The sequence below is a fragment of the Lampris incognitus genome, chromosome 17, assembly GCF_029633865.1.
Source record: "Lampris incognitus isolate fLamInc1 chromosome 17, fLamInc1.hap2, whole genome shotgun sequence".
Classification (NCBI taxonomy): domain Eukaryota; kingdom Metazoa; phylum Chordata; class Actinopteri; order Lampriformes; family Lampridae; genus Lampris; species Lampris incognitus.
Window position 1 is genome coordinate 30511608 of NC_079227.1, and position 72089 is coordinate 30583696.

General features: G+C 43.9%; 2 protein-coding genes across 5 annotated transcripts; both read right to left on the reverse strand.

Moving 5' to 3' along the window:
- Positions 1–1136: 1136 nt before the first annotated feature.
- On the reverse strand, positions 1137–16055 carry exoc7 (exocyst complex component 7). Of its 4 annotated transcripts, XM_056297025.1 has the most exons (21): positions 15889–16055; positions 15660–15725; positions 15351–15535; positions 15103–15208; positions 14215–14437; positions 12316–12483; positions 11912–11923; positions 10233–10325; positions 9477–9545; positions 8752–8897; positions 5489–5641; positions 5228–5326; positions 5046–5108; positions 4769–4835; positions 3198–3260; positions 2977–3097; positions 2797–2892; positions 2634–2697; positions 2471–2512; positions 1965–2098; positions 1137–1472 (listed from the first exon to the last, which is right to left on the reverse strand). In XM_056297025.1, the coding sequence occupies exons 1-21, from the start codon at positions 15946–15948 to the stop codon at positions 1370–1372; spliced, it is 2133 nt and encodes a 710-aa protein (XP_056153000.1). In that variant the 5' UTR covers positions 15949–16055; the 3' UTR covers positions 1137–1369. The 4 variants fall into 4 exon arrangements, with proteins under 4 accessions (XP_056153000.1, XP_056152998.1, XP_056152997.1 ...); XM_056297023.1 differs by lacking the exon at positions 10233–10325; XM_056297022.1 differs by lacking the exon at positions 9477–9545.
- An 842-nt stretch (positions 16056–16897) lies between these two features.
- tvp23b (trans-golgi network vesicle protein 23 homolog B (S. cerevisiae)) lies at positions 16898–20188 on the reverse strand. The gene is made up of 7 exons (XM_056297299.1): positions 20156–20188; positions 18781–18857; positions 18407–18551; positions 18189–18278; positions 17831–17956; positions 17615–17743; positions 16898–17491 (listed from the first exon to the last, which is right to left on the reverse strand). The coding sequence occupies exons 1-7, from the start codon at positions 20165–20167 to the stop codon at positions 17465–17467; spliced, it is 606 nt and encodes a 201-aa protein (XP_056153274.1). The 5' UTR covers positions 20168–20188; the 3' UTR covers positions 16898–17464.
- Between the last annotated feature and the right edge of the window lie 51901 nt (positions 20189–72089).

Sequence of the window (72089 nt, forward strand, 5' to 3'; positions counted from 1 at the left end):
TTGACGTTCTGTGAAGGGAGGCTCACTGTCCTACGCTTTGAAAACCACAGCTTTGAAGCAGTGGTTCAGTACATCCACCCGCTGCTCCCGCTATCCCAGCCTCCAGTCAGGTTTCACACCCGACACAACAGGTGAACGTTTAGAAACTATCTGCAGAACACAAAACAGCAATACTGCTGGTACCTGAGGACCTGATTGAGAACCACTGCATTTGCATTTTGTCTAGGCTTCTGCATCTGTGCTCACTCTGAAATACAGCAAAGAGCAGCATTTCATCACGCTCAGTAGATAAGTGAAACTGATGAACACTTTATCTCATGTCATCTCTCAGAAGGATTTTTTTTTGGGGGGGGGGATTTTTCCCCCTTTTTCTCCCCAAATGTACCAGTCCAATTACCCCACTCTCCGAGCCATCCCGGTCGCTGCTCCACCCCCTCTGCCAAGCGGGGAAAGGCTGCATACTACCACATGCCTCCTCCGATACATGTGGAGTCGCCAGCCGCTTCTTTTCACCTGACAGTGAGGAGTTTCACCAGGGGGACATAGCGTGTGGGAGGATCACGCTATTCCCCCCAGTTTCCCCTCCCCCCCGAACAGGCACCCCGACCGACCAGAGGAGGCGCTAGTGCAGCGACCAAGACACATACCCACATCCAGCTTCCCACCTGAAGACACAGCCAACTGTGTCTGTAGGGACGCCCGACCAAGCAGGAGGTAACACGGGGATTCGAACTGGCTGTCCCTGTGTTGACCGCCACGCTACCCAGACTCCCCAGAACACATTTTAAGCGTTCAAACTGAAATGCACATTTAGAAAGAATCATCCATTTTAAAAGGTCTACCCGTCACAAAAGAAAATGAAGAAACTGGTCCTCAACTGGGTTTTCTCCGAATCAACGTTTTTTCCATTAAAGCGGCTTTTCCCCAAAGCTGAGTTGCTCGTTCCAACAAAAATACCGAGACTGCATCCAATGCTGAAAGCAAATGTCAACAGAATTCCTCACCTTTGCCTCTTTCTAAGATATTGTACAATCAGCAAAGACCTGCTACTGCATATCATCTGAGCACTGTGCTGTTGTGTTCCTGTATGGGCTATAACTAAGAAAAAAGGGGGGATAGAGACAAACACATTTGGGAGGTTAATCATAGAGTCCGTTTATTTGTTCGACTCAGTTGGAACAGCTAAGTTACATATAAATACATTATCTTCATTTTTGTACAAAAGGGGGCAATGGGGGCAGTATTGGGTACACCAGCAGGGTGAATCTTGCTTGTTACTGGAACAAAGGATGTTTACAGTAAAAGAGTATGTTTCAGTTCCAGTCCACTTTAACTGTGTGAGGGAAATTCAGGTTTTAGGATGTCGACCTCATGCAGAGGTGTCAAACAGCTTTTCAATCATCTCCTCCACCTGCTCCGGCCGATACTTGTGGTATTTCTCCGGGTTCTTGGTGAATGAGATGTTGGCGCATCTAGAGGTGTAATTATTAGAAAAAAAGAAGGAAGCCGGAGAAATAAGTAACAAAAGCTTCATTTCATGCTTTTTGTATTGCAATTAAAAGACCAAATTCTTCAAATAAATAAATAAATGCAAAATATATTTTTTTAAACTTGTCCATGACAATAAACTGGCCTGCAGTGCAATTTACCAAGATTCTTGTCATGGTTTGGGTTCAATTTTTTTTTATTTTGAAATTTTGGGTTCAGTTTGTTTGATTGTATTGTAAAAGGTCATGCATTGGCAATCTTAACATCTTAATTGGGATAGTACTATATCTTCTAGATTTAACAGCTACTGTATCTCAGCACTTAAGCAGTTGAAAATTATTGGGGCATTTTTTTAATTCCTCCACATTACATTTTCAAATGCAAAGACTTTCAAATTTCACTACAACCATGGTGTCGAGATCTATCATGACAACAACAACCTTTCATTTATCAACTTTACCATCCAACTCTCTCACCTCTGTAAAAATGCCTTGTAAGCCTCGGACACTACTTTCTTCTGCGCCTGTCTGATGAAGTCCCGCTGCTTCTTGTCTGGGATGGCCCAGACCTTCTGGACCTTACACAGCTCCTCCAGTCCATCATTGAAACCCTGGAAGTTAAACAGGACAACAAGTGGTCAGTCAAACTGCAAAACTTAAGTTGTGTTATCAGATATGTACTGTATTTTTTGGTAACACTTTATTTTAGGGGGTCGGAAATTACCTAGTAATTTCCTAATAATAAGGTGGTAGTTTTTACAGGTAATTTTACAGCTAACCCTAACCTTAACCGGAATCCTAACCACAAGGTAATTTCAACCTTATTTCTAAGGAATTACGTGATAATTACCACCTTATTACTAGGAAATTACTAGGTAATTTCCGACCCCCTAAAATAAAGTGTAACCTATTTTTTATAACAAGGACTCATTTGATCATCATATTGACAGAGAATGTGTGTCACCCATGTGATTCGACCTTACTTTGAACTTGTCCTTGATCACTTGCCGCTCTTTGTCTTTCAGCTGGAGAGAGGTGAGATGAAGGACGTCGTAACAGAATTGAAATTAAAGACAGACTTCTTATACACATGACTAGACTTTAATTTTAAAGCAAATAAACCTAACTTCATATCTCGAGTCTGACCTTAGTGCCCACTTGAACGACCGGCATGTTTCTGTCTGTCAGGTGCTCGGTGACCTTCAACCAACTTGAGAAGAATTAATTTCATAAAGGTCAGAATACATTGTGCGCAAAGATTCTTTATATCTTTATATACTTCGCTGATTTAACTTGGATCAAATTGTACCTGCGCTGGTACATTTGGATCTGTTGCTCGATAAGCTCTCGGTACGAACTCTCAGCCCTCTTCTGGGTCACTGTCACCAACTGGATCAGGTCTGACCTGGGAACAGCCGCGGGGAGAGAGAGTGAAGTGAATAACTGGGGGCGGCGGTATACGTGTGGGTGCTATGGGTATGTGGCTTACTTCTCCAAGGACTTGAGGATGTAGTTGTAGTTGTTGTGCAGGAAGATGGCACTCAGCGCTGAATCCTCATACACTTTAGATTTGCTGAGAAGGTTTAGCTGCAAGTTTCCCAACACCTTGCCTAAAAAAAAAAAAAGGCAGAGTCACCCATCAGTTACTTCCAAACAAGCCGACGTGGCTGCAGAAGACAAATGTTATTCGTCTGTCTCTTGAGCACTTACATATATATGTGCTCAGGAGCCTCTTGCTGAAGTCTGAGCTGTAGCTGCTTGCTGAGCTGGTTTCTAAAAGATAAGGAAAGAAGATATTGTTAGCGTAAGCTTCATCTAGTTTTTGTTTTCATTAAAATCAATCCAATAATCCTCAGCATTAACGTTATATCATATTTAATACGTGATTCTTTACTTCTCTTTGGAAACAGGGTGGGAAAGGGTTTTGAGCAGGGAAATTTTGCTCAAAACCTTCCTGACTAGAAGATGCCAGGCTACGCATTCATTAAGATGAGAGCTCACACGTCTCCATGGCAGCAACTACGAGTGTTTACTACAACCTGCGCTTCAGTGCTTCACATATGAATCTCATCAGAAAGAAGAATAAAAAAAAAAAAGCACCACTCCTACTGAGGAAATAAACTCATCACCTAAATAAATCTTCACAATCAACAGAATATCAACAATCAATCTCTGTGACACGCTGAAACTCAGGGGCCTGCGTTATCTTTTGCTTACCTCGGGGGTCTAAGGGGATATTGTAAGTGTCCCCCAGTACTAAGGGTCAGAGGCAAGGCCGAAGAGAAAGAGAGAAGCACAAGTGCAAAAGGTTAGAAAAGATTTGTTAGTGCAGAGTAAGCCCAGTAGCAAACGATTATTAGCCACACAGCAAAGGGTTCAGGGTTTTGTTTTCAGAGGAAAGTACCGGATACAAACAACAAACAGAGGGGGAGCCAGGCTGGGAGCACTTCCGCAGCGAGCAGTTGCAACATCATCATGAGGGCGCTATGGAGCCCTTGCAATGACCTCATGTCAATGGTTTACGACTTACCATCCATTATCCAAACCGCTTATCCTGCTCTCAGGGTCGCGGGGATGCTGGAGCCTATCCCAGCAGTCATTGGGCAGCAGGCAAGGAGACACCCTGGACAGGCCGCCATGCCATTTACTGCTTACATACTCAACTAAATTTGTCTCGTATCGCTGTTTATAATGTAATGGCAATTTTTTGTGCATATCATGCAGCCCTAGTTGACATACAGCACAGTACAAAGCAATACTAAAATCACCGACGGGCTGATTCATCTTTTGGGAGGTTGATTAAATACAAAGATAAATAAATGCTACTTATGTGCCAAATCCCTCCAAATTCAAATTGCCTTTATTGGGACTGACGTGCAGCACCCGCAGTCTCAGCACACTTGCCGCATATGCAGTACAAATTTGTGGAGGCTAGCTCAGTAAGACGAGAAAGGCAGTAAAATAAGGAAAAGCAGAGGTGATCGAGGTGGTCGACACATCAGAGGTTGTCACACACAGAGAGAATGAGGAAACGGTAAGAAAATCTCACACAGGAGCAGGAAGACAGAAAAGGATCCCTGAACAGGAGGAAAATAAAGGGAATCAGAATTCTAGATGAGGAGAATGGGGGTGCTGATGAAACAGATGAGCTACAAGTCAAGAATATCAAACTAAAAGACAGGTGGTTGTAGAGGATGAATCCCTCACTTTTGGCAGGGAGTTCACTGAAGTAGCTGGAGGTTTATATTAAAAAGAGGCAAAGTTGATGTCCATGTTTTTACCTTGAGAGGCCAGCATGGCTCCAGCTGTCTCATGAAAGTCCAGCAGCTGTTGCAGGAACAGGATGGCCTGTAGCGGAGATGCCAAATCAGGACCGTTATATTTATTTGACCTTGAAAGCGCACTCTGTGCAATGACCTGTTGCCCAGGAGTCTGAGTCCACAGGGGGCTACAAACACTAAAACGTCCTCATAGGGCTATGTTGAGGTTGTGGAAAAGTCTACACACTTATTGTATGTCTACTGCCAAAACGTAGACGTTAACTGTACGTCAACTCACATTGCTGGTCAGTTCATGGACTGTTCCATCCTTAGGCATGTTGTACTCCTTATCAGGATCATTCTGTGGTAAGACAAGAAAATGGGGATCGGCGAGAGAATGATGAAGGTGAATAAATGGTTAATACATGTACATTTTATATGATGACAACAAAACTAGAGATGTAGGGAAAGGATTCATGCCTTGATACTGTCTGCAAACTCCTCAAGAGCTTTGGCTCCAATCGTTTCCATAGCGGTGATAAGAGTTGGCAGTTTGTTTTTGGTGCTTGCTGCCGTGCCCTGTAACCAAAATCATAATGGACAGCTTTGCCTTCAATAAACAAACGAAAAAAGGAAAAAGAAAACCTCTTTGCCTTTAGTAAACATTAATTTCACACTGTATCTTCTGGCACTTGTGCAAGAGATGATTGTGTGTGCATGATGAAGCTTTCTGTATCACACCTGAAGCGTGGAGTCAAACTCGGGCTTAGTTATTTTCAGATGTCGGAGGATGGGGAAAATGGTGAGGACAGCCGAGTAGTCATGGCGCATGATGGCCCTACGAGCCGCTGACACAATGTTGTCCCCCTCCAGCATCAGGTTGTCCAGGGCCTCCTGTGGAAGGACAGGGAGGGAGAACAGAAATTTACAACCGGAACTGAGTGCTGACACCATGCTGCAGCAGCACTCTGGTAACCCAGTGATTTAAACTACATTAGTTTGTAAAGAATACACTGTGGAAGTGAGTCTTTTTCTATTATTTTGTCAAAAAAAAAAACAGCACACTATAACAACTTTTTGTACATGCTGTAGGTGTCAACAAAACTTCATACACTGGCTTCAGAAAGTATTCACACCCCTTCACTTTTTGCACACTTTGTGTTGTAGATTTAATGAAAATGGATAAAATTGCCTCTTTTTTTTGCCCTTCAATGTACACCCAATAACCCATAATGACAAAGTGAAAACATGTTTTTAGAAAGTTTTAAAATTGATTAAAAATCAAAAACTGAAATCTCTCATTTATATATATATATATATATATTAAGACCCTTTGCTGTTTCTCTCCAAATTGTAGTCAGGTGCATCTGTTTGCTTTAACTATCCTTGACCTTGATTGGAGTCCACCTCTGTATAGAAGGTCCCACAATTCACACTGCATGCCGGGCCAAAAATCAAACCATGACTTTCAAGGAACTCTCTGTAGACCTCTGCGATAAAATTGTGGTGAGGCAAGCGTATAAAACCCTTTCTAAAGCTTTGAGTGATCCCAGGAGCATAATGGTCTCAATAACTGTGAAGTGGAAGAAGTTTGGAACCATCAGGACAAACTGAGTACCAGGGCAAGAAGGGCCTTGGTCAGGGAGGTGACCAAGAACCCAACGGTCACTCTATCATAAAGGCCTGACTGATGGCGCGCTGCTGAGATGGTAGTCCTTCTGACAGGTTCTCCCATCTCTGCAGAGGGCTTCCGGAGCTCTGTTAGAGTGGCTAGACCAGCGGTGGCTAACCATGTGCCATGGAGAGCCATGTGTATGCAGGTTTTCATTCCAACCTGACTCCACATCAGGTGATTTCACTGACACATTCTTCCTCTTTGGTTGAATGGGTTGCTAATCAGTGAAATCACCTGGTGTGGAGTCCAGCTGGAATGAAAACCTGCATACACATGGCTCTCCATGGCACATGGTTAGCCACCCCTGGGCTAGACGGAAGCCATTCTTGAGTGAAAGGCATATGACAGCCCACTTGGAGTTTGCCATATAACATTTAAAGGACTCTGAGAGCATGAAGAAAAAGATTCTCTGGTCTGTTGAGTCAAAAATTGAACTCTTTGGGCAGAATTCACGTGTGGCAAATAATCAGGCATCGCTCTCATCACCTGGCTAACACCATCCCTACAGTGAAGCATGGTGGTGACAGGGAGACTAGTCAGAATTGAGGAAAGGACGAATACAGCCAAATACATAGAGGTCCTTGAAGACAACCTGCTCCAGAGTGAGTGCACACGACCTCAGACTGGGGTGACGGTTCACCTTTCAGCACAACAATGACCCGAAACATACAGCCAAGACAACGCTGGAGTGGCTTCGGGACAAGTCTCTGACTGTCCAGGAGTGGCCCAGATTAAACCCCATAGAACATCTGTGGAGAGACCTGAAGATAGGAGTTCACAGACACTTCCCACCCAATCTGACAGAGCTTGAGAGGATCTGCCAGGAAGAAAGGGATAAACCGCCCAAATCCAGATGTGCAAAGCTTGTAGACACTTATCCAAGAACACTCAAAGCTGTACCTACTGCCAAAGGGGCTACAAATTACTGAATTAAGGATCTGAATACTTATAAATGAGATTTCAGTTTTTGATCTTTAATAAATTTGCAAACTTTTCTAAAAACGTTTTCACTGTCATTATGGCTTATTGAGTGTAGTGGATAAAATTGGCATTTTTGCCTATCAATTTAAAATTAAATATATGACACAAAGTGTGCAAAAAGTGATGGGGTGTGAACACTTTCTGAAGCCAGAGTAATTCTGGCGTTTCACTGGTTATATTATCAGTAGCTAAGCATGAAAAAGCAAAAAAAGAAAAAGCCAATCCAACTTGTCTCAAGAGGAAAAAAAAGAAACAAAATTTTGTACATCAACCCTTGGACAGTGAAGACTTTTTTTGGGGGGGGGGATTTTTCTCCCCAGTTGTACTTGGCCAATTACCCTACTCTTCTGAGCCGTCCCGGTCACTGCTCCACCTCCTCTGCCAATCCGGGGAGGGCTGCAGACTACCACATGCTTCCTCCGATACATGTGGAGTCGCCAGCCGCTTCTTTTCACCTGACAGTGAGGAGTTTCACCAGGGGGACGTAGCGTGTGGGAGGATCACGCTATTCCCCCCCAGTCCCCCCCCCCCAAACAGGCACCCCAACCGACCAGAGGAGGCGCTACTGCAGCGACCAGGACACATAGCCACATCCGGCTTCTCACCTGCATACACGGCCAATTGTGTCTGTGGGGACACCCGACCAAGCCGGAGGTACCACAGGGATTCAAACCAGCGATCCCCATGTTGATAGACAATAGAATAGACTGCCACACCATCCCGACGCCCCCTGGCCAGTTAAGACTAAACTGCAACAATTATGAAGCACTGTCCCCATCCTTGAAAAACATCGTTAAGTCAACGGCGGTGTTTGTTACTGAGATGAATTATCAGTTACTGAGCCATGGTTGTCATCAGGCTGCCCAAGCAAAGAGTTGGTCCTCTGGGAGTGAAAGTTGGAAAATACCTCTAAGTACAATGAAATCAAACTGTTCAGGCCATTGTGAAACTATAGTGCAACATATATTCATGTTCTCTGACACACCAACTGTTACATTTTTTGCAAATTATCACTCCATTTATCAGTCATGTGACTGTATTTAAAAGCGATCCCTTTAAGCCCTAACTTGTCAAAACGGATTGCAGTTGAATAAAAACGATAGCGGTACTAATTTTGGGGACAGCGGCATGGTGTCGGGGTTGTTCACAGGAAGGACCAACTTTGCTCGAGTTTCTTTAAGGGATGCAGCAGCTCTCTGGAGTTAAAACCCCGAGGTTGAACCCACCTGTGTAAAGAGGAGAGCAAGCAACAGGACCGATGTATTCTTTGGAGTTCAACGGAGTGCCTCCGAAACAACATCGACAAAAATCAGCAAGCGTTTGACTAACAGTTAATTTGAAGCTTGACCTGAATGAGGGAGTCAAAGGTCTTCTTCTGGTGATGCTCCGGGATGATCTCAGACAGCAGGGTGTACTCGCTTTGGGCCAGCTTGACAAAGGCGCTGATACAGTGGATGTAAGAGTCGATCTCGATGTCCAGAACATCGTCCTTGCCTGAGAGGAACACGGCAAGGGTTTAAGGGATGAGGTAAACCAACCAGGTCAGAGGCCTTAACATAAGCCTTGGGCTCTGGTCCCCCGTCATATTGTGAGAAAGCAGCAAGTGAAGTATGTGTTACGCACTTAATCAGATACTTGTTATGCATTTATACAGCAATTTTTAACAAATGTTGGTGAGAGGAAGAAAATTAGGTATGCTAAGAATTAATGCAGTGCACCTTTTATAACTTGGATAAAAAACGGACTGTGATGTGAGAAGGAAATAAACATCACAAACTTTAAAACAACACAGACACGGGTATGACCACTACCAAAATCTACTACCTTCTGACTTCCTGGCAAAAATGTAGCAGAACCCCTCCACCCTTTTCAAATAGATGCACTGGAGCATGAAAAGCCACAAAAAAAGCAGGTATATTGACCAACTTTCTAATCACAAATACAATTTTATTTCTTTTCTTAGCACAAAACTGTTCAGTGGGTGTGTGCAGAGACATGCCTAAATCCACGGAGAGGTAGTTTTTTTTTCTGTATGCTGTCCCTTTTTCATTCCCACACTGTTCCCTTACTTACCTGTTGCAGCCCCGTGCTTCTCGGTCAGGGCATCAGAGTGGTGTTTGACCCGTAGGTCATGATCGTAACCTGATGGGTGGGTGGGGTTGGGGGTGGAGTATCAAGGAAATAGGCAATAGGCTTAGTCATGCCACTGGGGGTTATACCTAGGCTGGGACTTAAGTGAGACACCTACACCAACCACCAAGCACCCAGCAGGGAATGGAAAGGGGGGGGGGGCACCCACTGTGCATTTGAGGCAGGAGGTGTGGGCAGAGAGCCCAGACAGGTTTGTATGTGTGACCCTTATCTAAGTTAGTTAGTGTGTGTGTGTTAAAAATTCATCACAGGAAGCAGCTTTGTAAAAAGATTACAAGCCAGATGTGACAGCAGCTTTAGACATACTGCAGCTCTTAAACAGCTCTGGATAACGTAAGGGCTGACGCGGCAGCAGGCCGACAAATCTACCAGTTGATAGTTTTGCGCTACATTCAGCCACTTTTCAGATACTCATCAGATCACAAATATGTATCTTATATATCTTTCAAGTTATCCATTTGCAAACATCTGCAATGTCCAATAGCTGTTGCAACTCTGAGGAGGTTCTTGTGTGTCCGTTTGCTCCAGGAGAGAGCAACGGGTTAACCTGGGGAGCGCAATACAAGTAAACACCAGCACACCTGCAGCGAGAAGGAGAGAGGGAAAGAATGAGAGAGAGAGAGAGAGAGAGAGAGAGAGAGAGAGAGAGAGACCAAAGAGAAGACCGAGGTGTGTTACCTTCCGAAGGAGTGAGGTTAGAGCCCCCCTTTTTCCCATCCAGCCCATGCTGTGAGTACTGTTTCAGAAGGTTCTGAGCCTTGCGAATGGTCCCTGGTCCCACACACACACAGACAGAGAGAGAGAGACAGACAGAGTCCAGGGGCAGGGAGGTCCAGATAGCCAAGAAATCGAAGAAAAAAAGGGAGGAAGGGAGGAAAACAAGGGAAAAGGAGCAAGAAGAAGAAAAGGGGAGAGCTAAGAAGTGAGTGATTAAACACCGAAACCACGTCCCTCCACCACCGTAACAGCCAGGAGGTGTGTGTGTGTGTGTGTGGTGTCAAGGGGGAAGCCAAAGGAACCGAAGCCTAGCACTACAGCTACACAACAGAATGACTAGGAAAAGAGGAAGAGGAGGAGCAACTAGAGCACAGCTACACAACAGAAAACAAATGAGGGCACGTGTGCTAGAAACACGATGCTCAGCAGAGTAAGCGTAGAACACACAGGTTAGGTCAGGTCAGGTCAGGTCGGTTACAAAGACAAAACAGCCATCACAAAGAATGAAAGTCATTTCCATCATTATTATACTTAACAATATTATTATACCATTATTACACACATTCAAAACAATTTTTACATGGTTTAGAGATGCAAAGTCTTTAAAAAGGTGTCAGGCACTACAAGTTAAATAATAATATGATATATTAATGTGTTAGTAATGGAAGCATGTGGCACATATGACACAGACACAGAGTGAGAAAAACGGCACTGTGCTGACAACGAAGCGCACAATGTATTAGAGCAAAACACTGCTGTGCCAATTGCCAATTACTTCTGCAATATTTACAACTGCCCTCACTCTATGCTACCTCATGCTTAGCAGAATAAACCTTTTTTTCATACGAAGACCAACTTTACTCAGGAGCTGTTCAATCACTGTGTTCTTAAGGCATGATAGCGTGTAATAGCAAGCTCAAGTTGTACGTGCATGTTGATGACATCACTTGAAATTCAACCAGCAATGGCACCACACAAAAAGTCTACTCCACAAGTGAAGCAGTGTTACAGATCTCTGCTGGAGGAACCAGGCTGCAAGTTACAAAAAAAAAAAAAAAATCGCCCCAAAAGTTAAAATCCCTTGCCTAAAAGCGATCACAACGCGTGCACACACACGCACACACTCACGCACACACACACACACACACACACACACACTTCTGTAGAACTAATCGACACAAATGCAAAACGCTACATGAGGATAACTTGACTCATCTGGACTGGAGATAACATGCTAGGTAAATACGTCAAGAGAAGGAAGCTACTTCTAAACTCTATACCAGGGGTGGCTAACCATGTGCCATGGAGAGCCATGTGTATGCAGGTTTTCATTCCAGCCGGACTCCACACCAGGTGATTTCACTGATTAGCAACCCTTCAACCAAAATGGAAGAATGTTTCAGTGAAATCACCTGGTGTGGAGTCGGGTTGGAGTGAAAACCTGCATACACATGGCTCTCCATGGCACATGGTTAGCCACCGCTGCTCTATATGGCTATCGGTACAGTCCCACTTCTCATACAGAGCAATGCTAAAAATGCATGCTGTCACTTATGGCGCCCTAATTCGCTGTGGAAAGTGGCGCCCAGTTGACAGAAGCAAGCCATAGCACGAGGCACACACTAAAGCTTTCTCTTTACCTGGGATGTAGACTGTCATCACAACATAAAGATTATGAAAGAGGAGAGGATGAGAGGTTAGTTAGGGTCTTGAGAGTGTAAAATCACAGGGGTAAATTGAGGGGCCGTAGTGCACAATGGCTCTGTGTTTAGGCCAGTGATAAAGTACCTTAAGTAATTGCTGAGGGTACTCTTAAGTGAATAATTGGGGGGGGGGTCTAAACAATAGATTCTGAATGTACACATTAGAGTTCAATGAGTTGAATGGGTGCCACTATCACATTATGAATGATGCTCATTTGTTAGCCGAATCTGTAAAAAGTGTCTGTAGAAGAGATTCGGATTCTCTGAGATTGTGAAGTGATTATAAATTGTGGTTGATGCAATTTGTCTATGGCTGTATTACTGGACATTGAGCTACTGACCTGGTCTCTTGGGAGCCTTTTTGGTTGGCGTGTCCTTGCGTTTGGTTTGGACCGCAGGCGAGTAGAGGATCCCGGAAGAGGCGCTGTTCTTGCGAAAGTGATCCTTCAGGCCTTTGATGGAGCGATCCAGTTGGTTGGACCTGATCTGGAAGTATACGTTCATGAAATCTGAGGGGCAGAGATGAGAAAAAAAACATTTAGACATACACCAACTACAAGATCAGAGAGCCTGCTGGGGTGAAGAGTGAATAGTGTTATGAAGGAGTTATTATATTTTCATAATATATTTATAATATATAGTTTTATATTAGCTGGATTACTTACTGAAAAAAAAGCGAGTTATCTAATAGATGATAGACTTAAATTAGGCAAATTGGGCTATTCTAATTACTGGAACAGAGAGTTGAAATAATCTCTTCTAAAAAATGGCCAATATTTATTAGTGATTATTTACAGATCAATAACTGATTTAAGTTCAAATCGTTTCATACTTTCAATCCTATCTGTCTTGGTACCGGTCTTTTTTTTTAGATATTAACATTTGATGTTAAAGTCCCTGCATAGTCTACACAGTCTGCATAGGCCCTGTGATGGCCTGACGGCCTGTCCAGGGTGTCTCCCCGCCTGCCGCCCAATGACTGCTGGGATAGGCTCCAGCATCCCCGCGACCCTGAGAGCAGGATAAGCAGTTTGGATAATGGATGGATATTCATGCAATGCCGCGGGGGAAACAACAGCAACATTCACCATATCTAATTTTATAAAACTGCAAATTCATGGTGTAATTTTTTGTTATGTTTTTCTGTCTGAACAAAATATTGGTTATGTATGCCATCACATCAGTTCTTTGCAGAGTCATTTGATCAAGCTTGACCTACATTGCTTCTGGATGCATCCATTTTATGCACAGCTCATATTCACATTGAAATAGATAACTGAAATACACCATTAGCTAATTTTAAGTCTTAGGTGACATTGAAATTGTACCGGAGCATACGTTAGATTGAATGGAAAGGTCAAACTATTCCTTCAACATAAACATCTGTGATGGACAGGGTCCTCATGGAGGAGAATGACTGAATGGATGAGAGCAACCATGAGCGAGCAATATCCTGGCTACTGGCGACAGTCTATTGACCGTCTTTACTGGCTCACGTCCACTGTCTGACTCCTCTTCCTCACTGAATCAAATTAGACACTGGCACCCCTTCCCTCTGGATGATAATAAGGCACCCTGGACTTGAACTGACTATCCATGCTGTCGTTTTTCAACTCTATACTCATGCCACTTTTCTTCTCTCAGGCCTTAGGAAAGTCCCATCATTACAAAAGTAAAAAATCTGGTGCATTAGAAACCTTGCAAAGTCACTCTATGTACATAACCATGCTAATAAATGTTAAGATAACACAGGCACTAGCATCCAAAGTTTAGAGCATATGTAGGGAAACCTTTAAACCAACATCCTTAGAAAAAAATTAACATGGCATGGTGCTGTGATTATGATGCATTGTACTTTTAAAGTCAAACCATTACTGACAGAAAACTTTTTTTGCTTGTTTTACCCTCTGTGGAAATATAGTAAGCATTATAAACAAGCATTCACCAAACAAACCATCACTAGAAAAAAGAAAGAAAAACAAAACCACTAACTTGATAATGCAATGGGTTACAATCCCTTCTCTGTATGTGATCTGGGGTACAGGAAATCCAAAAGATGTCACAGGAAAGGGAAAAGGAAACAAATCCAAAAAAAGAATGGCCCAAACATCTCATGGGAGGTAGGGAGGATATGTAGTAGGTGGTGCAAAATAATGAAATTATAAAAAAAACACATGTTGGAAATAAAAGAATGCTGCTATAACGGCTAGTTTAGGGTTTCACTCAAGATGAAGTAGTACCCTGATTGCGTCCGTATTCCACCAGCCAGCAGGAGATACAGATGATGTCCTGGAGAACAGCCTCAGGTAGGTGTTCTAGCGTCACCTCCTCTTGGACCTCCAGCTCCTCGTCCACACTGATGGCATCCAGGATCAGGATGGGTGGAACAGGTTTACTGTAGCGAGTCAGCAGGCTGCGGAACTCAGCTTCCAGCAGCTCCTTCCCTTTCTCGAAACGCGCTTTCTGTAGAAGCATTAAAATAGAAAAATGCCCATTGTCCATTTCCACAGAAATTTCATTCTTTTTCTATTTCTACCCCACCACCACCACACACACACACACACACACAACCACATGTACTGGAGAGAAATGCCGTTTTTCCATCTTCATGCTGTGGCTGTAATGAGGCCACTGCATGCCGTGCTGGCAAGAAGTCATGTGCATGGTTATTGTTTGTGATACCATTAGCATTGGAGTTGAAATCAGGATTACTAAATCCCCCAGAAAAACTACAATGAAGACAACACATGACACCATGCAATGGCATCTGTCTACATAAAGCACATGTGACACTAGCGCCAGTGTCTCCCCCGCTGACCATGGCATGGATCGAGACATTTGTGATTTGTTTGTGATCGAATATCAGATGTGGTGTCACTGCATATGACATGGAAAAAAAACCAAACCCAATCATTCCATACGAATGTCATTAAGCCCTCCCTCAAGCATGATATGAACATGTTCAGCACAGTTATCAAACAGTGCCAAGAATTCGGAAATGGGCACAGTTTGGAACCGTTCCAAGCTAAATCTGATGAAAATGCCATCGGATTGATTTCTCTCTGTGCGCAGAGCCATTGGATCCTGCTATAGAAAACCAACACAAGTTTTAGCAGTTGATACTGTACCACTGTGTTGAGTTCAGGACTGTCAGGATTGTTGTCCTGGAAGTATTCCACTGCTTTCTGGATCTTGGCAATGCAGGCAAGATACTCATCTAGTCTGCCTGTTGGCCTGGAACAGAGAATTGTTATACTGACACAAGTGAGTTATCAATCCTCCATGAATCCACTTGTTTCTTAAAGCAATACCCAATGGTGAGTTTGATCATTATGTGTGGCACTGAACAATGAAATGCAACAAAACAAAGACTCACCCCTCTCTGATGATCCTGTCGGTGTCTTTGGCTACATGATAGTAGCTGATGACATGATCCATGCAGGACAAGGTCTTGTCAACGTTTTCCTGCAGCCTCTGCAGGTTCTCCGTCTGTTTGTGGACTGGGATGATGGAATTCTCCAGCTGCATGAGACGACTTTCAAACGAAGACAGGATGGAGACCTTATGTAAAAAAAAGAAGAAGAAAAAAACTGTGTTATGAGAATTAAACGTGTAGTACTCATCTTCTTTTGTTTTTGTTTACATGTGATTATGACAGTAGTCCGTTGAGTTCTGTTCATCCTACCATTCCCTTAGTGAGCTGATCGCTCTTCTCCAGATTCTCCCTGATGAACGACAATGTCTCTTGCTCCTGAAACACGTGCGGGAGGAATTTCAACAGATGAAAAGACAAGTAACGGTCAACTTATTTGTGCTAAGAAATTTGGACGTGCAGTAGACATTATATAATGTGTTTCACGTAGCATCAGTTACAGACACCGTCCGCCCTTTGACTGTTTCACAACATGACCGACCTGCTTTAGTTTCTCCTCTATCTCCCTCTTCCTTGCAGCCGCGTCCTCGGTTGGGATCATCTTGAGCGTTTGACGCGATTCCCACTCAATACTGAGCCCCCCCCCTCGGTAACGTTTACAAATTTGCTGAGCCCTACTGTCACAAGACGACAACGAAGCAGGTCCGCCGATTGTTTACAAGACAGGAGCCTTACTTCCGCATCCGCCCTCGGAGAGGTCGACCCGGAACTATAAAGAAGCCATCTTTGTCGTGGCAAAGTTTTGCACCTCTTTTTTTTCTTTTTTCGGCCGTTTAAAGTTTTGGAGAAGTCGCTGTAAATATATTTTGAATAAGTGAAAAAACGAACAAACTCCTTGGAAAGGTACCGCTTGCATACGCTGTGTAACAGTTACACCGCTAGATGTCACCCTAGTCCAAGCCTACAGTCATGAGACGCACGATGGATGCTGACGCGGCCGCATTCTTTCCCAGAAATAAGTTTCGAATTGATCTTATCGCCAAACATCACGAAAAGAAAACCAACTTATTGAAATCCGGGTTGGCGGCACGGTGGCGCAGTGATTAGCGCGGTCGCCTCACAGCAAGAAGGTCCTGGGTTCGAGCCCCGGGGTAGTCCAGCCTTGGGGGGGTCATCCCGGGTCGTCCTCTGTGTGGAGTTGGCATGTTCTCCCCGTGTCTGCGTGGGTTTCCTCCGGGGGCTCCGGTTTCCTCCCACAGTCCAAAGACGTGTAGGTCAGGTGAACTGGCCATACTAAATGGTGTGTGTGTGTGTGTGTGTGTGTGTGTGTGTGTGTGTGTGTGTGTGTGTGTGTGTGTGTGTGTGTGTGTGTGTGTGTGTGTGTGTGTGTCCTGTGATGGCCTGGCGACCTGTCCAGGGTGTCTCCTGAGAGCAGGATAAGCGGTTCAGATAATAATGGATGGATGGATGGAAAACAAACACGTTTTGGGAGAGTGTGGAGGACGGGGACAAAATCACTGACATTCAAAAAATGTTAAAAATGTATTTGCACAAAAAAAAAAGATGTTCCACGTAGTTTCTTTACACAAATATTTACAAAAGTATGGATGCTTTACACTTTTTACAATCATCTATATCATACAAACAACGTTTGTACAACATCTTTCAAGATCACCATTTTCATTGAAACAAGAATAAAGTTAGCAGGCAATGGAGAAAAAGAAAGAAAACTTTGTGTAAAGTTCTTTTTTTTTTCATAAAAAACAACAAGCTGGGAATCAGGGTGCAAAGTGAGTAAGGAGACCGTCATCAAAGCAGAAAATCCGTGACTGTGCCCACAAGGATCCACATATCTGAAGGGTCCTGAGGAGTCCCTAACAGCTGAGGGCCTAGCTTCTGTAACCTACCCCGCACTTTGACCTCTTTGTGGAGGGACTCAAGTAAAGGGGGCAAGGGGGCTTTGGGGATATATTAGGTATCACACTAAAAACATAAAACTCTAAAAATTTTATTTGTATGAATTGCAAAAACTGTCTATGAATCAATCTGCTGATCGAGGTCAATCTACTACTGCATTAAGAATAATGCAAACTCGAAAGTCAGTTTGAAACTTCCCTCTAGGTTTCTTCTTCTTTAGAAAGGGCCTGTGAAAAAAAGAAATAGAAATTACATTATATTAAATACATAAACCACCTTAGAACTATGAAAAAGCAAATAAGACTATCATCGATGATGCCCTTTATATAATTAAACAATATTCAACTCACCTGTTTGAGGAACTGTCGCCCAAAATAGTTAGTAGCCATATTCTTTAAGCTGGTCTTGCCTCCCACTTTACAGCGCACATATCCATACAGGTTGGCCCCTTGCAATACTACGCCCATAATCACCACAGCCTGTTTGTGGAAGATGGTGGTGAGACATGGATGTACTATGTCTAAGGTTTCACAATGAGGAAACCATATTGATCGTTGAGGACTTACCAACCACTTAATTTTGAAAGACAAGAGGGTGCTGAAGGCAAAAATAACCCAGAGGACGGGACACACAATCAGTCCGAGCCAGAAGACGCGTGACTCAGAATTCGAGGCCTGTTGCTTTCCGGTCCCCTGAGAAAGAAACAGAGGATATTCTCACATTCTGGAATCTGCAGAGGTTATTATGCTTGTAGACAGTCAACACTGCATTTAGCAATCAAAACTTGTACAGTGGGTCAATAATGTATGGCAGGGTTAATGGCTTGCACCATAACTGCACAACTATTGAAATTCAATACAATGAAAGCATTCACAACAAATGAAGCACAGACAACAGTTTATAAATTAGGCTGGTTGTCCTGACCTTTCTGGACTCAAACACCCAATGGCTCTGTCCATCATCGTCCACCTGGTTCCACCATCTTAGACCGACCATCAACCTACCAGTGATGTTCTATAAATACGGAAGAGGCTTATGTTTACCACATTGCTGCACATATTAATACATTTTAACAATAAAGAAGCACTAAACAAACAAATTTGACGCTTCATTTAAAAATGAAGATGTTTCAATTGGCCCACCTTTACAGTCCAGAAGTCACATGACAGCAGGAGTATTATAGTGACCATGCAGGCGATGAAACTGCTACTCAAAAACTCACATAACAGGTACACAATGATAGCACTAACTCGAAAAAAGAGGTGAAAGAAAGACGCCACTGGATGTCTGGAAAAAAAAAAAAGACTGAAATAAATACAACATTGGTCCAATGTATGGTAGACCCATGAATATTTCTGCAATCAATAGTGTACGGTCAGTCAAATATGCAATAAGTTTTGTGTGAATGCTGGGATAGGCTCCCGCATCGCCACGACCCTGAGAGCAGGATAAGCGGTTTGAATAATGGATGGAACGGATGGATGAACTGAATTAAATAGTATGTGAGGGAACATACTTGATATTAGTTTTCTTTGACTTCCTCCCTGCGTCCTCCTCTGCATCGAACAGGGAGACATCATCATCATTGGAATCCTAGGGGATCAATAAGAAAGAGACATTTACAACTCTTGGAGAGTCAGCATACATTACAACCTTAACCGTTACCCAAATCTTTTTAATATCACAAGACAAACCATGGAACGCTCAAGTGAAATACACTGCATTTACATTTTCTCTCATCGTTATCTCCAAATGCAACCGAAGGTCATGCAATCGTACTATAAAAGGCAGCGTAGATGTCTTCACTTTGAAAATGGGAATAATGGTATATTTCTTTAGTAAAAAAAAAACCCCAACAATCTATACAGAGCTCACTTTTGAATACAAACGCTTAACCTCGTAAGTTGTACATAATTAAGACTCGTTTTATTCCTAACTCTCCCCCAAACTCTAACTGGGGCCTCTATGCAGGCACCATACCTCACCCCTCACCTAAACAAGGGTCCATGTCCTAACCAGAATGAACGTGGAAGCCCATTTGTGTCCCTTTACATCGCCACCGGTAAGACGCACATACACCAGTACTCGGCGCTTGCTTTGACACTAGTTTATGAGCCCATTCCCATCTTTTGGGGTCATGTTATTTATTGTTATTGTATATTTATGTGATTGTTATTTCTTCTTCTGCTGTCTTGTGCACACTTCATTTAATCTCTTGTTTGCCTAAACTGTGGACAATTTGATTGTTTCTCTTTGTCTCCGTCTTGGACATCTACAGTGTCCTATCAGCAGTGTGATTACAGACTATTAGGAGGTTTTTTACGTCAAATCCAGTCTCGACTCTCTGGTGTCTGCGTTTGAAGGATGTATTTTCGCTTCCAGAACAAACTGCTGGGGCTTGAACAGTAAGTCCAATAGAAAATGAAATGCATGTTAATGAGGATGGCCAATAATGGTAACCCTTGTTGTCGTCGAGTTGGCGTGCCAATGCTAACGTTGTTGAACGCCGGGCTATGAGTCAGGTAGGTTAGCTGGTGTTATAGCACGAACACTTTGAATATGTAAAAAAAGATTTCCGCTAAAGTCTTATAGGTGAAAATAGCAACACTTCGGTAGATCCGAAGTGTTGCCACGACTGGCTACGGCAGTTAGCTCTGCAAACATGTCAACAATCGGCCTAGCTAACATAACGTGCTAACCGTTTGTTAGCAACATCAGATGCTATGCTTGGTTGGCAAATTTTGTCGCGTCGTTTTAAAACAAGGTCGGTCGTTTTAAAACAAGGTCGGTTGTTTTGCAGTCATCCCTGGAATACAAGTGGGGCCCAGTCGAGGGATTAACTCGTTAGACATAACAAGCAAAAAAACATACGACAAAAACTTGCCACTTACTGATCTCATCATGATGCCATCTGTAGCCGTCACTTCCGGGTTTCACGTCACGGGACCGCTGCTTAAAGTGGTGGGCCTGTCGCAGTCACCTGCCCTGTCGGCCTGTGACAAAAGTGGGTTTCGTGTATGTGACCATTTGTGTTATGTTTACTCTCTCATGCAGCACACTGTAATAATTTGCATACTGGCCAAATTACTGATCAGAGAATGACGTGTGCTCTATTGATTCAGAGTGCATTTGCCCCATTGGCGTCATCGGGGAGCAGGTAGGCTCAGGCCACATTTGTTAAAATTATTGCCCTCCCCATGTCTGTCATTAAGTAGTTCAATGCTCGTTGTGCTTTTATATGAAGTATGTGACAAATAAACCTTTGAATCTTCAATCTACTTCCAGCTTTTTCATCCCCCTCGATCACAAAGTCAAACAAATGTAATTTTGACAACAATAAGTTAAACAAATATATCAATAAAAACAATACTTCTGTGACATTTATTTTGACAGAGTGTGCTAATATACCCAGTGCTCACAAATAAAAGAGGATTTAATTATTTATTGTATTTCTTATTCAATGCCAGGTTTGACTGCTACTATGTGATCCATGTACTTTAATTGTACTGCAAGGAAGAATAGCTTTGAAAAAAAAAGGGCAGTCATTTATATCATGGCTTCCTCACTGTCGCCTTTTGTTGACGCAGCCAGGGTCTAAGTCCCTCTCTCGGCAGCATCTAGCTTTGGATCTAGTCAGCATGTGAAAGGTGCCTCTGTTGGATGGTGTTGAGGCCTGGTGCTCTTTTTGGCTTTTTTGGTGTCCTTAGAGCAGGGCACACTCTCCATGCTCTCGTCAGCATCGCCTCTGTCTTGCTCCCTCTTGATGCCTCCCTGACCTGAGAGGAGCGCGTCAGGCAGGGTGGAGATGTTGTAGGCCATACATGACTATACCCCCTCATGACAAAAATGCATGTATAGCTTTATATACATCTGGCGTTGCAAGACTATACGTCAACACATCAAATCCCCTTCCATCACATGCATCGCATGCATTTCAACATACTGATAAATGATGATGGAGTTGAGGATCTTATTAGATTAGAGGTGAGGAAGTTTAGGTAAAAGGTTAGGAATGGCTATGGTTATGTTTAGTTATTGGGTATTGGGAGAGGAGGTCTGAGTGGAGGAGAGGAACAAAGTAACATGGCCCAAAAAGAAAAGATGGACCAGACAAACTAAACAAAAGAAAGAGAAGAGAAACTAGGGGCAAACTAATAATGAACAAGCCCAGTGCTGGATCAGTTCAGCCGGGGTGGAGCTGAAGGTCTTCCAAGGTGGGTCGATGTTCAGGGTTCTTGGACAGACACCTTTATAAAAAAAATTAAAAAAAACCCTGGCAATCTTGAAGAGAAGGACAAGGATGAAAAGATTTACATTAGGTTTGTGTGTGAGTGTGAAAGAAAATAACGATGAGAAAGAGACCTTTTTGTATATGTGTGTGTAGCCGGCGAAATTAAACCGGCACAGGACACGGAATGGCACAGTGGCACAGTGGTTAGCACGGTCGCCTCACAGCAAGAAGGTCCATAGTTCGAGCCCCGGGGTAGTCCAACCTTGGGGGTCGTCCCGGGTCGTCCTCTGTGTGGAGTTTGCATGTTCTCCCCGTGTCTACGTGGGTTTCCTCCGGGGGCTCCGGTTTCCTCCCACAGTCCAAAGACATGTAGGTCAGTTGAATCGGCCGTACTAATAGGCATGAATGCGTGCGTGCGTGTGTGTGTGTGTGTGTGTGTGTGTGTGTGTGTGTGTGTGTGTGTGTGTGTGTGTGTGTGTGTGGGCCCTGTGTGATAGTCTGGCAGCCTGTCCAGGGTGTCTCCCCGCCTGCCGCCCAGTGACTGATGAGATAGGCTCCAGCGTCCCCGCTACCCTGACAGCAGGATTAGAGGTTCAGACAATGGAAGGACACGGCAATGTCTTTTTGGGGTCTTTATTCTGAACAGTAAAATGTGGTATTCAGTTTAACTAATAAACAGAATAAAAGCATCGACAACCATGAAAAAAAAACTAAAACACCCACTACAAAATAGTGCAAAAATAACTAAGTATAAACAGGCTGGGGCTCCCCTGCTAATGGCCGTCCAGAGAGTGTGTCCGCTGCAGTGTCACATGGACCAGGACGCCACTGGGCTTCAAAGTCCAATGGTGCTAACTGGGCTACCCGGTGTCGTTCAATAGCTCCTAGCTTCGCTGAGTTCAGGTAACACAGAGGGGTGTTCTCTGGTACTACAGTGAGCTTGGACCCCAACAGATATTCTCTAAATGTCTCCGACATGGCCCACTTGAGAGCAAGAAGCTCTAGTTTCATGCTGCTGTAGTTTCGGCCATTTTTCTCCGCGCTGCTCAACCTCCTACGGGCATATGCTATCACGGGCTTTTTTCCTCCCTGCAACTGATAGAGGATTGCACCTAGCCCTACACTGCTGGTGTCTGTCTCTTAAACAAATTTCTTTCTTCTTTCAGCTTTTTCCCTGTTTTTCAGGGGTCGCCACAGCAGATTTTACAGTTTCCATCAGGACCCTGTGAGGGCACAGCACCAATGCTGACCGTTGTTCGATCCGGTACGGTCTCGTCAATCTGCATATTGATTTGGCAAAATTTTACGTCGGATGCCCTTCCTGACACAACCACTAACCCTATGGACGGGGGCACAGGTAAAGCGCTGGATGCCATCCCAGTATTCATGGACTTGCGCCCATGCCTGTCGCCATCTGTCTCTTAAACAAATGGAAGGGAGAAATCAGCATGACCAAGTAGAGGAGCACTGGTAAGTCTCTCTTCGAGTGGTTGAAAGGACTCTTGACATGCTTGTGTCGCTTGGTCGCCTGCAGCTTGTACAAAATGCAGCTGCTCGCCTTCTGACAGGAAAGAAACCATGTGATCACATAACGCCTGTACTGGCCTCCCTTCATTGGCTTCCTGTCTGTTTTAGGATCCAGTTTAAGAATTTATTACTTGTTTTCAAGTCTTTAAATGGGCTGGCACCATCGTATTTATCTGAGCTAATACATCATCATACACCAGTCAGAGCACTCAGGTCAACAAACCAGATGCTCTTCCACGTTCCCAGATCCGGGCTTACTTAAGAACAGGGGCGACAGAGCCTCTGCAGCGGCCGCTGCCCCTGATGTCTGGAACAACTTACCAGTACACACAAGATCTGCTCAGACCCCAGAGACTTTCAAATCTTTGTTAAAGACCTACCTCTTCTCGCTGGCGTTCAATTCCAGTTGAGCTTGACACCGTGGTTTTATTGTGCAAATATACTTTTATGTTTTATTGTTCACATTTTTGATTCTTTATTTTATTATGCCTTCTTTACGTATGTTTTTATATTCATATGTCTCACTTATTTTATATTGTATTTTAAGCTTGTGCAGCGTTTTGGTTCAACTGTGGTTGTTTTAAATGTGCTATATAAATAAACTTGACTTGACTTGACATGACATAGACTGTTCAACAGGTTTTTGGACCTGGCAGCGCTGTTTTCTTTGATGCACGCATGGACTATGTTATATTCTTTGGTAGAATAACCACACGACGTATTGCTTAATAACTTCACTAAAAGAATTGCAAGGCAGACCGTTAGCTTCCAACATGCTCCAACAGGTTCTCAGCAGCAACTCACTACAACATTCAGAGTCAACCTAACCTACTGTTACTAGTGGCCTAAGAATCCAGCGCCCTCTAGCGGTTGGCAGTATAGAACTCAATGTAATATAGGGTAACTAGATTACTGAACACAACATCCCCCCTTTACTTAACATAATTGCTCGTCTTTGCATAACACTGTATCAATAACAATAACATCTACTTGTATTATTTCTTTACGCTATCACAAGGTATAAGCTTTAACAACAAAAATGCTTATTAGTTTTTTTTTCACAATAACCAGGGGTTTCCAGATGGCAATCACAATTACCTAATAGTGCTCACATTTAACCAAATAATCTCAGTATTTTTTTCATTACACATTTTACCAGATAACCACAATATTTTTCATTCACAGTAAGAACATGTTTTTTTCTTCTTCTATGAAATCTCATAGTCCTCCATTCCTCCACTGCCCAGACGCACGCAAGAGCCTCTTTCTCTACAGTGGAGTATTTCCTCTCTGTTGAAGTCAGTGAACGTGACGCAAACGCCACTGTGTGTTCTGTGTGGTCTGGATGCATCTGGGTGAACACAGCTCCCAGTCCGTAGTCGGAGGCGTCAGTCGAAATTATGGTTGGGAAGTCCGGATTGCATAGAGCAAGCGCTCTGTCCACCAGCAGCTGTTTCACATTCAGGAAGCATTTCTGAGTCTCTTCAGTCCACTCGAATGTGCCCTCTTGTCGCAGACAGGCACGGAGAGGCTCTACCTCTGTAGCGTAGTTGGGTATAAACTTTGCATACCACGAGAGCATACCAAGGAAGGAGCGGAGGCTGCCCGCATCTTTGGGAGCCGGGGCCTGAGTAATGGCCTGCAAGTGCTCTGTGTCAGGCTCGATGCCTTTTGCTGTCACCACGTGTCCCAGGAACTTCAGACTGGCTTGGCGGAAGTGGCATTTCTTTTCGTTCAGCCGCAGGCCTGCTCCTTCCAGCCGTTGTAGGACAGTTTCCAGAGCTGTGTCATGCTGCTGTGCTGTGCGCCCATAGACGTCATCCAGGTAGTTCTGAACATTAGTGATATTGGGCTATACAAATAAAATTGATTTTATATATATATACACTACCGTTCAAAAGTTTGGGATCACCCAAACAATTTTGTGTTTTCCATGAAAAGTCACACTTATTCACCACCATATGTTGTGAAATGAATAGAAAATAGAGTCAAGACATTGACAAGGTTAGAAATAATGATTTGTATTTGAAATAAGATTTTTTTTACATCAAACTTTGCTTTCGTCAAAGAATCCTCCATTTGCAGCAATTACAGCATTGCAGACCTTTGGCATTCTAGCTGTTAATTTGTTGAGGTAATCTGGAGAAATTGCACCCCACGCTTCCAGAAGCAGCTCCCACAAGTTGGATTGGTTGGATGGGCACTTCTTTGAGCAGATTGAGTTTCTGGAGCATCACATTTGTGGGGTCAATTAAACGCTCAAAATGGCCAGAAAAAGAGAACTTTCATCTGAAACTCGACAGTCTATTCTTGTTCTTAGAAATGAAGGCTATTCCATGCGAGAAATTGCTAAGAAATTGAAGATTTCCTACACCGGTGTGTACTACTCCCTTCAGAGGACAGCACAAACAGGCTCTAACCAGAGTAGAAAAAGAAGTGGGAGGCCGCGTTGCACAACTGAGCAAGAAGATAAGTACATTAGAGTCTCTAGTTTGAGAAACAGACGCCTCACAGGTCCCCAACTGGCATCTTCATTAAATAGTACCTGTTAGAGCCTGTTTGTGCTGTCCTCTGAAGGGAGTAGTACACACCGGTGTAGGAAATCTTCAATTTCTTAGCAATTTCTCGCATGGAATAGCCTTCATTTCTAAGAACAAGAATAGACTGTCGAGTTTCAGATGAAAGTTCTCTTTTTCTGGCCATTTTGAGCGTTTAATTGACCCCACAAATGTGATGCTCCAGAAACTCAATCTGCTCAAAGAAGTGCCCATCCAACCAATCCAACTTGTGGGAGCTGCTTCTGGAAGCGTGGGGTGCAATTTCTCCAGATTACCTCAACAAATTAACAGCTAGAATGCCAAAGGTCTGCAATGCTGTAATTGCTGCAAATGGAGGATTCTTTGACGAAAGCAAAGTTTGATGTAAAAAAAATCTTATTTCAAATACAAATCATTATTTCTAACCTTGTCAATGTCTTGACTCTATTTTCTATTCATTTCACAACATATGGTGGTGAATAAGTGTGACTTTTCATGGAAAACACGAAATTGTTTGGGTGATCCCAAACTTTTGAACGGTAGTGTATATATATAAACTTAGCGCAAAAAGTAAGGACATTTCTGTTTGGTAGATTATGTCTTTGTTGTAACAATGCTTCTTGGCAATAAATCTTACATCAGGCACCTGATTGTCAGCACCTGGGGTACCAGAAGCTCAAAACAAGAGTCAATAGCAACAGCAAAATAAGCTGTTTGGCATTGGCAGAGAAGATTTGGCAAATTTTTCATGGGCGCAACCCACATACTCAGTTCTGCTGCTCATCCCACAAATGCATGTTCCTTACCAATGTGGCACCGTTTAAAAGGGAAATAAACAGGCTTCCCAACCGCATAATATTTTTTTTTTTTTAATTTACTTCTGATTTTTCCCTTTTTTCTCCCAATTTAGTGGCCAATTGATCCCTATTTTAATTCAAACACCCACCCTCGTATTGCATGCGTTCGCCAACTGCATCTCTCCGGCCGGCAGTCTCGAAGGAAAGCGCCTCCCCACTTTCGTGACAAGGCGAATCCAGGCCGAACCACTGTTTTTCCGACACACACAGAGACGCATTTAGTCTGGTCAGTTAAGGGCAAATATGGGGTCAAGGCTGCAAAAAGTCATTCACATTTGAGCCAATGTTTTTCTGTTAATTTAGGGTCCAATAAAGAAAAAAATGCAAGGAGCCCAAAATTTTAGGTGGGGGAAGTCTCTGAAATGGCTACGCCCACTTTTTAGGCCTGGAAATCAGTATCTCGGCTCCTGAATGTCGCAGAGAGCTGATCATGGGCTCAAAAGAAGCAGAAGCACCACATTTATATAAGCATTATGAACAAACATATACCCCAAAACCTTTACTTTTTCAGGTATTTACAAAAAACTAATTTTCACTGGTCACATACATGGCCACGCCCACTTTTTAGCCCTGGGACTATATCTCAGGCTCAGCTCTCGGAGGTTGCCCCGAGTTGATATTGGGCTCAAAAGATGTGGAAATAACTATTTATATTAGTGCTCTGAACAAATATACGGTATGCCCTAAAACCTTCACGTTTTGAGCTATTCATGAACATGTTCTTTTTTCCATTGAATTGATCAGCAGCATGCAATCAACTTTAGCCAAATCTGTGCAAGAAGGCTATACAGTTTGTTTGAGTAAAAGTGTTACATCTACTCATGGAGTGCTAGTATTCAAGTTGACTCTTTGTTATAAGAGGAGGAACCCAGTAACCACCAAAGAAACAAAGCAAACCATGTGAGGTCCAAAAAAATCTTTATTTTAACCTCACACATCCCATCAGACTGGATTCAAACACTTGCTGAGGCACTTGCAATAAATGAGACATTTCATCCCTCTGCCAGCACAAGAACATGAGGTACACTTATTAGATCTGCAACTACACACCCCTGTTACTTGAGACAATGTATCTCTTGTGGAAACTGTGCTCCACTTGACGAAGAGTTCCTCTCCTTCGGTAGTCCAACCCCATTCAATGACAGGGGGACAAGGGAGTTGTAGCAGGCTGTTTCCCCACAGCCATCCTGCCTGGAATGTAGCTCTCAACAGATGCTGTAGAAGCGCATCCTGACTTGGGGGTAGGTCTCTCAGCTCATCATTAACTGAGTGCTTGAACAGCTGGAATCTGAGCTCATCTATACTGACACAGTTGTACAGTCCAGTCTTGTTGTACCAGCTCATTACCCAGGGCTCAATAACTTCCATGCTTTCCTTAACTGTCTCGATACTAGGGCAGCAACTTAGTCCTCTCAAAGCAGCAGTGAGTTCTGTGGACTTACTGTGGTTTATCCAGGCTTTGTATTGAGCAGTCTTTGAGTGGCCAAAGAAGGCGCTCACAGAATCACAGCCACTAAAAGAATGGAACACAGGCATGGCATCGGCCACATCTCCACCAAGCTTCTTGTGTGCTTCTGTGATTGAGTAGAATTGGCGTTTGCCAGGAACTGCAAAGTCAACTATAAGTTGCAAGTCATTACATACTGATAGGAACTGTGTAGTGAACCCTAGTAGGATGACTACCACATCGGAGTCGACTGTTCTAACTGTAACTGACTTGATCCCCTTGTTTAGCATGTGCATCACATGGCAAACGATGCGGTTGTCAGCCTCCTCAAGCATATCTATGCTGTCATAAAGCTGGATCTCGAAGCTTTCGCCGAAGTTTGCAAGCACCTTTCTGCCGTAGGTGATGCTGAACTCCTTGTCCCAGTTCCACGCTTGTGCCTTAGCAATCCTGGCGAACATTAGATTCAGGGCTACTTTGTTGTCTACATTAGACAGAAAAGCTTCAAAGAATTGCTTAGATTCTGGCATGGTGTCATTCTCACTGAAAGCCATCTGTGAACTACCTGCTGATCCCCGGTTCTTCCTAGTCGCAGTCTTGATACTCATATTCTGGTAGAGGTCAGCCACAATGTCAATACGATTGGCTTTCTTCTCATGACCGATCCTGGCAATGCTGTTCAACACTTTGATTACAAAGTCTTGGAATGTCATGCCTTTGGTGAGAGACTTTGCCATGATTCGTACTTGCACAGACAAATCTATCACAAGTCCTTCTGAGGATGTAGATTGAACTTGTACACCGATGTCCTTAAGAATTTGAGACTTTTGGCTATGATAAATATCTCCATCCTTTGTTGACAAGGCGTCGGGTAAACCTGAAATTGAAATGAATAGTTAAGCTAAGTGTAACTCTTGGGCTTACTGTCAAATCAATTAACTTGAATGTGAAATTGAATCAATGAATATCACTGTATTAAAAATCTGGTAAGACTTAAGTAACATCTAAAATATTTGAATAACTGACTTTATATAAATTAGTTTCACCTGTGAATTCACCACCAAATAACTTCCTTGTCTCTTCTTCTCTTGATCTGCAGGCCTCCTTCAGCTTTGCAAAGGTTCCTTTGGGTGGCTTGATTGCAGGGCTAGCGAGTTGGACTTTTGCACATGAACTTGGGAGTTTCAGGGCATTTCGTGAGATGGTTGCATTGACATCCTTCTTACTTAATACAATTCGCTCCTGCACAAACTGGTCATGCTGAGTTTTGCCGACTGTAAAGACAAAACTGGAGTCTTTACTTATGACATCTGGGAAGGGAATGGATGAGTTCAACCTCATGAACTGAGCTTCATCGAACGGGTTGGTAAGGATACCCTGGTACACCTTGAGTGTGTGGCTTGAAAATGTTTCCTTGAAGGAATCCAGCATTTCTTTGTGCCCGTGTGATGGATCTTGACCTTCGACCTCATCTAGGTAGCGCTGGATTTCGGGTAGCGCAAGTTCGAGTTTCCTGAAGAACTCTTGATCTTCCCGATTGATGATATCGACATATCCAGTGTCAGACTTGATGACCTTTATGTTATGTTCCTGCTTTTGATCACATGCAATCTTTGAGAATGGGTTGTCTCTGGTGTTTACTGTGAAAGAGCCTGAAAGAAATTCCTTGAACAAGTATGGGTGTCTCCATTTGAGCTCTTTGAGATCCTGAAGAAACACTGATGCCCATCTGGCATAGTGTGTATGATCAAGTGCAAAGAAAAGAGGAATGAGCTGCTCAAGTGCACTGATCATCATGATGAAGTTTGCCTCTCGAAAGGATCTTATGAAGATAAGAACCTTCTTGATTGTGTCAACAACATTGTTCCAGTAGTGAAACATGGGGCTGTTTTCATTGGCCACCCAGTTACTCCAAGTCAAACTGTTGTCCTCTAGACGTTTTGCCTGAAATGCTTCATCTCTCTTCTTGGCCAGCACCACAGCCAGGAGTTGAATACAGTATCTAGCCTTCTTTATGGAATTCACATCGCAGACAGCAGTTGTCAGACCTGTGATATTCAGATTAGCTGAGGTTAAGATGGTATCAAGGCCAGTTCCTTTTATCAACTGCCCAACACAGACAAGAGAAACCTTCTCAAGGTGCAGCCCACCCATGAACGCGAAGTATGAATGAGAAAACTCTTCCCCCATGGCCCACTGTATCATCTTCTTGATGGCATAAAGGGGCTGATCGGATCCACCCACTGCAACCTGGCCTGGGTTAAGATATCTTGTGTATGATACTGCTATTCTCATGACATGGAGCTGAAGACAACTAAGATATTTTCTAAACTCATGATTCGTGTGTGTATTGTGCTTCATGCTTTATAACATAGGCAGCGAATGAGATTCATGTCAAATATAGCTTTTTACAACCTTCAGGAGCTGATACGTGAAACGTGACCAGTAAAAATTAGTTTTCTTAAAATATCTGAAAAAGTAAAGGTTTTGGGGTATATGTTTGTTCATAATGCTTATATAAATGTGGTGCTTCTGCTTCTTTTGAGCCCATGATCAGCTCTCTGCGACATTCAGGAGCCGAGATACTGATTTCCAGGCCTAAAAAGTGGGCGTGGCCATTTCAGAGACTTCCCCCACCTAAAATTTTGGGCTCCTTGCATTTTTTTCTTTATTGGACTCTAAATTAACAGAAAAACATAGGCTCAAATGTGAATGACTTTTTGCAGCCATTTTGCCTTAACTGACTAGACTAATTCACATGACGAACACAAGCCGACTCCGCCCCCCTCCCGAAGACAGCGTTGCCAATGATCGCTGCTTCATCGAGTCCGGCCATAGTCGGATCTGACGAGACCGGGGCGCGAACCCCAGTCCCCAGTGGGCAACTGCATCGACACCAAGCCGACGCTTAGACCGCTACGCCACCGCGGACCCTAAACCGCATAATATTTATTGCCAAGAAGCATTGTTACAACAACGAAATAATCTATCAAACACACATTTCTTTACTTTTTGTGCTAAGTATATATATACTGTGATGGCGTTGGAAACTTAAAAGTGACGGCTCAGCTGCAGAATGGCATGGGAAGGTCCTGTGCTTCCATTGAAATAATTTGGAGGAAAAAAAAGTTTGATCTCGACTGTTCCTCTTATTCAACACTAGAGAGAGAGAGAGAGAGAGAGAGAGAGAGAGAGAGAGAGAGAGAGAGAGAGAGAGAGAGAGAGAGAGAGAGAGAGAGAGAGAGAGAGAGAGAGAGAGAGAGATCGCCCTGTGATGGCCAGGCGGCCTGTCCAAGGTGTCTCCCCGCCTGCCGCCCAATGACTAGTGGGATAGGCTCCAGCATCCCCGCGACCCTGGCAGCAGGATAAGGGGTTTGGATAATGGTTATAAGCATGAAACAGGCTTTATCGTCTCACAGAGAATTTACTTGACTAACTGGATTTTATATATATTGTAACGTGCATGGATAAGTAGACACGTTGGCTCTAGTCGAGCGGTTGGCGATCTTTCCCAAAGTGCGGGAGATACGGGTTCGCCTCCCGGTTGTGGTCCCGAATCTGCTACAATATATTTATAAAGCGTTTTTTCCCGAAACCGTCAATGGTGTTTTAAGTGCTCAACTAATGAGTAGCGGAATATCAACACGGATACAGGAAAAGTGACTGCACAGCATTCAAACTTTTTTCCCTCTATCCGTGTTGATATATATATATATATATTGTAGCGAATTCGGGGGGACAACGCAACCACAGGAACTGCCGCGGCCGGAAGCGAACCCGTATCGCCCGCACCGCAGGAGACATCGCTAAACGCTCGATCGGTCAGCCCCGCCCACAATATTGTTAAAAAAAAGAAAAGACCGATTCTCTTCGATCACGTGACTAAGCGTTCTAGAACGTTTGTATGGGCTATAAATGTGGCGCAGCAGCCGCGGACAGTCATTTGAGCGATTGACGCCGGAGAGAACACATCAGACTCAAGAGCCACAGAGAAGTGAGAAAGTTAAGAAGTGCACGACAACACAAGAACTGGTTTGAACCAAGACTCCCGTCAGCAGGAAAACAGCCGGCAGGTAGAAACAGACCAAGCCAGACAGGTGAGGAACAAAGTAACACACTTCTTGTAGTGATACTGACAGACTTCGTGTTTGCCACTGATGTGGCGAGCAGACCGAAACACATTTAATAGGCGGCGCTAGTAAGAGGCTAGGGTAAAACGTCATCCTTCAACAAAACCATGATTTATTTTTTTGGGGTAGTAACTATTGGCAAACTTTAAAAGTCGCCACTGCTAATGTAACTTATATCAAGGAAAGAGGCAGGACGGAGGTCCAAATGCATGCAGGGACATCATCATCATCATCATCATCATCATCATCATTATTATATCCTACAAAAAAACACTGAACATTTGCCACACACTCGATTCCTTTTAGTCGAGCGGTTAGTACCGTCACCTTGTGGCGCGGTACACCGCCGATCGAATCCCGCACCAGGCGTGAAAATAACCTGGTTGCATTGTTCTTATTGTTATTTTATTATTTCAAAATTCATAAATATTATTTTTTGATCATTTTATTTCTGCTCGATCTATTTCAGCACCAACCCATGTAGACTATCCTAGTGTGCAATAATATTCACTTACACTTGCAAAAACTCTATTGAAGCCAAGACGTGTCACACGAACTGCATAGCCAAAACATTTCGCATAACAGAAAACACAAATACAAAAGCCACAACACAAATGCATAAGCCACCACACAATAACTTTATCTATATAGCGCTTTCCTAAAACAATGTTATAAAGTGCTTTAGTTTTTTCCACTTTGCAAAGCGTTTTGGATATGCAGTTCGTTCGACACGTCTCGGCCACCGTAGAATAGACCCATAGCGTGCACCTGATGCGAGTCGCGAGCGCGCCCTACTAAACGTCCCTCTCAGGTCGTCCGTGAGTGAGTGACCACAATTTGCGACGCAAGCCCACGGCGGCAGTTACGCAGCGTCGTGTGAAAAAAGTTTAAATAAGTATGGGGTTGAGATCCTTTGTCTCCCAGCCACAGCTTGTAGGCCCACGCAAACACCCTTTTCTTTCTGAGATGTGTGACCCTCCTAAACACCAACAAAAAACATATCTGACTGGTAAAGGCAAATTGACCTTAGGATCTGTGTGAAGAATGAATGGAGTTATTCTGCCGTGCCATCTCAGTTTGATGACACCAGTGATAACATATAGGCCTGACAGGACATTTGATTGAAATTTTGAGTCAAATGCTCACAGTTGAATAAGGTTCACTGAACCGTATTTTAGCATGATGAGGACTTTCTTATTTTCAAGTGCCAGTCTAGCTGTTGGGTTAAGCTAATTTTGATTTATGAAAATCCTAGGAAACTTAGCTTTCTCATATTTGATGCCCTAGCGCTGATAATCATTGACATCTGCCATCTGTTGTATAGCAAACAGTCAACATCACTGTCCTCATTATATAGCAAAAATAAAAGATCAGTTTTGACAAAAGTTATAATTTAATTGATCCTGTTCTGTATTACAGTGTCCAATGAAAGAAGACGGGGAAAGCAGCATGGAGAGACTCCCGACTGTAACACAGGAAGTGAGGAGATGGCGAGAGCAGGAGCCTCAGAGTAAGGAGATACCCCTCAATGCATTGCAGGTGGTAGCTCTCTCGCAAGAATGCCTGGAAAAGACCACATACCTTCAGAGATGTCTTCAGGAGAGCTCTATTTGTTATCAAGAGAAACTCTTCTGCCAGAATGAGCTCCTCAAGAGCAAGTGTCTCCTCAATTCCAAAGAGGCACTGGCTGCTCGTTCTGCTAAGGAGGCCAAGGAGCAAGAAGATGAGTTGACTGTATTGCAAGAGGAGAGGAGGCGGTTGACAGAGGTGGAAGTTCTCCTGCGAATCATCCTGGACAGGGCTGTATACCTCCAGAGATCTCTCCAGGAGAGATCTGTTTATCAAGAGGACGTCCTCCTTCAGAATGAGATCCTCCGGAGCGACTGTCTCCTCAAAGCTGAAAAGGCGCAGGTTGCTATTTTTGCCAGGGAGGCCATGGAGCAAGAAAAGGAGTCAATCCTAATCGACAAACATGTGCTCCTGCATCAGGTGGAGACCCTGCAGAGAGACGCTGCCCTGCAGAGAGATGCCTCCCTGAAGGATCAGGAGTTAATTCAAAGTGCTAAAACGATTTTTGAAGCTAACTTGGATCTGCTGGATTGCCTCTTTCAGGAGCTTTGGCGAGGGAAGCCGAGACAAGAGAAGATACAGGCTGCCCTCCTCAAGGCAGAGGAGCTGTCATATAGACACCTCGAGCTGTTCCAGGAGGAGAAGTCTGCAGGTGACAGAGAGCAGGTGGAAGCCGTGCAGAGAGACGCCATCCTGCAGAGAGTTGCCCCTCTGAAGACACAGGAGTTAAAAACTGCTGCCATGGAGGAAAAAAAGCTTCTGGTGGAGCAGGTGGAATGCCTCACAGACAATACTGAGCTTTGGGAGCAGAGCAAACAAAAGATGGCTGCTGCCCTCCTCCAGGGAAAGGATGATTTAAAAACACACCTCCACTGGTGGCAGGAGGAGAAGGAGCATCTCCTTACTCATCAAGAGGATCTCCTCTATCAGAATGAGATCCTCCACAGCAAGTGTCTTCTCAGATCCAAAGAGGCACAGGCTGCTATTTCTGCTAAGGAGGCCATGGAGCAAGAAATGGAGTCAATCTTACAAGACAAAGTCATGCTCCTGCAGCAGGTGGAGGCCCTGCAGAAAGATGTCGCCCTGAAGGATGAGGTGTTATTTCAAACTGCTAACATGGTGATTGGTAATAGCTCAGCCATGATGGACTATCTCTCTGGTAGCAGAGCAGACGACAGAGACAGGTATGATCACTGTGTATCTATTGGTAGATGGAAGAAACAATGCATGTTACATTATAGACAAATATACAACTTTGCCATTGTGTCAGTAAAATGGATCAAATAAGCTTGCAGTAATGTAAGAAAATCAGTGTACAGAGGTAGGATGTATTAAAGTGTATTAACAGTAGAGTGACAAGAGTTTTGTCCTTTTCAGAACTTTATCTAAGCGACAAACATTCTCAACTGATGAAGAGACAGAGGCCGAGGGAAGACATAAGGTCAAAAGCAAGAAGGGCCGTCTGCAGCGCTTCTTTGAGAGGCTGAGGAGGAATTTTTGCTGCCGTTGTTCCTCCATTGATGAAGAGCTATTTTGAAACAACACTTTGTGGAGGATGTAAGAAAGTGTTTTAGTCGTACAGCGCTCAGGAAACGTCCTTACCTTAAATATGCTGAATAATTTTAATCTACGGTGGCTGCGGAGGACCAAAAATACTTAAATTTACGGCACAACGTAACAGAAGCAAAGAAAAACACACGATCGCCATCTGCTGGCAAAATTATAATTCGCTCCTTTCCACCGCTTCCCACCACTTCACCTCAACTGGAAATACACAGACACAAGCGCATCGCCTAACGGCTGTCTCGAGCTACTTTTGGACACGCCCTCCTGCGCCTTACCCAAAGGACCCCTAAGCTGCCCGAAGTGCCTGTGTGAGCTTTACCCATTGTCACCATAATTAACCTAGTAAAATATTAGTTACTTTTGCAAATGAATATTTATCAGATTATGAACAAAATAAAAAATACTACACGAGAATGGGGGCGGTCCACAGAGACAGTGTGCGTGTGTGTGTGTGTGTGTGTGAGAGAGAGAGAGAGAGAGAGAGAGAGAGCTCCAACAAACAAGAAGATACAGACATGATAAAAGAGGGAGCGGTGGGGGGGGGGGTACACTCCTCGGGTTTTCATAGTCCATGTAGAGGTCCTCTGTTGCTGGATGCAGAGATTCAAAGGGCAGGTGACCTCCTCTTCCTGCCATAAGATCCTTAAAGAGGCCGTGATCGGACGCTCTGCAAGTCTTCCGTGCCCTGAGCCGGCAGGGAAATCCATTCTCAGAGCTGATGTTGCTGCCTCGCCACAACACTCACCTGCTCGGACGCCCCATTCCCAGTCGGCGATTTCAACACACAGTGTGGCTCATGCACTCTCCTGCCGTGAGAACCCACAGCCGACATCTCCTCGACCCCTTTTCTACCCAGCCACATTAATAGTTGGGGATTCCTTAATCAGGAACATCTGTTGTTGTTGTTTTAAATGCAGCCACACACTGTTTTCCCTGGAGCCGCCATCCCTGATATCCTAGATAAACCTCCCGGGGCCGCTGCACTCACTCCCGTCCTCCACCAGTCGAGTGATCGTTCATGTGGGGACAAACGATGCAGCTCATCAGCAGTCTGAACTAATCAGAAAGGATTTTAAGGACCTTTTTAACTTTTTAAGTACTTGTGGAAAGTCTGTTTTTATTTCCGATCCTATCGCCACACTGGACGTAGAGCAGGGCATTTCAGGAGAATCCTCAGCCTCCACTCTTGGCTCAACTCTCCAGCCAGCTGAAAGGTCCGGCACAGATTCAGCACTGGTTTTAACCTTTCTGAATTCACAGACTCACCATCCAACTTCTATTGTCAGATGATAATTATTACAGCCTTCTATATTGTGTATACATTTCACCATGCATTTAATGATATACTACATTAATTAGTTTAAGGCTCATACCACCAAATTGCTCCATCTCTCTCTCTCTCTCTCTCTCTAGACAAGAATGTGACTTTAACTTTGAACTCTGAGGGCCTAACTTGAACCCTCCTTCTCTGGTTTAACTAAAGTCTATAACTAAATAGATATGTCATCAGGTAAATGTTATATGAGACGGATCTGTAGTGAATCCCACCAGTTCTCCACCACATTGCTGGTACAGCGATGTAAATATATATAATTTCAGAACTGCATTGGCTCATATATAGGGTGTACTCAGTTACCCTGGCCTTTGGCTCATAAATGTCAGCACGGCCAAACTGATAGCGTGTGCTGCATCATACTGTAAGTGCAATGAATTTTGGTCATTGTAGTTCACTGACACATTTTCAGCTCTAAGCAGCACTGAATCATTTTGTTTGTTTTTGTTTTTGTTTTCAAACAACATTGCTCGGAACTGATGGGCTTTAACAGTATATTAGTGGATCACTGCACAAAGGCCGTCTCCACCCACTCACATTTAGAAAAAGGTGAAAAAAGTGGTGCGTGGTGTTGACAGTGCTGTAGTGGGTTGCACACCCTACAACAGGGTAAGCTATTTATAGGTTTACTACCGCTTAAAAAAGTTGGGGGTTAAATAAACTTGGCAGATGCTTCCTCGTAATAATTATGAGAAAGACTTATGGTACTTTTGTTGCTGTTACTGGTAAGGCAATACTTTTAATTTACTAATGAGGTTTCAAAACTGATGAGGTTTCAAAACTGGTACTTTGGTCAAAATGTGTCTCATCCTATTTTCTGTTTTAGATCTGTATTATTTATTATTATTGTTATTGTCATGAGTATTATTATTGATAGTCTGTATTCTCTGAACCATGTCCTGAACTTGACTGTTTAATGTTTTTCAATAGGCCCTTGTAATGCATCACTATAACAATATATATGCATTATTAAGTCAAAGGTTTGTTTTGTTATCACACTATAATAAACTGAACCCTACAATTCAGCCATTGACTTCCTCGCGCACCGGCTTAGAAATGACGGAGCAACTCCCTTTCCTGACAAGGAGGACGCCGTCGCCAGACTCCCACGTCCGAACATGGTGAATTCCCTGCAGGAGTTCTTGTGCATGGTAAACTTTTACAACCGGTTCATTCCCCAAGCAGCTCATCTCATGCGCCCCCTGTATGAGGCTCTGAAGGGAAAGGCTCGATGCCATCTATGGCTTTTCACACCCAGGCGTGAAGGCGTCAACGAAGTCGGTGGGGGCCAGGTTCATGTGGCATGGCCTCAGGAAGGATGTCAAGGACTGGGCAGGCACCTGCGTGGCATGTCAGTGTCATGGTCTGTGATCATGGCTCTCCCATCCCCTGATTGGTGCTTTAATCCACCTATTCCCGTGTCTCCGATTAGCTGGCCAGTTCCTGCACACCTGCGCCCAATCTCCCTGATTGGCCTCCCTTGGTATATATGTCCCTTGGTTGCTCTGGCGCTTTGTCGGGTCGTCTCACACCCACTGAGACTCAGAGACTTTTGGTCGCCAGAGTGCTTCGTCTGTTGTGAGCTTTCCCCGTGTCCATTCCTGCCGTTTGTACCTGCTGTTTTGTTAATTTTGCCACGTCTTGTTGTTAGCTCTCCCCATTATCTGTACCTGCTGTTTTCGTTCCCTGTAATAAAAGAAGTGTCGGAACCGGTTTGCCTCCACCGTCTGCACTTGGGTCCTCTTCCTGCAACCACCGTAACATCACGAACTGACCAGTATGGACCCAGCAGATGGTTCGGCATACCGGAGACAACGTAGGCCGAGGCCGGTGTCTGGGGTGAATGGCCTCCGGCGAGGAGGAGTTCGGCTGGATAACCAGCAGTCCGCCTCCCGGTTTACTGACACTGAACCCGCTAGCCGCCAGCCTGCCTGTTATGTATGCACACATCGACAGTGCTGCATTTGATTTGGTGCTGTTCTATTGTGCTGGGATCGATTGGTGATGCCTGCGGGCTCTGGGTTGTTTGATCGGGTCTGCCTTTGATGCTGGGTCAGTCAAAATAAAGAATGCCACGGAGAGGTTGTGTCGAGCGACAGCGCTGTGTCCTGACGTGATTTCTGAATACAATATTGGCGACGAGGATGGCTGATATCTCTCTCCCACCACCTGCCCCCTTCCTGGCATTACCTGGCGAGCCTCCAGTACCATGGACTCGCTGGCTACATAGTTTTGAAAATTACATCATCGCCTCAGGGCTCGACGACGTCAGCCAGGCTAGTAAGACGGCTCTGTTGCTACACTGCTTGGGAGCAGAGGGTCATCGTGTGCTCGGGTCTCTGGGGAACGTCACAAGCTTTGATGAAGCTGTGGGACTTATGAGCACCCATTTCGCTGCTCCACAGAGTGCCCTCCTTCGGCGATTTATATTCCGTCAGCGACACCAACTGCCCGGTGAGTCTGTGCGGCAGTACGTAGCTAATTTGCGAGGGCTAGCTAGCTCAAGCAAGTTTGGCGCGCTTCAGGACGAGATGGTTCGCGACCAGCTTATTGAACACACCAACAACGCAAAGGTGCGTGAGACTCTCCTGCTGGAAAAAGACGATCTGCTGCTGTCCAGAGCAATTACCATCGCACTACAGGTTGAGGGAGCAGCTGAGTGTGCCGCTATGCTAAATACACAGCAAGTGGCCACCTCCAGTCAAGCTGCCAACGACTCTTCCCTCTACTCACGGCTGCCCCTCGGGACGCAACCCAGCCAGAGCGAGGCGGGCGCCGACTCCACTGGGGACGTCTTGCAACTGCAACGACGGCGTTCTCGGCCCCGCCCTCACCAGTCCTGTGGTAACTGGGTCTCGGTCTCATGTTTCAAGGGCTCAGAACTGCCCTGCCCGTGGCCAGACATGCCGTAGCTGCGGTAAGCACAATCACTTTGCCAACGTCTGTCGATCTTCCCCGGCTGGGTCAGAGGGCCGTCATTCACAAGGTGAGCTCTGGGCCAGTGTCGTTCAAATCATGCACAGTCAACATTAATGATGTGTGCATCCCCCTGCTGTTGGACACCGGTGCAGGTGTGTCTCTCCTGAATGTTGATACCTACAGTCAATTTTTCGGTTCACTGCCACTGTCCGCACCCTCAGCTGTCCTCTGTGGGTATGGTGACTCCAAAATCGATCTGGTTGGCTCTCTCCAAGTGACTGTCCGCTATGGAACCAAGCTGGTGCCCAATGCAGTTTTTCATGTGGCACGCCGTGGGGCCAACCTGATGGGCCTGGACCTGTTTTCCGCTCTGGGGTTCTCCCTCTTAGACACAAGGGGGGCAGCAATCCTGACTGTTGCCACACCTTGGCAGCAGAAGTGGCCATCGCTGTTTATGGGGCTGGGCTGCCTCTCCGCCTTCGCCCATCAACCTCTCCTCAACCCTGCTGTGAAATCTGTCATCCAACCACTGCGCCGCATCCCGTTGGCTCTCCGTGATGGGGTCTCCGCCGAGCTGCAACAACTGCTGGAAGCTGGCATCATTGAACCGGTGGACGCGTCACCTTGGGTCTCAAACCTCGTGGTGGCTAAGAAGAAGTCGGGGGGCCTGCGTGTCTGCGTCGATCTACGTGCAGTAAATAAGGCAGTGGTCCCTGATAAGTATCCACTGCCCACCTCAGAAGAACTCACTGCTCAGTTCTATGGCTCTGAGGTGTTCTCCAAGCTCGACCTCAGACAGGGGTACTTACAGGTGCCCCTCCACCCCAGCAGCCGAAACCTCACAGCCTTTGTGACACATGCAGGAGTGTTTCGCTACACCAGGATGCCTTTCGGTCTCAGCTCCGCCCCTAGCTGCTTCCAGAAAATCATGGTCTCCGTGCGGGCTGGCATACTGGGCGTGGCCATTTATCTGGACGATATAGTGGTACATGGGCCCACCAGTGAAATCCACGACAAGCGCCTCAACATGGTCTTCGCAGCCCTGTCCAAGCACAAGCTAACTCTCAATGCTGAGAAATGTGTCCTCTCTGTGCCAGCCATCGACTTCGTGGGGTTCCGGCTGTCAGCGAGCGGTGTAACTCCACTACAATCCAACGTGGACGCCATTCAGGCCATCCCTGAGCCCGGCTCGGCCGCCCAGGTCGCCTCCTTCCTGGGTATGACAAGTTACTACCTGAGGTTTCTTCCCCAGTACTCTGCGACCACAGCCCCCCTGCGCCAGCTGCTGCGTAAGGACGAGCCATGGGTGTGGTCAAAGGCATGCAGTGACGCTGTGCGTGATCTCAAGACTCAACTGACTTCACCACCAGTGTTGGCTCACTTCGACATCTCCAGATCCACCTTTGTGACCTGTGACGCATCAGCCACAGCGATAGGGGCTGTGCTGTCTCAAACCCAGAACGGTGTGGAGAAGCCCATTGCCTTCGCCTCCCGTGCCCTCAACCTGACCGAGCAGCGGTACTCCGTGGGTGAGCGTGAGGCGTTAGCCTGTATCTGGGCTTGTGAAAGGTGGCACCTCTACCTCTATGGCCGCTCCTTCACCGTCAGGACAGATCACCAGGCCCTGACAGCGCTGCTGTCCACATCTGGGACAGGCCACAAACCCCTGAGGCTGCACCGCTGGTCTGACCGCCTCCGCCAGTACAACTTCAGCCTGCAGTTCACCCCAGGCAGAGACAATGTTGTCGCCGACCTGCTCTCTCGCTCTGTCTCCACCCCAGCTCCACAGACGGACACTGACTGTGTGGAAAAGGACATTGTCCAAATGCTACACACACCCCTCCAGGCCATTGTCTCTCTGCAGGAGCTGAGGGCAGCCTCCGAACAGGACCCTGTCCTCTCCCAGCTCCGCACCTACATCCAGAACGGCTGGCCTCACAAGGTCCCAGAGGAGCTGGCTGCGTTCGCCCGAGTCAGACAGGAGCTCTCCTGCTGGAACGACACCTGCGTGGCACGTGGGTTTTGCACAGTGGTCCCAGCTGCTCTCCGTGCACGTGTTTTGAATACGGCGCATGAAGGCCACCTGGGCATTGTGAAACTGAAACAGCGCTGCCGAGAGCTGGTGTGGTGGCCGGGGATAGACAGAGATATTGAGGCTCTGGTGAAGGACTGTTCTGCCTGCCTTGTGAGTGGCAAGACTGGCCACCAGGCTCCCCCACCCCTGCAACCTCTCGCCTGGCCCTCTCAGCCCTGGGAACACCTGCAGTTGGACATTTGTGGTGAGATCCATGGAGTTCCCCACCACCAACGCTTCATGGTGGTCGCCTACGATCTACACTCAAAATGGCCTGAACTCACCACTTCCGGCACTGTGACCTCACAGATCATCATCGACTTCCTGGACTCTCTTTTCTCTCGCTGGGGCCTCCCAAAGGCCATCACCACTGACAACGGCCCTCAGCTGGTCTCTGCTGAGTTCACTGCTTATCTCGAAAGCAAGGGCATCCGTCATATACGCACTGCGTACTACCACCCCCAGGCCAATGGCGGCGTTGAACGTTTTCACCAGTCACTGAAGAACGGCCTCAGAGCACACATGGCCCAAGGGTGCTCTTTCACGCAGGCCATCCGTCACACTCTGCTGCACTATCGGGCCACACAGCACTCGACCACAGGCGTCTCCCCAGCCTCTCTCATGCTAGGCCGGGAACTGTGCATGCCCCTTGACAGGCTCCGCCCCTCCACACCTCAAGCACCTCCCTCTGGGGTCAGAGCCTCAGTCACTCATCAGCAGACGCGGATGAAGCAACGGTTTGACCAGTCAAAACGAACCAGGGTGCCAGACATCAATGTGTCAGACTGGGTCAGGGTCAGCAGGCCCCACAGGGACAATAAAATGGCTTCATACTGGTCTTCTCCTCTCCAAGTCACCCGTCAGCTGGGCCCAGCCACTTACCTCCTCAGCGATGGCACTCGGTGGCACTCCAGTCGTCTACGGAAGGTGTCAGCTCCGCCACACACAGCTGGTGACACAACCATAGCCATTCCCTCAGCATGGCGAGACGCCCTGGGGCTTCATGCAGCTCCTACACGGGCCCCAGACATTTCTGGGCCTCAGCTTCCCCTGCCATCTCCCTCCCCACCTCGGCCTGCCCAGCCTCACGTTTACGCCCTGGCCACCTAGAGGACTTTGTGTCAACCTTTCATGTTTGAAATCCTGCCGGGGGGGGGGGAATGTTATGTATGCACACATCGACAGTGCTGCATTTGATTTGGTGCTGTTCTATTGTGCTGGGATCGATTGGTGATGCCTGCGGGCTCTGGGTTGTTTGATCGGGTCTGCCTTTGATGCTGGGTCAGTCAAAATAAAGAATGCCACGGAGAGGTTGTGTCGAGCGACAGCGCTGTGTCCTGACGTGATTTCTGAATACAATACTGCCTATCGCCCGGTGAACTACCGATCAAGGGGTGGTGCCGAGTCGGCTCCAGTCCTGGACCCATTCTGGGGAACCCGCCTGGCCAGGGGAGGTCCCCCGAGTCTCCGCCAGTCCCATGTTCCTTGGCAGTCAGCCGACATCCTGTCCGACTACCAATCGCCCTCTACAGGTTCAGGCCCAGCGTCCCCGAGCCTCAGCTGCCCAACGTCCCCAGGGCGCCTCCAAAGCCTGCTCCACGAGCGGCTGCCGGGCCGCTTCCGAAACCTGCTCCACGAGTGGCTCCCTCGCCGTCCCACCACCTCCGGAATCTGTTTGCCCCGCGGCCGTCCTGCCGGCTGCAGTCTGTTTGCCCCGCGGCCGTCCCGCCGTCTCCGAGGTCTGTTGGTGGCAGCTGAGCTTGAGCAACATCCACAGGCTCTTCATGATGATGAGGGACAGACAGCAGAGGGACTTTCATACGGGCAAATGGTTCTGGTAATTAGCCAGGCAGGGACACAATTACATTTATTCAGGTGCCGTCGCGTTGCCCCCTTTCTCACCAAATTTAGTGTAATGTTGAGCATATTAGGCACATTAGTGGACCACTGAACCGCCCCCATTCTCGTGTAGTATTTTATTTTGTTCATAATCTGATAAATATTCATTTGCAAAAATAACTAATATTTTACTAGGTTAATTATGATGACAATGGGTAAAGCTCACACAGGCACTTAGGGCAGCTTAGGGGTCCTTTGGGTAAGGCGCAGGAGGGCGTGTCCAAAAGTAGCTCGAGACAGCCGTTAGGCGATGCGCTTGTGTCTGTATTTCCAGTTGAGGTGAAGTGGTGGGAAGCGGTGGAAAGGAGTGAACTATAATTTTGCCAGCAGATGGCGATGGTGTGTTTTTTATGTATTTTTGGTCCTCCGCAGCCACCGTAGATTTAATTTTTGGGCGTATTTAAGGTAAGGACGTTTCCAGAGCGCTGTACGACTGAAAACAAAGTTTAAACCATTTAGATCACTGTCTATGTTATAACCTTGTGCAGCACGCCAGTTCCAAGTGTGATTATGTGCAGGATGGAACCATTTAAAAAAAAAAAGTTAATGTTGAAGACATGTTTGTGCTAATCGCTAGTAGTGTAGTATGGGTGAGCTAGCTTATCTGGGCGTCGCTAAAAGTGTGTTGCTGCTGGCTAATCAATAACTTATTGATAGAGGCAGTTGAAGTTTATATTTCCGTCGTGAGCCAATAAGTGCTTTGGAAACTGATTAGTTTTGTTCGGTGTTTTATTTAAGATTATAAATGAGAGAATTCTGTTCTGCTTCCACCGCCACCTGGAGTCCTGTTCCCTGTCTGTCTTCGCGGCCCTGGTACACGTCAGCTAACACAACGCAGAGACCCTACTGGGGCTCACCGCCTGAAAGACGGGGTTACACATGTAGACAAGTAGCGACCCCGATGTGAAATGAATGTAGAGCAAACATGAGAGTTACATCGGACTTTTGCAAGTTAATTGGCAATTTGCTAATGAGGGAAATCGGTAGTGTAACCACGTGTAGCCTACTATAATAGCACTTGTGTGTGCGTGTACAGAATATTGTCAGTGTGAGTGCATTTGAGGGTGATCGTGAGAGCGGACATTTTATGTTTCATGTTTCACTTTGTTTCATTCAAGAGTGAACGTTTAAAAAAAGTAGATCGAGACAGCCGTCAGTGCAGCCACGTTACTGGTGTGCTTGTGTCTCTGTATTTCCAGTTCCGGTGCCAGAAAGAGAGAAAAAGATTATTTTCAACTCTATGCACGCCTGGAAGTCCCTTGTGTGTCCAAGTGTGCAACATTAACCTCTATCAACTAGGTCTGCACGATTAGCCTACGTGATTAGCCTACATCCCGCGGGATGCTGGAGCCTTTTTCCAGCAGTCATCGGAGGCAGGTGGGGAGACACCCTGGACAGGTCGCCAGGCCATCACAGCCCCCCCCTCCACCACACACACACACACACACACACACACACACGCACTTAGGGACAATTCAGTATGGCCAGTTCACTTGACTTGCATGTCTTTGGACTGTGGGAGGAAACCGGAGCACCTGGAGGAAACCCACGCAGACACGGGGAGAACATGCAAACTCCACACAGAGGACGATCAGGGACGACCCCCAAGATTGGCCTACTCCGGGGCTCGAACCCAGAATCCAGGACCTTCCTGCTGTGAGGCGACCGAGCTAACCACTAAGCCACCGTGCCGCCCACCTCTCCATGTGTGTCTATTCAAGGTATTTCTGGTTTATTAAAATGAAGACATGAGGAAAAAGAAGTTATTTTTGTAAAATGATAGTCACTTGAGTTATTCAGATGAATTCATATAAAAGAACATTGAGATTACTTTTAAAATAAATATTAAATTGATATAAATGTGCATGGAGTATATGAAGTGCTGTTATAGGCAATGAGACACGTAAACCCTGTGTCTGAAATAACTTGCATGTACATTTATTCATTTATCAGATACTTTTATCCAAAGCAATGTGGTACATACAATTAAGCATCTATTTGTAGAGGGTTAGGTTATCTTGCATCTTACATCAGCTTTTGTGAGAACTCAGGCAGCTTCATCAAAAGAGGAAGCCTACAGGAGTGGAGATAGTATCCGGTATATCAAAGCCAGAAATGCACTCCATTGGCATCGCCAGGTCATTTTGCCGGGGCTTAAGCTCCAAACGTTTTGAGTGTAGCCCCAAATATAATTTCTAAATTTAAGCCTATGTGAAGCCCGACAGAAAACGTAATGTGTGTGAAAGAATGTCCGATAGTCTTGGTAACATAACAGTCTGTCAGAATAAATGCAGGTCTCTAAAATAACTGTGTGTGTGTGAGGAGGGGGGGGGGTCTGATGGTCAGCGCTGAGTCATGTGACATATGTTAAAGTGGTAAGAGACCAGTAGAGGAGAAATGGCAGAGCATGCAGGGAAAAAAACAACTCGGTCTTTTTGGATTTTTCCAAAAGAGAAGGAAAGGTAAGAATTTGGCCTGTGTAGTAACTTTTCAATAATGGTTGAAATTGCCTGTTGATTCATGATATGAATTGGATTCAGTACCTACAGTCATGATGATGAGGAATTCTCTTCATCATGATTGTAGGTGTTGTTTAGCTAGCGGGCCGTACTTGTGTGATCCCACAGGATACTGTTATTGTCCTTTAGCCAGGCTTTTCTCATAAATTAATCAAATTTCCATAAAACGAATTAAAACGGTAACGACTCATTCATTTTACTATAGGCACAAACAAAAGCTAACCATTGTATTGATTTAAATCTAAATGAACTTCAAGTGAATAAACGATTAACTTTATGTCATTATGTTTGGGGGTATTGTTTAGATACTACAGCAGATGATGTAGAGACAGACAGAGAGCAGCAGATGATAGAGAGAAGACAGACAGTAGCAGATGATAGAGACAGATAAAGAGAGAGAGCAGCAGATGGAGAGAGAAAAGAGAGACAGCAGCACATGATGGAGAGAGAGAAAAGCGAGACAGTGGCAGGTGGAGAAGTGAACAGTGAAGCATTACACTGCATGAACTGTATCTGAACTGTGTGTGTGAGAGAGAGGGTGAAAGAAAGTTTAATATTCTAATAAAATAATGTTAACATAGATTTAACTTTTTCTCTAGTCTGGTACTGTAGCATGTCAATAAATGTTTAATGATAGCAGTTGTGAAGTATTCTGCTGCTACTCAATACTAAAACTAATTACTAACACAGTAAATTGTATTCTTCAACCTTTTCTGTTCAGGATGCTGACTTCAACAATATCAAAGCTCTTATTGCCTTTATTGATGATGAGTTCGTACGGTTGTGTGATGCTGAAATTACTTCAGATGAGCTGGATAAAGCAGTAATGAGTTTGTCTTTAGACAAATCTCCAGGTAGGGATGGACTTACTGCCAATTTCTATAGACATTTTTGGGACTTAATAAAAGTTACATTCTCTCTTATGTTAAAAGAATCAACTGACAATATTACATTTCCTTCCACTATGAAACAAGCTATAATAACTTTAATTCCCAAGCTTCATAAGGACTCCAAAATATTAGACAATCTTAGACCAATCACATTATTCAACAACGCCAAAAAAAATCGTGACCCTTATTTATGCTAATAGGTTAAAAAAGAATCTACATAAAATTATAAGTGATTCCCAACCTGGTTTTATGAAGGGTAGATCCATTCACAACAATATTTGCTTAGTGCTTGATCTTTTAGATTATAGACATTTAATAGAAGATGATGGTTTTATTTTATTTCTTGACTTTTATAAAGCATTTGATTCAATTGAGCACTTTTTTAAAAAAATTTTTTCCATTGTTTAAGGTTATTAGGTTTTGGGGATAAGTTTCAAAACATGAATCTCTATGGAAATACAAATTGTTCAGTCTCTTTACCAAGAGGTACGTCACCCCGATTTATAATCAAACGCGGCGTTAAACAGGGTTGTCCCATTTCCCCTTCTCTCTTTATAATTGCTACAGAAATGCTTTCTATCTTTGTTAAAAATTCAACTATCGCTCCATTATATGTACTTGGGAAACCAGTAATCATTAGCCAGTTAGCAGATGATACAACCATCTTTATGAAGCAGCTAACTGAAGTCCCCAGAATACTTCAAATGATTCATATTTTTCTCCAAAGCCTCTGGTCTAAAGTTAAATTTGAACAAGTGTGAGTTAATGCCAGTTCATCAAAGTCATTTAACAGAGGAATACAGCATTTCTGTAAAATCCACTGTTAAGTACTTGGGCATAAATATGTATCACAATATGAATGTGTGGAAGGTAGTGGATGAATGCCAAACTAGACTTAACTCTTGGTTATGGAGAGACATTAGTTTATTAGGTCGAATCTTTTTGACTAAAACAGAAAGCATTTCAAGGTGCATCTATCTGGCATACTCGATGGCTATTCCAAGTAGAGCTATTAAAAAGATCTATCAGGTCAGTTTTGATTATCTTTGGAAAATGAAAATCCACTATGTTAAGAGAGCAGAGATGACCAAAGATTTTAAAGATGGAGGCCTACAAGCTGTCGGTTTTGATTTTGTAAATGGAACGTTGAAAATCAATTGGCTAAAGTCTTTTCTGAACAACAATAACTTTTGGTACCATTTTCCCAGAGAAACAGTTAAGAAATTGGGAGGTATAGAATTGTTACTTAAATGTGACTTCAGTATTCAAAGACTCCCGATTGAATCTTCCCTTTTCACCAGCAGGTCTTTCTATATTAGAAACTCTTATACAGTCGCAATTTCACCCCACATAATACACCATTATGGAATAATAGATATATTATGGTTAAAAAGAAATCAATTTATAACAAGGACTGGATGGTGAAAGGTTTTTGGTCAGTGACCCAATTACGTAGTTGATAGTAGTGGCTGTATCATATCGTTTGAGAATTTCTGCCTTAAATATGATTTAATTGGAAATCGTTACATATTTAAATCTATAACTAAAGCAATCCCCAAATCTATTAATCAAAGGAATTTTAACATATTCTACTCTATCACCCCTTGTCTCCCACAACTTTTAGTTGGCAGCTGTGATTTTAATGAAGTCAGATTCCCAAATAAAACAATTATAAATATGTTTAATAAAATGTCATACCCTATAGTATCTTACAGAAACTCAATTTCACAAGTCTACTCAAAGAACTATTCACATGTTACCAACTAAATATCTTAAATTCCCCATAAATCCCAAAGCAAAGGAAATCCATTTTAAATGTTTAAATGGAGTGTATTCATCCAGTGAATTGTTACGACAGCGATTTGGAATTGAAACAAATAATTGTGTATTTTGTGATGATACTCAAACGACTGGTCATTTATTTTTCCAATGTGTGAATTATGAAACTTTATGGCTTGATGTACATGACTGGCTTTACCCAAGGGTTTTCCAACTGGAAAACTTTTCTCGGAAGGACATTGTTTATTGACTTGCCATGGACAATAGCAACGATGACTTTTTGGTCAACAACATTCTTATTTTCGGGAAATGTTATAAACACAAATCAAAATATGTGAAAGTGAAACCTGACTTTTGTGTATATCGCAGAGAGTTTCTTGCTTATAGAAAGGCCCTTAAAGTCATGAAAATAAAAAAATGCAGTAAAACTTTTTAGTATAATAGAAGAATATAATTAACCAAAAAGCCCTAGCCCTGTTTAGTTTTATGTATTTTATATTGATGTTATTTCAACCTCTCGTTTGTTTTATTTTTTTCAATCTTTCCTTTGTATGCACCAGGTCCTATTGTGCGAACATGGAAATGTTATTGCCATGTTGTTTGTAAGTTTGAAATTGTTAAAAAAAATCTTCACAAAAAAAGGAGAACCCAAGGAAGTATTATAGTAGAACTTAATACTTTAATACATCCATGAGAGAACTCCACAACCCGGAAACTCCCGAAAACAGCAGCGCCTCCTAGCGGGAGCATGGATATATTACAAGTATCCAAATTAGTATTAACGTAAATATTGTTCATATATTTTATTTATAACAGTGTCCACATAAGCCTGCACATTGACCGTATTTCTTTTTGAGTGTAAACCATCCAGTATAGAGAAATCTACTGCTGGTTGAGGTAGTAACCATGGTGGAGCAGCTGATATTCGAACAGTTAAGACTAATATTCCTGCCCTGTGATGGCATGGCGGCATGTCCAGGGTGTCTCCCTGCCTGCCGCCCAATGACTGCTGGGATAGACTCCAGTATCCCCGCGACCCTGACAGCAGGATGAGCGGTTTGGGTAATGAATTATTCTATAATGATCACACTTCAACACTTTAATCCACAAAAGCTCTTGAATACATCCAGAATCACCTCCCACATAGCAGACGACTCTGGCCGAAATGTGCCCTTAAACCGGCACTGCTGCCATCGACAAGTGGTAATTTCACCGAAGGCGGGCCAAGTCTGGCAATGGTGGCACTGTAATGGTACATAACACGTGGGCCGACTGTGGGCCGATATCTTATATTAACTGGCCCGCATATGTTCTGTAAAGTGTGAACCACACAGAAATGTTAAGTCTCAACTTTAAAATATTTTTCTGCTTTGACTGGCGTCTCATCCATCACCACCCAAAATGGCTGGCGGGTCTGACCCTTTAGCGGTTAGCGATGTCTCCTGCGGTGCGGGCGATACGGGTTCGCTTTCCGGCCGCGGCAGTTCCTGTGGTTGCGTTGTCCCCCGAATTCGCCACAATATATACACGCCTAATTCAGTTGCGTCATTCCGAGTTTGGCATGGGTCAAGTGCATGTAATCGCAATTAACTGCAACTAAATGGAATTTAAATGAAATCGTGTTTAGCCTGAAAGGTCAGAGTGACTGCTGGGATAGGCTCCAGCATCCCCGCCACCTCAGAGCAGGATAGGCGGTTTGGGAAATGGATGGATCAGATTCAGGTAACTTAATTTGGACCCATATAACACGTAATATTTGCCTATATGTGAAAACGAAGAGGTGAAACAGTATTCTTTCATCACATAAACAATTTGAAATAAAATATTATTTTCCAATTAAATATAATTGGCGGGGCGCTTTAGGGGCGGGACGCACGCGTGGGGTGATGGGAGGTCATTATCCTGATAACGGCCATTTTGTGACGAGCCCGTGTCCGGTGCGTTTCGTTAGGAGGTCGTGACAGGAGGTAACTTTATTTTTATCCAGATGTAAAGTTTCCGAATATTGCTGATTGAGAAATAACGTTGCGACTTCATGTAATGTGCACATAAGTCAATGCAAGCTGTTATGTGGTATTCTGTGGGACATAATTTTTCTTATATCAGGTTATAACGCCTACTTAGCAGCTAATGCCGGCCTTAACACGTGTTACCAACTGGAGTGAAGACAACTTGTGTGTATGTGGATAGCTAAAATGGCTGTTTTTTTAATGTCGCCGACTTGAACGTGTCTTCGCCACTTAACTTGGGAAACGTAACGTTAGGTTTGTAAGCGAGGGGCTGGCCAGAGACACTGGCCAAAACCTTTCTTTTGTCCGGCAAGCATGGCGCCATGTTCCCGCGTCATGTCCCACCCAGGCCCCGGCAGCCATTTTACCGTTGGGCGAGCTTCTGTGTAATTGAGACCCAGCGGTTCATTTGTGTCGGCATGGCGTTTTTGCTCATATCTCTCATACTGTACATGCCGCTGTATTCAGGCCTGTTCCCATATGGAGGACAACTGGGCCTTAAAAATGACGTCCCGTGTGTGTGTGTGTGTGTGTGTGTGTGTGTGTGTGTGTGTGTGTGTGTGTGTGTGTGTGTGTGTGTGTGGTGGGGGGGGGGCTTGCGAACGTGCCTGGGACCATCTACAAGATGGCTTCTATTTCGGTAAGCGCGTTTTACGAACGAAATAAACTAAGCATATTTTGACCGCGTACAATATGGATTTGTTCGCCACAGATGCAGTAGACGAGGTAATTAACAACTTGTGTAAGATGTTGGCTAATGTGGTATTGAGCTGTTCTTTGTTTCGCCTTGTGTTTGTAAAAGACGCAGGCCGCAGAGTTTTGAGTATGTGAGCAAGCTGCCCAGCCACTACGCAGGAAAACGTGACACGTGGTTACGGCCGCAGTGTAATCAGTAAATTTGTGAGAAATAGCCAGTCGTATTGTTAAGATTAATACTCATTCCACATCTTTTGTTAGTAGTAAACCAGGCAGTTATGAATAATATAGTTGTGAAGTCACAGGATGTTAAATGTCATGTTAGGCCAACGGTAACGTTGATGGTAGCAAGTGCTGGTTGACGACACTGCTGCAATAGCGGCTCACTAGTCAGCAACGTCATCCATTCGTCAGTCTTTTTGACTTGTTGAGTGACAACCGGTTTGTATGCATGTGGTTAGCCTGGCATGCGTTGGAATGATCAAATCTATTGGAACAGTTAACATGGAGACCCATTCGGCCGTGTTGGTATGCAAAGGCTTTGTGCTATTCAGAGTGTCTGATTCATTGCCACGTGGCAGTAATGTAAATGGTCATGTTACTGCTTTCACACTGGCAAAACCCCGCTCATGTCCGCCTTTGGTCAGTGTAAATTGGCGCATGTTAGCGGGTTTTTTTGGGCAGTGTGAAAGCAGTGCACCTGCAGGAAAATAATTTTGTAGTTCCTGGTGACCATTCTGCTGTCGACGATCCAATATCTGCATACCGACTAAGGTCTGTCACTGGTCTACATAATGTCAGTAGTCTCAAATGGCCCATGTCAAGTCTTTTTGTAATACACGTGGGAATAAGTTAATTGTTATAAATCACATTTCGGTGACCTTAAGCATACGAAATACGTAGCGATTGTACAGAAAACGGCTTGTGTTCTCTTATAAAAGGTGTCGGACATTCAGATTTGACCAGAAATGTAAAGCATATAATTTAACTACAGGTGTTGTGTGTGTCCGTCCTAAAGGTGGCCTTACAAATTCCCAAAGAAAAGGTGGACACCTTCACAATGGTGACATTGTTTTTGTCCCCATAAGCTCTTGAAATGTCAGTATCTTTTGAAACTTTTTAGTTTTTTATCAGAAGCAGTAGTGCCCAGTGCATTAACGGCATAGTTAAAATCAAAACATCTCTATCTCTCATTGTTCTTTAATTAATCCTTATAAAGGTAAGTTGACTTGGGTTTTGTTAAAATCCTTAACCTGAGGCGGTTCTCAGCAACCTCATTACAACTCTTTGTGTCTTTCAGACTCAAGATGGGGAAAAGTTTGGGTTTCCCCTGGAAGTGGTGCTGCTGCTCCTTGCGGGTACCTGCAAGCCAGAGGAAGACACCTGCAGGAGCATGATGTTAAGGTAGATGGGTGGATGGATGGATTGATGGGTGGGCAGGCATGTTTGTGGTGCAACTTTTTTGTGTGTCTGTTAGGGGTTACATGACTTCAGATTTTTTCAAAGTCGACTGTTTTGTGATGAAAGTCGAGTCAACATTGACTAACAGCACAGGAGAAGGGACTGCTTTGCAACAAGTGACAACCTATTAGCAAAATTTAATGTATATGCTGACAGCAGACAGCTCATACACATAATTTATACAGAACAGAAACAACAGCTTGCAACTCAACTGCATCAATGTATGCATTAATAACTTATATGTGGTAAAACTCCCATTAAGGTACAAAAAAAAGAAAAATTGAAACGTCAGGAAAAACACTTGAGGTAAACAAAACTCAGGCAAGATCTAGCCTGTAAGCCTACTCATAGTCTTGCTCAGTCAGTTTTTGCTCTTTGATCCTGGCTGTCGTAGTGCTGTTTAATAGTGTTCAACAGCGTGTTGTAAGATGGGACATTGTAGCCAGGTTAAAAAAAGCCAGTAGGTCTATGAAGCTTTCTTTGATGTACTGCAACTAAAGGTCAAATATCTTTCACAATGAAATTCACCAGCAAATTGGTGATTTGGAGCCATCTTGTTATGGCCTGTTACGGCAGGGCGTTTGGTGAAGTAGCCAGTTGACTGGTGTCGAGAGGGTTTGGATCGTTGGATCGATCAGCAGCTGGCATTAGAGGATGCTTTTTCAGGTGAGTGTGCATGGCACTTGTACTTTTGTTGTATTCCAGAAAGGACTTCATTGTTTTGCAAGTGACAGTAGTACAGGTTTCAACTTTACTGAAGTATTTCCACACACTAGATGGACCGCTACTACAGGGGTCAGCAAACTTTTAGATGTCCTGTGCCACTTCCCAAAGTTAAGAAAAAAAGTTAGACACACGAGTGGGCGTTCTTGTTCATAATGAGTATTAATCTATTTATTTACTGCTGCTGCTTGTCTCCCCGTCCAGATTCCTCATGCAAAAACACTTTGGCTTCACACACACAGACACACACACACATACGTTATTCAGTTTAGACTCGGGATTTTTAACTTAAGTGTTGCACGGTTGTGTGTGTTGAGGGTGTCCGCGGATCCTTAAAAAGTCTTAAATTCATGTATCTAAATTAAAGGCCTCAAAATGTCTTAAATTCATTAAAAATGTCGGAAAATGGTATTAAATTCATTACTCAAAGGTCTTAAAAAAGAACTGTCCAGGAGAGGACTATTTCTTCTTCGTTTGTGTTGTGTGAAGATTAATTTAGCTTGGGTTGCGTGCAGAGCGCGAATCATTCTGGTAACTACTTGCAGTCGTGACTAGAGTTGGCTGCAGCTAATGTGAGGTTGTAAATAGACCGTTCTATGGTGAAATGCATAAATGTGTTCTGCCAGCGACATCTATTGGTCAGATAGAATCTCTTATAGAAGCCTCTGGAAACCAGAAATCCACAGCAGAGATGAAAATTCTGAGCAGTGGTAAGTCACATTCCGGTAGCTCCGCAAAAATAATAAAATAACGCTTTTTAAAACGAACGAAAAATCTGTTGAACACCTAAACTGACATAAGATAATATTTGACACTTATACGGTACATATTCATTCCACAACATGCTATTTTCATGAATTCCAGGTTCGTATCAGGTGCAGCTGTTAGCTATAGCATGCTATTCCCTGTAATTAAAACAAATATGTATCCCCGTAGACAAATAAATGACCTGGATGACGCAATACCATGGCAATATTACCTGCAACTCACGTTTGTAGGTAATATTAATGTAACTAGTTATCGAAAAGAATACCGATGTTGGTTTTACTGAGCAGTTAATTGCTAAATGGTATAGCCTATATAGAATTTGGCGGACAAATGCTTACTAAGTCATGACAAAATGGCAGCCGAGAGGAGAAGAAGAGGTTGATGCTAGAATGGATTGTCCGGAGGGAGGGGGGAGGGACCTCCGCTGCGTGCTCTGCTGTGATTCGTTGTTTTGTCATCAAATGCTCACAGCAAATCAACCAATCACAGCAGTGTATAGTTTCTGGTAGCTTTTTCAACATGGAGGAGGACTTCAGCTTATCTGATTGCAATCGCGCGAAATTCCGCGAATCAAATGTTTAAATATTCGGTCTGAACTTCAAGACCTCTTTTCAATCAGCTAAAATGCGGTTACTTACAACATCAACGTGTCACAAAACATACATTTGTTTAACCATTTCGATGATTTGTTCAGTTGAAGCTGGAAAGAGAAACGATATTAGCTTAGTGTTGAATGTAGGCATACCGCAGCTCCATCTGAAAAGTAACTGAAGCTGTCTAATAAATGTAGTGGAGTAGAACGTACAATATTTCCCCCTGAAATGTAATGGAGTGGAAGTATAACGTAGCATCAAATGGAAATACTCAAGTAAAGCTATCAAATTGGAACTAAGTAGCTATAATAGCCTACCTTAGTAAATGTACTATTTTCCACCACTGTACTGTGGTAGTGGGCATGGCTCCTCACAAAAATTATACACTTTCAAATTGGTCAGATACATTTATTTCACAACAATAAAAGTAGGCTACATGCAGGACTGCAGTCAGTCCTGACATACAATTCACTTTAATTTAACAAGAACAATTACAGAATGCAGGTGAATTGGAAAACTGTGGCCAGGGAGGGTTTCTAGCTGGTTGAAAAGAGGCCTTTACGTTCAGACTGAATATTTAAACATTTGATTCGCGCGAGTGCAGTTTTATTGAAATGGTTAAACAAATGTATGTTTTGTGACACGTTAATGTTGTAACCGCATTTTAGCTGGTTGAAAAGAGGTCTTGACTTTCAGACCGAATATTTAAACAATTGATTCGCGCGACTACAGTCAGATAAGCTGAAGTCCTCCTCCATTTTGAAAAAACTGCCAGAAACTATAAGCTGCTGTGATTGGTTGATTAGCTGTGGGAATTTGATGACAAAACAGCGAATCACAGCAGAGCACACAGTGGAGGTCCCTCCCCCCTCCCTCCGGACGATCCATTCTAGCATCAACCAAGAAGAAACGCCGGTAACTTTTTTTTTGTTCACTCTTATATAATTTTCTTTCATATAAATGAGAAATGGATGATGCCGGTTAGTGATAGACATATTAATAATAAAAGACCACATCATCCACCAAGACAACCTCTCCTGTGTATTCTTGGCAGGACGGACAACACAACAGTCACACTAACGGCAGCCAACATTAGCGCCATGGGAAAGTAAACAAGGGCACGTTTGTTTTGATGTTTGACGAAAGCCTCAACCACACTACAAAAAGTAAGCAACTGGACGTGCATGTGCGCTATTGGGAGGGAGATCACGTTCAATCACGGTACCTGGGGTCGCAGTTCATGGGGCATTCAACAGCTAAGGATTTACTGCAACATTTTAAAGTGAGTAATACGTGGATTTATTGAATTATTGTTAGCTAATGTTAGATATTATTTGTTAAGAAATGTTGACTCATTGTTACCGTTACATTAATTTTCAGATTAGTTGATTATGGCAATGTCATGATGTATTCAATAATAGTACCCTAGGGAAAGCTAACAAAGATGCCATTAGCATTCAATATCTTTTGTTGCCTCATTTTAGTCAGAAGAGTAGACTTGGCTGCTTGAAATGTTAGAAATGTAATTCAATATTAGCCATCATTTTATTATCATATTATGATGATGCTGTGTAGGCTAGCTAATTTAAATGTGAACTGTTTGAGTGATGTGTAGACAGCAATGTTTTACATTGAACCATTGGTAAGCTTATCGTATATATTCATGTTATTCTCAGGAGTGTGGAGCAGCTGAACCTCAGGAGCCTGGTGTCCATCTCCATGGATGGACCCAATGTGAACTGGAAGTTCTTTGAGCTTCTGCAGCAAGAGCACGCTGAGCAGTATGGTGGTGCCCAGCTGGTTGTTGTGGGTAGCTGTGGCCTCCACACCCTACATAACGCATTCAAATGCGGCTTCTCCATGTGGCAGCAGGAGAAGGTGGTGAGGGCCATGCACATTCTTTTCCACAATGTGCCAGCTAGGAGAGAGGATTTCACTGCTCTCACCAAATCCTCGGTCTTCCCGTTACCATTCTGTGGCCACTGGTGAATTGAGAACCTGCCGGTTGTGGAGAGAACTGTAGAAGTGGTGAAGTATGCGGATGCGGTGAGAACCAAGAAGCTTCCAAATCCCGGAACAGGCTCATTTGATACCATAGAAGCAGCTCAGCATGATCCGCTCATCTTGGCCAAACTGCAGTTCATCATGGCTATCTCGAGGGCCTTCAGTCCCTTTTTGACAAAGTACCAGACCGACGAGCCAGTGATGCCATTCCTCTTCTAAGACTTGGCTGAGTTTTACAAGGTAATCTAATTATTTATATTCTAGCACTGCATAGGTTGATATTGCTCGTTGATTTCAACTCTTATCGCTCATTGTACTCTTGATGATGTGATGCTTTTGATAGAAGTGATGATAGAGATAATTTTAAAGTAATAACAACATAGCAATTTTTTCAATGATGAATGTGGTTATAGGGGGATTTGCTTTACAGAGTTTTCCTGTTGACAGAGTTTACTGAGGCGTTTTGTCAAGAGGAAGCTTCTCCAGGACATCACTCCACTGCAGCTGGTCAGACTGGATGTCGCTGACCAGAAGAACTGGGTCCGCCTGAAGGAAGTTGACGGGCTTGGGTGCTGAGGCAGCCCTGAAGGTAGTTTGATCATTTAGATGTATTACTTTCTATCAAATTATATACAGACCTAGGCAATATTGTTAGGTCATTCAGCTCTATTTACAATCCATTACCCATCTGTCAGGAACTGCAGAGAAAGAGCTGCTTGGGAGAGCTCGCTGCCCTCGAGTTTAGGAAGGACTGCGTGAAGGGTATGTCAAATATCCTAAAGAAAGTCCAAGACAAGAGCCCCCTGAAATACCCCACCGTGAGACGGATGGCGTGTTTGGACCCCACTATCATGTACTCCAACCCAGACTGGTGCCAGGGAAGAATGAGCAGACTCGTGCAGAAGTTTCTGCAAGACGAGCTGTTGTCGGGAGGTGTGTCTGCTGGTAGGAATAGTTTAATAGAATAACTCTGGAAATGTTGTTCCTGATTATTACCAAAAGTACAGAGTAATAACTGATATAAGCCTGTCTGATTTAATGTCATGATTAATCATCTAAATTATATTTCACTTATTTCCTTTCATCTGTTTTGTTACAGGTGATGTTATTACCCAACAGTTTGGGAACTTCCTATCTGTTGAGGCTAAAAGCGAGCACTTCCTGTCCTTCCAGCCCACAGAAACGAGGCTTGATGTGTTTCTGCATGGCTTGCTCAGCCAACCCTACCCTGAGCTCTGGGAGTTTTGTCAGAAACTTCTACTCTTGTCCCATGGACAGGCAACAGTCGAGAGGAGCTTCTCCATTAACCAGGAGGTGGAGACCGTTAACTTGCAGGAGGACACTGTAATTGCCCAGAGACTGGTCTGTGACTATGTTGCAATCTGTGGGGGTTGTCAAGGTCCCTCTCACTAAGGAGCTGCTGATCTCTGTGGGATCAGCAAGGTCAAAATACAGAGAAAATCTTGACCTGGAGAAGAGGAAGAGGCAAAGCACTGCACAAGGGCAGAAGAGAAAAGCTGCAGAGGACCACATAGATGAGCTTAAAAAAAAAAAGAAAAGAAAACTGCTGGAGGTATCTGACAGCCTGGAGAAGGATGCGGACAAGTTTCCCTGAGCAAGCAGAGGGCAAGTCCGGCACCTTGATGGCTCAGCTCATCACAAAGTCCAACATCCTCAGGAAGAGATACAAAGAAAAAATGAGCGAGCTGAAACAAGCTGAGGCAGAGTTGGAGAGTAAGGCCACAGAACTGAAGCTCATGCCATGAGTGACGGGTGTGTGTTCAGTAGCACCATATCAAGACAAGTCTCGTTTATTGAATGAATATGTTCCAATTAATCTGTGTCTTAATCTGCTCATTTCATTCTTTAAAGAAATATTGCTTAAAATCGATTCCTGTGGTTGACCCACGGGTTCTGCTACCAGCAGGCAGCTGTTGGGCGTTAGGTCTTACCAACCATATGTTTATATTTTGTTGTAGATCTTGGTCTTAAATTCCATTCCAAGTGGCATTAAAAAGGTCTTAAAACGTCTTAAATTTAACTTACTGAAACCTGCAGATACCCTGTATAAAGGTACGTTGACTAGGTTGTGTTAAAATCCTTAACCTGAGGCTGTTCTCAGCCACCTCATTGTAACTCTTTGTCTCTGTCAGACTCGAGATGGGTAAAAGTTTGGGTTTCCCCTGGAACTGGGCCTTCTGCTGCTTGCAGGTCACCCAGGAGTGATGGGGAAGAATGCAGCAGTGACCCTGCATGAAAGGTTTGAAGTGGAGCAAGAGTTGATCCTGATGCTGGAGAGACCACTGCCCTCTGAGGACCTCTTTAACTACCTGCAAGCCAGTGGAACACACCTGCAGGAGCATGACGCTAAGGTAGGTGGGGGAAAGGATGGATGGATGGACAGGCATGTTTGTGTGTGCAACTTTGTGTGTGTGTTAGGGGTTGTATGACTTAAGAGTTTTTGAAGTCAGCTGTTTTGTGATGAAAGTCAAGTCGACATTGACTAATCGCTGATGACATCATGAATAAAACCACGGGAGAAGGGACTGCTTTGCAATAAGTGACAACATTAGCAAAACTTAATGTATATGCTGACAACAGACAACTCATACACATCATTTACACAGAACAGAAACAAGTAGAAACAACAACAGGTTGCAAGTCAGTTGCATCAATGTATGCAACAATAATTTTTAATTATTAATTTTTAATGAGCTCATGCTCAGTTATCAACAGTCAGACTCAGTCATCTAGCTTCCATTGTCCATTATTCAGTGCCTTAAGTAATACCAGGGAAGAGGCTCCCTTTTTGGTCAGACAGTCTGCCAGCTGTTCTTTTGTAGCTGACCACAGAATACGATGAATCCTTTTGTTCTGGATAAGTTATTTGATGCCACTTATTCTGACATAGACCTGACCTGAGTAGTCTGAGGGACTCTGATGAGCATGTAGGTGAGTCCTTCTATAGATCTTTAGTGTTGAATTCTTCAAAACCTCTAGCCACAAGACGCGCTTTGGGTATTACACCATCAGGGGTTTCTTTCAGTGTACACACCCATCTAGTGGACACATGCCTTTGACCCATATCTTTTACCTCCTCAAACACCCCATCATTCTTCCAGCTACTTATTTCATCTAGTTTAGTCTTATCAAATGAAACACCACCTGTGACTAATACATCATTTTCCTGCATATCAGAGCATAGTTCTACACTATCCAGTGGATTAACCTGAAGATTGTCTACCTTAGTAAGATCAGCTGACCCCATAGTACCAGCGATGTCAGATAGTTCTAAGTACTGTAGGTTGTACCAGTTTCTGTTATTTCCTGTAGCCTTTCCTGCTCGTCCCATCACTTTAGCTCTGTGAGACGCATCTGTTACATTATCCACAAAGCTGATTGTTTGACCTGTTTTCAGCCCTAGGGAGGCTCCTACCCTTATGTCTGTCTGTTGATTATCCTTATGATTGTTACCCTCAGTGACATCTGTATCATTGTCTGTAACACCCCCAGCCTCACCGTCATTGTTCATATCAACATCTATGTCACAATCAGTACCAGGTATGTTCCCACTGTCATTATCAACATCCACATCACTATCAGTAACGGGTACTTTCATATTGCCCTCAGTAACATTCTCCCCAGGGTGCTCTAGACCCTCACTAGCACCTACTTCACTTTTATCAACCTTCTGCAACCTAGAATGATGAACCCTGACATAGGTCCCACCATGGTGTACAAAGATCACCACCCCATCTTGTCCTATCACGACTCCAGGACCTTTCCACTCAACACAGTCTGTCCTTTTGTAGAACACCTTGTCCCCAGTTTCATACTTCTCATCTGTTTGACGAAGTTGCTTTCGTAGAGCTCTTCTGATTCTCTCTGAGCACTCTGCCTCTATGAAAGCTTTCCTTACTGCATGTAATGCTGTTATGTGCTGTCCCACCCATGCACGCATAGTAGTTCCCTCCAAAGCAGGTGGCTGATCCACTAACACAGAGGGAAGGTTCGGATTCTGTCCAAACACCAGCTGATGTGGGCTGAAGCCATGTACGTTCTGCATTGTGTTCTTTGCCATGAGTGCCCAATCCAGTGCAGTTTTCCAGTCAACTCCGTTGTCAAGTTTTACCATCAGTATTATCTGTGAGCATTTGGTTATGGCGTTCCAGCAAGCCATTGCTCCATGGACTATAGCCAGCAGTCGTCTTTATCTCGATGTTGAAGTTCTCTGCCATGTCTCTTATTTCCTCGTTGTTGAACTCGCCACCATTGTCGCTGAAGAGACGCTCCGGTGGACCATGGACACTGATCCAGGAATGTCCAAAGCATTTCACTATCACACTTGGTTTCTTTGAGGTCACAATGCCACCCGCACTGAAGCGTGTGAAGTGATCGATAATGTGCAGGTACCACACATTCGGTTCTAGCTCATGTAAATCTACTGCCACAGTCTCATTGTATCGGGAGGCCATGGGCAGACCCAACAGCAGGGTGGGCTTTGGCTTAGGCTTGCTGTACTTAAGACAAATCTCACAATTTCCTACTATCTCCTCTAGAATAGCAGTGCTCTCATTATCAGAGTTTCCAGCATTTATCAGCAGCTTCTTCAGTTTGTCAACTGATGCATGTCCGAATTGCTTGTGAAGTTTCAGTAAAGCTTTGTGTTTTTGTTCCTTAGTCATATTCTCTGTGATGGCCAGGACCACATTCTCATATGTATCGCATGGTGACTCATTATCCATTATGTTCCGACAGTAGTGTCCTAAGGAGGTCATCTTCAGAGCTATCGGTTGCCGAAACATTATTGCTGTATCGTTCTCCAAGTTCAGCACAGCTCCTGCTCTCTTTAGCGACGTTTTACTCAGCAGTAAACGGATGTCAGATGGGACCACTTCTGTGTCTACAGCATTTTGTTTCTCCTATCTTGGCTGGTATCTTGACCTTTTTTGTCGAATGTACAACTCGCCCATCCCCAAACTTGAAAGGCTTGCTACTCTCTGTGTTAACTATTTTCTGTACTTCTTTCTCATTTAGTCCCCCTACATAGTTATTCAGCCGTTTTTCACCACAGACAGTCCTTGTGCATGCCGTGTCAATGACAGCTGATCCCAGAGCCTCAACCATGAATATTTCCGTATCCGATTCCTTAGAAAACAGCGTTATATTACACTCATCAGGTTCTTCTGTGCATTTATTTTCTTCTGTTATCTTTACGTGTTCTTTCTTATGTGGGCAATCTTTCACCCAGTGGAATGTGCTTTGACAAATCCCACACTTTGTTCGTCTTCCGTACTTATCAAGTGGATTTGTGCCTGCGAGTGGTCCTCTAGCTTGCACACTTTGGGTTCGTGGGTGCGGTTTTCTTTGATCTGTGTAGTAGGCTGCATCCTGACTCACGTTAATGGCTCCCGCCTTCTGCTCATGTTTTTCTCCGAATATGCGTTACAGTGCTGACTTCATATAATCAAAAGTGTGCTTACCACATGCAGTCAATGCCAGTTGCTTGTCTTTCACATCAACACTTGCTGTATCCAGCAGTTTAAACACCAAAACAGCGTCGGGCAGAACCATCTCGAATTTACGGATCCTGTTGTATTTCTGTTCAAAATCAACAATAAAGTCCACCATCGAGATGCCATTTTCCCTCGATATTCGATCAAACTCAGAATAGGCTTCGTAAGCCCGGTCCTTCTCTTCTCTCAAAAAAACCTTGTCAAGTTCCCCAATCAAAGTGGTCATTCCATCATCCTTATTTAGATCATCCACATTTATTCCTAAAGCAGTATCCCTCGCTCTACCTGTCAACGATAGAGCCACAGCCAACGCTTGCTTTTTCTTGTCCAAGTTCGTCACCCGTCTCCATATTTCCACTTAAGTTTTCCAGTTTTCATACGGCTTCTTTTCGTCAAATCCAGGAGGCTGTCTGAAGTCATTCGAGGCAACCCTCCTCTGCTACCAATGTTAGTTTCAAATAAGACAACTGTACTTATTTAACAGAACTTTATTTGCCCCCCCAACAGCAAGTGGCCACAGCCTACCAAACATTTCAACAAGTGCCTTTCACTAGCAGCGCGCCTTCCTCCTAACAGGAGGGTTACCGTAAAGACTGCTGGAGAAGTGACTAATGAAACAGGCTACCGTATTAACTGTATTATAGGCACCAACAAAAGTTAACTTAACAAACTTAACACAAAGTGCATAAACACTTTTGCATGCTTCTCATTCCAGTATGTGGTACCCACAGCGTCTCCTTTTTTTTTTTCATCCAAACTGCAAAATCATACATTACATTAACTCACACATTGTGTAATGCTAATAATCAATTAATAATTCAAGATCTAGTCAGCCACAGTCTTTTGCTGCGTATAACAAGATTGGCGCTGACCAGGGGCGATTCTAGGATCAGAGCTTTAGGGGTGCTGAGTATCCAGAGTGCTGGCCGGCCAGGCAAGATAAATTTCACTGTTTTGTACATTTTAACGCAATTTTGGACCATCATTCCCACATTTGTGAAAGAAAAGCATAACACATTTTGGGTAGAGGAAACACTGTGACTAAACCAACAAATCTAAGAAAAATTATTTAAATGCTGAGCTACAGCAAAAGAGGAATGGATTGGAATCGTAAAATGAATATATAACATAGAAAAGCAGACTTTATCCCTGAACATATGTATGGACAAATTTACTAAGTTCTGGAGGAAGACAACTCATTTTGATACAGCAACTCCTCAACATATACAAATACACATAAACAGTATATATGTATGTTTCTGGAGTAAAACAGCCCCCTATAGTGAGTACCAAAAATACCAAAAATGGACCTTAGTCTTACTTTTGGACTTTTATTTGAAATGCAATGCATAACATGTAAAACACATTAACAGAAATTGACTTTTTCAATGTTTGTCTCTGCCTTTTTCCTTCTTGTCTGTATTATATAATACAAATACATAAATAAAAATCAACTTCTCAAAAAAAGAAAAGTGCTTTAAATCTACCAAATAATAATGATACTAATAATAATAAAAGAGAGGCAACCCTGCCTAAGGCACAATGTATGTAATCATCTTTGTATGGATACTCTGCAGATGATTCCTTCTACTTTAATCTGTGTCGCCTCACCTTGAGGGTGGCAAATCTGTCGATTACTGTTTGGTGTTCGACACTCTCAAGCATCTCTTTCTCAATTGACATCACAGCCAGGTGCTGGAGTCTGCCTTGACTTGTGGTCCTCCTCAGCCAGGTATGGAGCCGACGCAAGGCACTAAAAGACCTCTCACAGCTACAGCTGCTAACTGGTATTGTCAAGGCAACCTGAATAACAGCTTTCAGTGAAGGGAACATGTCATAATCCAGGAGATTGTACACTGTCAGCATGTTTTGAATGGCACCACCCTCACTCTTGCGCATCAGAAAGTTTTTGGCAACCATCACTTTCTCTGACTTAAGTTCAATATGGTAATGCAGTGCCAGTGCTGACAGATGAGGCTCAGACAAGAAGTGATCTGAGGTTGGACTGCACGCCTGAATTCCATTAAGCAAGTCCTGATTCACACCAGAAAAACGCTTCTCAAGTTCAGAGATCATTCTGTCCAGACAAGGAAACAACAATTTCCTTTTGAGTTCTTCTGACTCGGAAGAACCACAGACTTCACTACCTGCCCCACAAGGTGACTCAAGAACAAATCCATCCATTCTCTTTGTCTTACGCCTCTGTCCAGAAGACTGCGCCAAGACTGGTATCTGGTTTGCCTCACATATAGCCTTTGTTCTTGCATGAAGATCTGCAGCAGTGGCATCACTGCGTTTCTGCTTCAGAGTGTCAATCACTGCATCTTTGTATGTCACTGCTTGGGCAATATCAATGGTCTCCTTCTGTAGGTATCTGTGTAAACCTGCTGTTACAGACAGGAGATCCTGGAAAACAATCAGCAAATACACTGAGGAGAATTTACTGAGTTTTGCCTTCAATCCCACTGCCATAGGTGTGTTGATAGTGGAGAGACACTCAATGATGGCAGGGAAATTGTCAAGCACTGCTGTCACTGAGCGAAGCTGGCATGCCCAGTGTGTGTTTGACAACTGCACAAGTTCACTTCGCTCCAATCCTAACTTCTTTTGAGTGTCAACAAACTTATGATGGTTCACAAGTGAAACACTAAAGAAAGAATGGAGACTTTCCAGCATGTTGAAGAGCTCTGTGGCTTCAGAAACAGCTCTGCACGTGTGACATAAGACGAGATTCAACTCATTCAACTCAACTCAGCATGCTGCTTTTGAAAATGGGCTTGCACACCCCCAACTGCCCCACTCATGACAGCTGCCCCATCGTAGGTCCGCTACACATTTCAACTGATCAGTTCCCTTCTCTTGCAATTGATTCCGAATTGCAGCGGTTATTGGGGCAGCATCAAACTGTGGCATTTCTGTAAGGGCTAGAAACCTCTCTTTGAGTGCCATGCTCCACAGACACATACCTCACACAGAGTGCCAACTGTTCCTTCTTTCCATCTCTGGCTTCATCAGCCATAATGGCATACATCTTTGATTCCTTCATCTCACTAACAATAGTTGCAGTTACCTCTTGTGAACAACATTCGATCATCTCATTCTGACTGCTGCACGAAAGGTATGTGGTGTTTGATGGGGGTGTATACCTCTGCAAGAATGGATCAAACTTTCTCAAAAGTGTCATGCACTCTCGTAAATTCCCTTTATTGTCGCTCTCTTCTGTTTCATCATTACCTCGAAATGCTATTCCTTGCTTCCTCAAGAAGCAGGTCACTGCCACAATACGTTCCAGGTACTCCCTTCTTTCACTAATTTCAGTGGCACTTGCTGCCTCTATCTGCTCTACATTACCTTGTGACAGACTTGCTTTGTAGCTGTTCCAACAAACTTCACTGTCCTTGTCTGACTGGGTGGTTTCATGTTTTTGAAACTTGTTCAGTGCCTTTTGCCAGTTACTGACTCCATCATTCACTAATGCATCATATCTGAGATTTTTTCCAAATACCCAACAAGCGAAGCAGAAAGCAGCATTTTTTTCGAGAAGAATATTCCAACCATTTAAAACTTTTGAACCAGTTTTCTTGAAAGGCTCTGTTTTGTGTGCCAAATTGAGTGAGTGGGTACTGAGACAGTTTTAACTGTTTAGGACCAGAAGTCTTGTCCCCTAAATCAAAAGAAATAACTTGAGATCCTGCTGCTTTGGCTTGGTGGCTGGTATGCTGCTCTCTGTCTCTTCGTGTCTTTCTCTGGTCTGCTCTCTCTGTCTCTTCATGTCCTTCTCTGGTCTGCTCTCTCTCATCTCCCAGAGACTCCCCCTGTTCTTCTCCTCCTTGTACAGTGAAATTAAGCAAATAGTAAAGCATATATAATTAATTAGGAAAATGTAATGAAGATATCCTGTTTAGAATGAAATCCACTGACATATGTTCAGTGTACGTGTGCTTCTGGAAAGCATTAAATGTGGGGTGAACACATAACTTCCATGATGTATATGTAAAATTAAATTGTGAATGGAATGTTTTTCTTTCTCAGCTTAACAGTTAGTTTTGCTTGCCATTATTCTCTGTCCGTTTTCTTACCTGGTTCTTCCTGATCCTGCCCTCTCTCCTCTCCTTCCCCTCTTTTGTCTCTCCCTCTTTGCACTGACAAATCATACACAAATATATTGTCTTCAACCAGATGAAAAATTACATAAATGTGAAAAAATACTAATAAGAATACTAATAAATAAAGTCCTCTCTCTGCTCCTCTCTCTCTTTGTACTGTAAACCAAATCTAAAATAACAACCAAACAATGTTTTTTATATCTAATAAGTGATATAAATTGATCCAACTGACAACATCATTCTAATAGAATATTTATGAAGTCACACCATGTGATCATACACTCTTACCTGAACCTGGCTGTTTTTTTCTAAAAAAAAAAAAAACAATCGTATGTCCATGATGAGGCTGTCTGTCTGCACATACATACATACACACACACACACAGTAGGAGTTATATAACGTTAATGGGCAATTGGGCATCAGTTAGCTTAGCTAATCATACAAACAGAGGACAGTGGTTGACTGACCACTTGTAACATTTCCTAGCAAGAAAAAAACGTCAGCTAACTCCTACCTAACAACATAAACAGTGATCTACAATTCAGTGCAGCAGAAATAAGGACTGGTGATGATAATAATGTGTTGGTATTGAGTGGTAGAAGTAAAGAAATATGTCACATATCCTGGTTTAGGCCAGGTACTTATGGAGGCTGCCAATTACAAGTGAGTTTATCGTGTTTTGTACGTTACCCCTTATATTCCTCAGAGATGCACCCTACCTTTGTCGTGTGAAGCTCGAAGCTACGCCTGTGGTATGAACACACCTGTTGGAAACGGAAGCTAGGTGTCACATACTAGTGCTAGCTGGCTAACATTAGCTACAGCCAGCACTTTGTTTACGCTGTATAAGGATATTTTGAGATGACCACTAAATTCACTTTCTTGCTGATCCATTCGAAGTCGGAGAGTGGTCTCACCTTCTTGCCAATGGCATGCACAGTTCTAAACATGTTCTGCATTTTCGTGCTGGTCTGCTCGATAGAGCTGTGAACGAATGCCAAAAATAGGCCTCGAACGAATAACGAATATTACACACTGAGGTTCGAATGGCATTCGAATACCTTGAATTTGCATATCACCCCCAAAAATCAATACAGAGAGAGTAAGTCTATTGTAGCCCGTGTTTTTATTAACAGCATATTTATGACAACATACAACTCCAGCACATTGTCCGCACATATTAGTCCAAAAACTGTTGTTGAGCACCCCTAAACATAAAATAAATCTGACTAGGAAAAGGCCAGATGATGTTAACTAGGGCCTACTCCGCCGCTTGCTGTTCCGATGCCCTCTTGATCATGTCATATGTACTGTTCCACCTGGTTGGGCAGTCGTTGATGAGCAAAAGGGGTGTCAACCCCAGAAGTCGTTGTTTCTCTTCGAGAAGGCACTTGTCGGTCGGGGATTTGTGGAAATGTGTGCTGCTGCTTTCAGTCGGCTTATGGCCGTTTCGATGGCTCTGACAGCGAGGCCTTTACGCACAGCCAAGTTGGCAGTGTGCGCAACGCATGGCACGTTCACAGTCTCCAGATGCGTCTCGACTGCATTTACATAGTTCGCCGCGTTATCGGTAGTGACAGCAATCAGGTGCTCCTTTGTGATACCGTATTCATCCAAGACGGATTGAATGCACGCGCCTACATTCTCTGCTGTGTGGCTCTCCTTGAGCTCTTTCGTTTTGAGAACGGATTCATGTAGTTCCCAGTCCTCGTCTATCCAATGGGCCGTCACTGTTACAATTGACTTGGTTGCGGTAGAGGTCCATCCGTCTGTGGTTATTGCGATATAAGTGTCTTTCAGTGTTTCTTTCATTTTGGCCACTGCGTACTTGTGGGTTTTTTCGATGCGAGTTGTGACAGTGGCACGACAGGGTACCTTGTACCTTGGTTCAAGTTCCTCACTATATGCCCTGAATCCTACCCCTTCAACGGTGCTGATGGGCCTCATGTCTTTGCATATGTGATACACCAGTTTCTGGGTGCACGCTTCTTGTTTCGCAGCAGATAAGGTGGGCGTTCTTGTAAAGTTGTCCAGGCGTTGTTGCTTGGCCTGGGCAGGAGTTGACGTACCGGTAAACGTTACGGAATCGTCTGCTAGCTTTTCGGGATGTTTAGCATCGAGATGATTGCTCAGGTTGGTAGTGGTGGTGCGGTAGGACAGTTCTGTCTTGCATATTTTGCAAACAACTTTGTCACGGGTTCTCTCTTCGATTTTCCCATTAACAGCCCAAAACCCAAAGAATTTCCATACGATCTTCTCAGATGTTGTGGAGTATGAATGACTCTCGCAGGAGATGTGCTAGTGCTAGCGCTTGGGTCACAGCCAACGTTCTTCTCGGATTCCGCCATTTCCTGTGTTCTATGAGCCCGCCCGCTCGGCGTGGGAACTGACAAGAGCTTTTTAATTTCCGGTTTTACTACGGATGTAGGCTATGCTTATTTTCATAAAATACGTTTCACGAAACCATCATTTATTTCCATTTAAACGTGTGTGCATTAATAATAATATTAATAAGGGGGAAAAATATATTAAAAAAATATATTACAAAAAATCGAATTTCATATTTTCATATTCAAATTCGAATATTATTACCATAATTCGAATGTACATTCGAATTTCAAATGCTATCTGACAGGCCTACTGCTCGAACATGGCTATTGGCGCCTTTACGGAGGATGTTGCGAAGAGAGGCTCCAATTGAGCCTGAGAGGCATTCATACAAGCAATGTGACATCTGGAGGTCTCATGTTCCTTGATGTTTTCTACCTTCATTATCTTGTTACCGATGACAAATGAATTGCAACGGTTTTTGGCATACGGGCAACAGACGGAGCAACTCATTATCATGGTCTCTGCATTATACTCCAGCCAGCCTCTCGCAGCTCCTTTATCGTCATACCTCCACTTTTCACTAAACTTTTTTTTTTTTCAGTTTGGTGGTGATGGTGGCATCTTCCTCTTCTTCGGGGCGGGGTTGTCTTTTTGCGCCTTCTAAATATCGCCACATAACTGGTGTTGCTCGCTAACGTTAAAAGAATAGAGTAGGCTAGTACCGAGTTTGACAGGTGCTGCTGTCGTTGTTCCTCTTGAGTGTATGTGTGTAATGTTACCCACCAGTAGCTTCTAGCAACATTCTAATTCACTTTGATTGGTTAATTTCTGTTATTGGTGTTGCTGTTATTGTTCTAATGCCCTTTGGTTGGTTAATTTTTGTTATTGTTGTTGCTATGTTATTGCTGTTGCTAAAGAGAGAGAGATTGGAGGGGGTTAAGTGGTTGGATTTCACTTTTTTTGTTACTTGCCATGTGGTGGTTAGGCTTCTGAGATTTACTCGCCAATCAGAAAATCTACTCGTATTTGGTGGGTGGCAATTGTTAATTTTGGACCCTGCCTGCTAGTATAACCTAATGTAACATTGGCAGGGCTGCCAACTTTTCAAAAAATCTTGGAGTGAGATTTGGTGGGGCCGACTAAAATTTTGCCACATACACACAAATTTTTGTTATCCCATTCAGCATCACAGCAAAAACGTTTATCCAGAACAAGAACATTTACAATCAAGAACTGTCACAAAATGTGTCACGGTTACATGTGCATGTGTTGACAAGCCAATGACACCAGCAAACTATCCGAAGCAGGACTTTTGTGTGTTGGACTTCATAGTGTTGCTTCAAGAGCTGTGTGCCCTGTTATACTGGCTAGTGGCCTTCTTTGAGGCCTTGATTATTGCTTGGGTGGGCTCCCACTTGAAGCAGGGCTCAAGGCCAGCCATCTTTACAGTCATAATTGAAGACAGGGTTCCATCCAGGGCCAAGCTGTTCCTGGTCTTGGTCTTGTTTAGTCCCACCACAGAAAACACTCTCTCTGCGTCTGCATTGGAGTGGGGCAGCACCAGGACCAGCTTAGCAATGTTGGCAAGCCTCTGGAACAGGCTTACCCCTGTCACCTGTGAAGAACGAACCAAGAACACAGTGGCAATAAACTCAAATGTTTTTTGTTTTCTTCTAGGTTGATGCATAATTAATTTTGTCTATCAAGACAAAATGCATGCATCTGTATGATGCATTAAATACACAATTTCAAAGCAGCATATAGATGCATGATTTTGACATAATAGACTAAATTAATCTGTTAAAATGGAATAAAACTGACACTTGAGAGCTTATTTCCCCTGTGTGCAAGAATAATTCTTACCTTATGTTTTCGGGTTGCCATTTCAGCCCAGAAGCTCTCCATCTCAATTTCCTCTCTGTCCTGCAGGGGGTGGCATTGGCATTGTTTGGTATTCCAGGAACTCATCGCTCAGTAGGTCATGCTCCTGTGGTCCATGGTAGGGGAGCAGGTGGGAGAACCTAATTCAAGAGAGCAAAATTACAAGTTATTTGTTTTTGATATATGGTCATCAACCCAAAGGAGTAAGCATTTTAAAAAGAAGCCACTTAAGGATGGCTCATGTGCTTAGAGGCAAAATTCTGGTGGTAATGTGTCTTAGTATCAAATTTCCCTAGTGTTAAAGTACCTTAGAATAGAAATCAGGGTATTTAATCTCAGATAACAAACAGAAAATGGAAGAAAACAATCCAAACCTCTCAACAAAGTAAAGGCATCTCCTACGCCACATTCCAACCTCTGTCGAACATCCACGATCTTGGCATGCTTAAGCAGTGGCTCTTGTAGGGGCAGCTTCTTCAAAGCGTAGTCCACAGCGTTGATCAGAAATGCCAAGGCAGCCTCATGGAATTTCTCCATCTGCTGTGGTGTGATGCCTCCATCATTCAGCAGCCTGTTGAGCTTCGCTCTGATGGTGTAGCCAATGTTCAGCTTTCTTCCTGTCGAAGATACAACAAATCAGTTTAATAGAAATGCGGTGTCATACTGATCATATAATATCAGCACGACACACTGGGCATGAAGTGTAATGGTTTTGGGCTAACCAGAAGCTCAGCATTAATGGAAGATAAGGATCAATAACTTCCTTTAACACTGAGCTTCCTACTAGAACATTACCAGGTTTTTCTCCTCATGAGATGAGAAAAGGCAAAGCATGATATGGGGTTCCCCTGTGGCCTGGTCTCATCACTTGTAAAATTAGAAGTATTAACAATAATGATAGTGGATGATAGTTAATGATCAAACACTGACCTGGTAAATGGTTTGCCTTTTCTTGAAAATTAATTTCGTGAGGCTGTTTGTGGCGCTGCAGCACTGAAGGCACCATGAACTTTGCACACAGCTTGCGAATGAAGTTTATCATCTACAACACAGACATTTACAGTACAAGTGTAACACAGTGAGTGAAACATGTTTTACAAGCTCCTAGCAGATAGCAGCAAAACACACTAATCAGAAAAAACCACACAGCAGAAGCACATCCCACCCTCCCATTATACCTCATCATGTAATAAGAATATTGATGGCTGTTCTCTCTGGAGCAGGAGGTTGAATGATGGCATGGTGGCCTGGAAGAACAGTAGGTATACCTCCGTCATGGGGCCAGAGAATGCCTCCCGAAGTCTCCTGAACCTCGCCTGATTTTCATCTTAATTAAGAAATAAACAAGGTTGTCAATATCACAAGTATACAGTTAACGATCCTGTGCTATTTGTAGTAGCTGTATAATGAAAATGGTATGAGGGACCATACCAGCAGATTTGAAGTAGCTGGCCAGAGG

Excerpts from the sequence above, each read along its gene's own strand:
- exoc7 (XM_056297025.1), bottom strand. The coding sequence starts at position 15,948 with ATGATCCCAACCGAGGACGCGGCTGCAAGGAAGAGGGAGATAGAGGAG. Across the intron at positions 5,109-5,227 it reads AGTTTGCAGACAGTATCAAG|AATGATCCTGATAAGGAGTA; the intron begins GCATGAATCCTT and ends GTCTTACCACAG. Across the intron at positions 3,098-3,197 it reads GCTCCTGAGCACATATATAT|GCAAGGTGTTGGGAAACTTG; the intron begins GTAAGTGCTCAA and ends TTTTTTTTTTAG.
- tvp23b (XM_056297299.1), bottom strand. Across the intron at positions 18,279-18,406 it reads GTGACTTCTGGACTGTAAAG|AACATCACTGGTAGGTTGAT; the intron begins GTGGGCCAATTG and ends CCGTATTTATAG. Across the intron at positions 17,957-18,188 it reads GGGTGTTTGAGTCCAGAAAG|GGGACCGGAAAGCAACAGGC; the intron begins GTCAGGACAACC and ends TTTCTTTCTCAG.